Source organism: Accipiter gentilis, chromosome 4 (assembly GCF_929443795.1).
Source record: "Accipiter gentilis chromosome 4, bAccGen1.1, whole genome shotgun sequence".
NCBI lineage: Eukaryota > Metazoa > Chordata > Aves > Accipitriformes > Accipitridae > Astur > Astur gentilis.
Genome location: NC_064883.1, coordinates 34,134,000 through 34,206,088, shown reverse-complemented (window position 1 = coordinate 34,206,088; position 72,089 = coordinate 34,134,000).

The window sequence follows — 72,089 nt, the reverse complement described above, 5'->3', positions numbered from 1 at the left end:
GGGAATAATCAGTAAAAATTTGAAGTAACATATTGCGCACTGCTCAGCAGAAGTAATTCTAAACATAATACCCAATTAGCTTGTAAATCTAATAATTGCAAGATGTCCTTGCTATCCAAAAATAAACAGAACTCTCACTTTTAGCATAGATAGATGCAAAAAATAGAAAAAAAATCTATGCAGGATAATATAAATCACTATATTTTAGGATGTAAATGTTTATGGACAGATCTCATGGTTGTTACCCTCATGGGGTTTATTATACCTTGTTCTAAGTAACCTGATCCTGATCAACTTCTAAAGAAGAATACAAAATGAGATGGGCTGCTGCCTAGGCAGATATTGGAAATCTTTGCATCCTTTTTATATTTCACTTTGTAATTCTGACCTCATGAATAGAGAGCTCCATCAGTTTGATGTTCAACGAAATGATAGCTGATATAGTAACTCTTCCAATTTATAGGGCAGATACATTCTAGGAGCATATGCTACTAGAGACAGAGCCAGCAGTGACATCTAATCACTGTGAGAAAGCTCATTCTAATTTTGCTGCCAACAATTTAGGTTAGATAACAGACGTGCATTGACTTGATAGCAGGTGGATAAAAGGGTATAAACTGTGTTTTGTGCCTTCTGTCTGTATTACTTTTAGATTAGCTGATTTTAGGAATTCAGGAGAGATTGTCATACAAATTTAGTTTCTGTGAGGGTTGAGTACTTGTGAAAGATGGCAGATTGGGAGCTTTCGATTTGAAATTCTCCAATTAACTGTAAGACTGATAGATATGTGAAGATGGTCACATGTTTGTCAAGGAGTTATAATGTGTAGGATGAAGGGGTAACCAAAGAGCACAGAAGATTGTCTTATATTGTTGTTTTCCTTCCAAAATCATTAGTATCTGTAATTTCTTCTTACTTTTATTTTTTGTTTCCCAAATGTTACTGCTCATGAGACAAAGCCAGAAGAGCTGTATGAGGTTTTATGCCTTTGCTGGCTGGGCAGCTCAAGAACCAACAACTACTCAGAGAAAGGATGACAGCAATTGCAGTGAAGAGAGGAAAAATGAGGAGATACTGTTTCTGCCAGGTTCTTGCTGTTCATAGCTGTGTTTCTGTTCTGAGATGTACTTTGAAATAAAACTTATTGTCACACCTCTGGAAAGAACTGTGATTTATAAACCAAACCTGCCGTTCAAATTATTCCAGTGTAATACAGGCAATAGCAAAGGAAACTTCCCCGACTAGCATTATCAAAATGTTCCAATATTAATTTAGAAGGAAGACCTAAAAATGAAAATATAGTTCAATCCATTAATTTTCTGGCTTCCTTGTTGACATTTTAAAGTGCGGAGAACCTAACAGCATTACTATTGGTTCATGCATGTTTGATCACTCAGAACTGGCTTGAGTCTAACAGATCTGCCAAAAAAAGTTATCACATGACAAAATCTTTCATCGCTGCACAATCCAGAGAAAATCTGTAGCAACAACTTAATTAAGATATTGTTTGTGTGTTTACAATTTGTTATTGAGTTTAAACAAGGGTAGAATTCAGACGGTTTACAGAAATGTTCTTAAGAAGGCAAGGTCAAATGGCTTTCTGAAAATTATATGAAGTCATTCACAGAACTTCTGGGATGCAGATTTTTTTCTAGGTAGAGAATGACTTAGAAACGTCAGACAAAGGGAGCAAGTTCAGGAATTAGAGAAGTCAATCCAGAAGGTCTAAAGCTCACAGCTTCAGCTATGTCACATTTCCAGGTGGCCTCACTGCTTGGGCTGATCAGGAAGAAAAGAGGCTCTTTAATAACCCTCTGCTGGACCCTAGCTCTGATTGTGTCTGGTACTCACCTGACAGTCAGGTGCCTGAAACAACTTGTTCTTGCTTCTCTTGCCATTTAGCATTCACACTCCCATATATCTATTTGTTCTCTGCTCACTGCTGAAGAGCCTATACACACTCGAACAATGTGGAAAGTGAAGCAATATGTTATGGCAACAAATGTATTATGTTACTAATGTTTTTTAATATAACAGGCCAAAGAATTAAAAGCCATTCACCTCTTTTAGGACTTCACACAATTCCTGTTATATCCAGAGAGCAACTTCCACTTCACTTCTTTCACAGACTGGGGTGAACAATGTGCCTAATCTGGCAGAACTTCACAAAAACAAGATAAGCCTTCATCATGCAGTTTCTCAGCTGAAGGGATAACTTGCAGACTATGACAATGAACCAGAATTTAGCACTCCCTGGGGAGCATGAAGAATAAATTCAAAGTATTTTGTTTTCCTGTGTATATTTTATGAGTACAAAGTTTAAAATGACAGATGTAAAAAAGATATATTCCTTGCTATGAACCATACAGGAGACAGCTTTCACTAGACCACAACTTTATACTGTCATTTACATCATTATTAAATTACATTCCTAAGGAATTGCCCTTAGTTAATATGCTACATGAAGATATCACACTTGCTTTATGTCTGGACAGTTTCCATCATGTCAGGTGAAACTACTATTATTTCAGTCGTTGTTAACCTAACTCATGCATTGAATGATTTCTAGAATGTAACACTTTGAAAGAAACAGGATGACAGGATTTTTTTTTTAACAGATATTTAAGTCATAATTGAAAGTCAATATTCTGAAAGAAAAGTAATGAGAATAGAGGCAAACTAATTGCTGAAAAATAAATAGATATCAGTTCAGCATCACCAAAAAAAAAAAGACTTCTCAGAATATAATGCCTGAGAAAAGAAAGAGCTTAAGAAAGATCAAAAAGTTTGCATTTCACCTTTACATTTTTACCTTTAAACAATAAAGTGCTTAAATGCTACAATGCTATATTTGGCAGTTTCTAACTATTAATACTTAGTTTCTAGTTGCCATTTGTACATATATCAAGAGTGACAATTACTTTATGAAATGCAGCCAAATGTACTGAGATACCTTTTATATCTTTTTATGTAATTATTTTTTTATTACCGAAAATCTTCATTTTCTATTGAAAACTAAGGGTCAACTTGTTGTAAGGAAAATACCTGCTACAATATATTCTATAAGAAAAAAACACTACAGTCAATACACCTGCACGTACGTATGATGTTCCGAGAAATTACGCTGGGGCACTAACTGGGCACCTCTGTAAACCTATAGACAAATTCCAGTAGGTTTTACTGGGAACAGGCTTTCATCATTTGTCTTATCTTTAGCTTTGACTGGACAATATTTTTCTAGGAAAGGTAAAGCAATCTTGTTGAACCAGATCCAGATCTGTGTAACTGGACTTGGTTCAGTGGCATTACACACAGGATGGATTGACCCAACACATTCTGAAATGAATGCCACACTCTCAGCTTTCAAATATTACTGTTACTAACAAATAGGGGGATACTTACTCTATTTATTAAACTTTCTAAAACCCTAACAGCAGCTGTAGAAAAAAGAAAGATTTATCTACCAATAAAATTTACCAAATCCCCATTCTTTATTGTAATGAAATTTGTCTTTCAGCTTTTAAAATGCATTTATAGAGCCAGAAATATATTCTGGTCCACTGTCTTTGAGATGAATAACCACATTATTACTTGCCTGTCAAATCTAAGTAGGGTTGTTAATAAAACACAGACAGCTACTAAAAATTCAAAACATGGGAGGTTTCCTTTGGAGAAAATTGCAGTTTTAACCTCTGATTTCCCTTCTGAATCAATTACTTACTTTCATATACACCTTGCAATGCCTGATCTCCAATCAGAAGTGAAAATGGTTCAAAGAATTAAAAGATTTTCAAACAAACCTATGGAAACACACTGCCAGAACTTTAAGATTCTACTTTCTGTGATCTATAGAATGACTGTCCTCTGCATATTAAACAGTAAGCATAGTAGAAGACTAATTTGATGGAAATGTAGTATTTAAAGGTATTTTTTAACCTTGCACTTCAAACATTGTTTTCCCCTTAATCTACATTTGCAGTCAGAAAACTGAACATCTAAACCCAGATTCTTTTCTGATACCATTTTTTAACACAGTTTTACTGCCTTACATTAAATGAACAAAAAGAAAGATACTCCACACTTATGATAGATAAAAGGAGAGCCATCTAAACTGAAACATAACAATATAGTTCTTTTCCTAATGTGAACTGTGTGCTGACACATTCAGCATGTCTTACTGGAAATTCTGATAGTTCAAAACTTCTCCTGAGTTATAAGAATACTTTTCCACTATTTTTATTAATAAACAATGTAAAAAAACCCAACCCATTTTAGGACTTTCAGGTCAGTGTGACTGTTTCACTTACTTCTGGAATCCCTTTGTGCCTTGTGCAGTGATAGATCTGGTGCCCTGTATCTCTGTCCTATTTTCTGGAGTCTCCCAACTGGGTGTTTTTTTGTTTTGCATGTTCTCTCATGCACCAAGAGAGATTCCCAGTGATTCCCAGAATGCACTATGGAACTTTCATGAGATATGTAAATGCAGGTGAGCAGCCCAGGCCACAGAACAGAGATAACAGATAGTGTCCTTCATATGCCACCCATGTATCACAAACCTTTTTTTCCCTGCAGAATTTAATTGACCGTCCTCATCAAACCAGGCTGATCATCAGCCAAGGAAGTGCTGGAACAAAGTCTTCTCCTGCTGACCAGTTTTATTTCTAGCTTTTAGGTTTTGGAAGATCTAGTCATCTGAGGAGGAAGATCAAGGTGTTTAATTCATCTCATTCACTCACCATTTCCCTCAACGTTCACTATTTCTCCTTATAGCAGTAGAAAAGCACTGTTAGGGTCTGCTCCAAGGCTATTGCATTTACAGACTCAAGCCAAATCTCCATCAGAATTTTGCTGTGGAGAATCCAGCCAAGTGTGCGTGGGCAGATCTTTAGGAAGCTCACCATAGAAGAAATGAGATGTGAACGCAGAACAGAGGTGCTGCTAATACCACTCTGTAGAATAGAGTAGATTGCACAAGCATGTAAAAAGAGTTTCAGGGTTTGCTGAAGGGGTTAAAAAGAATTTACTTAAAAAAAGAGAAAACAACCCTTTTTTTTAATTATTATTATTATTTATCAAACCTGAGTTAAAAATATTTCAATTACATTTTTCAGATGGGAAAACTGAAAGATTTGCATAAAATATAATTTTTCCAGTGAAGCAACAAGAACATTGTTAGTAGGCTAACTTTTCATCTTTATTCAACATAGTAGTCCTAACCCACACTCACATTCATTCAATTTAACATCATGTGCCAAATCAACCAAACGTATATCTCACATTTGAGGTGTTTCATCACTATGTTTAAAAAAAGTCCCAAGTGTTTCTGCTCATTATTAAAAATTGCACTGATATGGTCCTCATGTGTCTGTCTCTTCACCTATGCATTTGCCAGCTCTGGAAAACCTAATCACACTGCACTGCCAACTCTCCTTTCAAGAAAGTCAACAGATAATTATGCAATCTGTTCATGCAGTGCAAGTAACTTGGCATTCTGGGAGCCTACCAGTGTGACGGGAAATAATCCGTACTTTGTGGGGATGCGAACACCTTAAATGAATTCAAATTCTGTGTTCTTCTAATGCCACCATATGAGGTAGCAGTGGCAACATGCAAATATTTTTAAAATTACAGAGATGGCTTTGAGGTTGGATTATTATTTTTGACAGCTCTTTCCTTTCAGATATTACACTGGGTAAAGCCCAGTGTTCATCTGCATGACATGCTGCTTTTCAAACAAAAGCATCTGCCTTCTGTGATATCATATGTTTCCAAGAAAACTGCTGCTTGCAAAGTGTACATCTCTCTCCCCCTACCCCATCAGCTCCCCTCATTACAGTCAAATTCCCTTAAAGTGTATAATACTGCTTATTTTTTTCCCCTAAGGCTCTTGTACAGCAGCTTAAAATAAAAAAAAAAAAAAAAAAAAAAGTCACACTTGTGATACAATTTATGAGTTCTCAGTTGAATAGCTGCATTTTCGATTATTTTGTTTCATATATATCTAATAAGGAGACATCTACATGACCTGCTACATTCTACAAATTCCAGATGAACACAGAGGCAATGTCTTTGGTTAATCAAAGACGTTTTATGAGAAATCTCAGAGTCAGATTGATAATTACAAGTGGACAGACAGTTACAAATACAGCAAAACAGAGTGCAGTTGCATTGTCAGTTGGCTCTAGAGAAAACAAAAAACTCTCCACAGATATCCAACTGTTGGAGTATCTTTTAAATTAGTCACGTAAAGAAATAATTTTTTGTACTTGTACGCTTGACGATCTATGCTTGTGTACATATGATTTGTATTTCATGCGTGCACTCACTTCTTAAAGCATGACAAGAAGAAATGCATTTTAACCTGCAGGGAATAATGTGGGAAGGAGTGTTAAAACATCAAGGGACATAGAAAAATTGTGGTGTAAGAGAATCTTAACCTCATGTAAGATTAATTTGAATAAATGTAATTTTCTGTAACTACTATGTCATGATGACTCATCATTCTCCCATAATTAATTTACAGTAATAAAATCAAGATAAGACTAGGTTTATGAGGAACGGAAGTATATTTCCTCCTTAGAAGAAGAGCAGTTATAGAGAATCTTATGAACATAAGCAAGATGCGTCATGTCCTCAGAAAAAAAGATTACTTGAAAGTATACAATGGGGATAAATGCAGAAGAGGATTAGGCATTCTGCTATAGAGTATAAAAAGATTGTAGTTAATTGTACTACAGCAAAAATATGGCAACACAAATGACATACTGTAAGTGTGGTGGAAAAAAATGAGAATAACCTTGAGACAGTCTTGCAATAGCACTGCCAAAGGTCTATCAACACCTTCTTATTAGAGTTGTAGCAATAGTTCTCCAGAGATTTAAGCCCCTCTAAATTTGCGAACTCACTGAAATCACCGAGAAGATCCACATTGATGAGGGAGCACGGAACTGTACCACTGGGCAGCTAATTCACCAGAAACTTTCCAAGTGCTCAAGACAGAAAAGCTAACCGAGCTGATAAAAACAGATGCTATACAAAAGATTGCTGTATTTTAGCATCTTAAAATCAAAATGTGATTCCTTTTGGCAGGAGACCACAGAGATGTCCAGAGAGTAATAGATGAGATCTGGGGGCAAGGAGGTGAATAGGTAATTTGGCTAAGCCCAGGTAGAGTTTAAGCTTTCTTTCTTCTGTTCTTCATGTAAATATACTGTTTAGGAAAGGTACTGGAGAAAACACCAGAAAATAAATTCCTCCTTATTCCTTAAGGAAGAGCTAAGGTCAACCTAATGATGATTGCATCCACAGGAATCAGTCTGAATGTAAAAAATATCATTGAAATGGCTGGAAAAAACAACCAATGAAAAATACTTCCAAATTTCATTATAATCTGGCTAATATTTCTTTATCAAAATATTGATGTTTGGCAAAATGTGCATATCTGGAGCAAATTTATTTATAGCTGAAATATTTTTTTAATGATTTCTCTAATCAATGGAGATAAACAGACAATTCTAGGGCTCAGCTCATATCATCTTAAAAGAAACAACTAAAACAGCTCAGCAAAACCGTACATGTACTTTTTTCTTCCCATTAGCTGTAAAGATATTTTGATGGTGACCAGCTTAGATGTAAATGTCTGCATGATGGATGTCTAAAGGTAGGCAAGACATCATCTCATCCGTCAGAACAGACCATAAAAATTCCCTTTCCTCTTTATCAGAACAAACACTGCAAAGTCAGAACTTACATCTGCTCTGGCAAAAATGGCGCAACAACTTAAGAAAGTCTTATTTTCTGACTTTTCTTGTATACATTCAGGGTAAAATAAGAGAAATTAATACTTTCAATAAACTGGCATTTGAAACAGAACACCTTTGTGTACAGTACCACTGTTACCAATGCTTCTTAAAACTTCCACCTTCACTATATTTAAGCCCACCAAGCTCAACATGATCTGAATTAGAGCAATAGAGCAATCTTCTCTGCTGTGGATTGCTCAACAGGGAAGCTATCTTCTCTCTGGTCTTTCTGGGACAAATCTGCCTTCAGAATTTAGCTTCTGTATGATGAATGCTATGCTGCTTCTCTTAGAAGAAGTGATGTCAAAGCACTAAACAACTGTATAGAAAAATCCTTAGGCTACTTCAGATCCAGGTATGTTTCTGAGCATCTCTCTACCAAGCTACCCTTCCCATGCTTGAAATTTTCCTTGGCTTCATTGAGAAATCTGGATATGTCTTTGGCAAAGAAGATGAAAATAAAAACTTGGTAAATAGAGAAGATGTTTTATATCTATCAGCATGCAGTAAAGATATAAAAGCTTTTAATACCCCTTGGTGCAAGATTTCAAGGAAAAGCTAATTATTTTAGTCGTGCTTCCCAAAGAAATGAGGCTTGTGTGATCATACAGTCTGTCCATCTGTCTGTGTGTAGTTGCCATCCCTGGAACTTGTTGTCCAGTCATAACCAAGTCTGACAGAGGTATAGTCTCAAAGATTAGAAGTTCCCACTCATTTTATATGAATGAGTTCCTGGTTATAGCGACAGCCCTAATCAGCATTCCCTTGAAGGAAAAGCCATTGCAGTCCAGTCCTTTACTTGTTTCTGGAGGAAACAGCCAGCTGGCCGGTCAGCAAACATGTATGTTTGGACAGTCAGCACACGTGCAGCTGTAAATCTGTCGCAGCGTATGCTGCCTTTCACCCAGCCAAATACATGGAAGATGCAAGAGGCATGAAGGTAGCAAGCAGTATGTGGGAAAGGTCTGAGAGTGTTGAGGAGAGGGTTAAGGGAAGGTGAGAACAAGCCTTGATCATTTTTGTTGCTGACTAAAGAGCCATATATGTTTTCTTGTATATGTGTATTCACCACTGAAGCTTTCCCTGTTTTCAGGAATGCCACAGGTCCTACATACTTTGCTTATATTTCAAATCCTTTGCATTGCTGTTCTTCTTAATGAAACTATGCCTACTAAGGTTTGTGAGTGGGAATTTGGAAGCTTACTTGTGACAAAAAGGAGGAAGTGTGTATTTGCATTATCATGAAAACATTATAGAAAAGCATATGCAGAATCCAGCTGACACCACACTTCCTCACAGAGGGCAGTGCACTTGAATAGTCTAAGTGCTTAAAATGCATGAAGTGAATACATAAAATACTTGAAAAGAGATTATATTTTATCACCAGGCGCATGGTGAAGGTTGCTTCAGACAGGGAACGTGGTTTAAAAAAATAGGTTCGAAGACCAATGTCTTTCATCTTTTTTAGTAAGCTGTTTTAGACAAAACTGATATTCACAGGGTGAAGGGGAAGACTTTCTGCATTGCTGGGAAATGAACTACAATCCTGGATATTCAATAGGAAGGCAAGCTTGTCAGGCTGTCACAGAAGAAGCACCAGACTGTGCACACAGCCAGTTAGCCTTCATATAAGCTGCTTAACTACCTTCTCTGCAGTGCTGTACATTTGAGATTAATGGTAGGCACAGGAAACTTAAAGGGAAGATTTACCAATGAACTGAAATGCTGAATGAATTAACCCATAAACAAAATGATATTCTCTAAAGCTACAAATTCCTGGAAGGCCTATACTAATGCCAGGGAGAAAAAGAATCAAAACAAGCAGCCAAGAAAATAATTGCATTCTTTCATAAATAATTTCTCACTCAACAGAACATTTAACTTTTATATGTGTTAAGTTATAAATGAAAACACTTTTTCAATTGAGGAAAACAGTAACAGAGATTAAAAAAAATCCTTTCCTTGAAGAAAAGCAATCTTCTTTTTCTGCAAGACCAAAAGCCTAGGCCCGAAAATTTCAGTAATCCAGCTGAAATAATTCAAAGCTACACCTTGCCAAAATACTTATCTTGTCTAACAATCTGTGTCTTTTTAGGTAAGTGAGTCCAAAATCTTACTTCTTAAGCTTCTGCCTGCTTCTGCAATCATCTGAAAAGCTTGAAGCCAGGTATATGAAAATGTTTAGGAAACTAACTCCAATTTACTTCATCAAAGTCAGGTATTAAAGTGTCTTTCTTGGACCTGACCCAAACTTCCACCAATGGAGTTACTGAGCACTTGCTTTTCTATTTGTGGAATTATTTTCTTCTAGGCAATACCAAACACCTAGGTTCCCTCCTTCTTCGTAAGTCCTGTTCCTTCACTGATCTTGCCTGAAAGTCCTTGTTGTGTTGGTGTGCTTTGCTTACACCAAGAGCTGCACACTGCAAGGAGAGGAAACCCCCCTTTATCTCTTCATGTGTTAGCATTTAGCATATTCAGCTAGGAAAAGGGGAAACAAGTCCTTCCTTTGAGCAGATTTTAAGAGAAGAATCCCATTCTTTAGGCAACTCTGATATTTGGCTTTATCATTCCAATGGATGCCACTTCATTTTATATAAGAAAATGAAATATTTAAGAATTCCCTGATGTATGATGTTCAGAAAGTTCAGTGAAGGGGTGAGGTCATGTTTTTCTAGTCAGTAGAAACCACTGAACATGGTCTTCTTTTGTCCTGGATGTTACAACCCTTGGAAGAAGACAATGAGCACTAGTGGAGGGGAAAGGACAGACTAGGCATGACAAAGTGACTCAGGAGAGAGAAAGAAGAAAGCCCTGAGCTAGCACTGATGCTATCTGCAACATTCACACAGCACACTGCATCACTATCTGGAGAGACTAGGCAGAGATAGCAAGCCTGAGGAGATCCCGCATACACAAGCATTACAAAGTGCACAGCGATGTTATCTTGCTGGTGGTATATCAAATATGTTTCATTGTTCCTTTCTGCTGTTGCTCTAAAGCATGCCATAACGTATGTTAAGGGCTGACATTGTATTCTTTAGTCACTAGCTGCTCATTCTATTTTTAATACAAAATTACTTGTGATACAATATTTAATGCAGTAATCAATGTAATAGAATCAAAGTTAATCAGTTAATCAGTGTAGGGATTTGAGCTGATGCAGCTCTACCAGTTCTGGTTCCAGAGCACTCCTGTCAGCAGCGAGGTGGAGTTTCAGCCCTTGGGACAGCAATGGCTCAGACACCTGAAGCTTCGTGGCAGGAGTACCTGCCCGACACCTGAAGATTCGTGGCAAGAGTGCCTGCCTCTGGGTTTGCCCTCCAACACCTACACAGCTTTTCTGGAGAGCCAAATCCCTAATGAGAAGGCTAGTTGGACTTCTGCCGATCCTTCATGTTAAGTGACACCTAAAGACCCATGCTCTGTGTAAGCAGCTCGGGCATTTTGTTGGAAACTGAAGTGCGTAGCAAGTGCCAAATTACCTTTATCGTTTGTGTCTTTTAGGTCTCTGCTTTGACTGGGTGACCTGTGTTTCATCTAGAACCTGCAAAAGCAGTGGCCACTGAATAGCTTTTCAGCCTTAAATTTCTTGGTAATGTTTGCATTGTTGAACTTTCATCCGTAGTATGAAGATTAGTGTAATTTAAAGCATAGCAGCTGAAGAGTGTACAGAGTACAGTGCAAAAAGAGTTGCGTCTCTGAGAAAGCAGTGTCTCCAAAATATGCGTGAGATTGTATCCAGAAAACAAAAAAACTCATTTACTTATAAAGACACATTTTTTGTACTTGAGCAATTTTGTGTCAAATGGAGTTTGTTCTAGAGTAATAACAAGCACAAACACTTTAAGCGTGTCAGACACTGAATTACAATTAACGGCTTGAAATCATTGTTGCTGGCCCTCTGCTCTGCTGGGGAACAGATTCATGAGACTACTTACAAGATTAAAGCTTGGATAAGTATTTGTGTAACAGTGGATTCTTAGGGAAAGAAACGTAAACTTCTCTATATGCAAAAACATTATTTATTTGGTTACTTTTGTGTTTTCTAAAGTAACATAGGTTTCCCTGAAGATTTCAGAGAATAGCCATGAGTTTGTGAATTATTGGGTGAAACCTTATTAATTTTGGGCTACTCTTCCCAAGTAAAACTACATGATTTCCCGCACAGGAGAAATAGTAGGTGAAACAGCATTGCAGGTTTCATGTTGAAATGACTCTTTTGGAAGATAAAAGGTTACAAGTAAGACACCCTGAAGGTAGCCTCTCATTTTCTGCATAGAAAAGCATTGCTGAGAAGCATATGTAAAACAGTGTCATCCTACCAACTGCATAACAAACGTGTCCCACAGTTGTTTGTCTCTAGAGTGTGCTATCAAGAGGAATAAACTGAATTATCCTTCACTAATTCTACAGCTCTTTTTTTTCTAAGTGTAACATTATATGCAAGTTAAATCTGAGAAATGTTTTTAAAATTTTGGGAAAAGAAAAAAACCAAAGAAGAGTAATCTTTCTTTGAGGCTGGTAGTACTCCAGATTAGGATGTCTTTCACTGATTGTGTCCCTGGATGCTAGGGATTCCTTGATATCTCTGTATTGTGGGAACAGATCACCTTATGTGGATTTGTGGTGAAATTGATAGAGAGTACATGGATGTAAGTCACATGGTTAAGTTTTTTATTTGTGTTTATTAAATCAGAGGTTTTTACTAAAATTATGTTATCAGTACCTCACTGGAATTGAGTAATTTCTACTGAATCTACATGGGAAAACATTTTTATGATATAACATATTTTCAACTATAATAGCAGTTGTTGTATCTTTAAAATTAATTTAGAATTTGTGACAATTCTAAATTCAGTGAACTTACAATGATCATGGAAATTATTTCAGCCACCCATAAGACATCAGAAGATTCTGTTACTAGTAAATCTTGTCAGAAATTTTCTGGAAAAATGCTTGATTGTTTTTTTAATTAAACAGGCTTATTGGCAAGCCTGAAACTGATTATAATGATTGATTTGGGTTATTGATTTTAAGACCCCATACACAAATTCAGAAAGCAATTACATTTTTTCCAGCTTTTGTGGTGTAGTTTTTATAATAAATGTATCTGATTTTATTAGTGTTTGTCTATGCTAATTATAGTAAAGGAAGAAGTGCTCTAACTTCATAGTCAATGTTTCAATGCTGTCAAAACAAGATATTTTGAGTAAACTGAACTGATATTCTCTTTGAATTTTGGCTTACAAAAACTGTGATGCTTCAATGTTTCAGGAAAGGAACATTTTTAACTTTTCAGTCTGGATATGAGTTTCCAACCTAGTGCTACTGACAAATTATCAGAAATGAAGAGAAGGACAGGGGCTTCACAGGCATCAGAAATCAATGCTGGAATAGTGCAGAAAGCACAAATTCTTTGTGTGGAAGACATGTGCATGAGGCAACCCAGGCCTGCCCTCTCCTTGCCCGATGGCCGTGTCAGAGCAAAGATCTTGGGAGCTGGCTCTGGCCTTAGACAGTAGCTGCTCACATGGCAGCCGCTTGTGCCCTGTGTTCCTTTGCTCACATGTTTCATTTTGCTGATATTTATGAAATCGATGTCTCGAGCCAAACCATTGACTGTCCTCAGTCTCTGCATTACAGCAAAGTCCTTATGGCTCAGACTGTGATGCAGCTTTAATTGCATGTCAGTAGCAAGTCCCTTCATTTCATCGACTTTGACCTTTTGCCTAAATCCGATATCTAGTTCTGAGGCCTTTTCCTGATCTAAGATCTAAATATTCTATATCATTAAGGAAAGATAAATAAATCAACACTGCTGAAGTTAGACAATATTATTATTAACTATTTTATTTATTTTTCATTTTTCTATTAAAATCCATAATCTATTTCTTCTGTTATAAGTCATATACATTTTAAAAAAAAAGATAGATATCAAAATCAGTGGTCTACTTAATACAATCCTCTCTGGTTCCCTTAAATAACTACTGAAAGAAATACTGAAGCATCACAGTATGTACACAAATAAGAAACTGATAATATACTAAGTGTGCTGTGGCTTAGGCACTGAAAATAGGCCAGCATGCTATTCTCAAAGCTGGCATGCAGTACGTGTACATGAAGTAGACTTTTCACTGGGGGTTTACAGCATCTAGTGCCTGTTTTTATCTTTGGTATCTCCAAGGTATACAATAGCACAGCTGCAACTTTCTCAGGTATGGGGCAAACCCTCTGGCTCTACCTTCCAAGTTTCAAGTCAGTAAATATTTTAAATTGGCTATTATTAGTTTCTTAAATCTTGCTGGTCATGTGCTTCTTCACTATGGGACCTTAGAACAAATGTCAGAAATAATTAGCCGACATTTGGTGAAAATCCCCAAAGAAAGAAATGTTATTCTGTAAACCTCTCAGCAGGAATTTAAGAAATATTTCATTGTATTGCCCTTTTATTGCACACCACTGAGACTTTGACACTATTCTGCCTCAAACTGAGGTCCCTGGGTCTCTTTTTCCTTTCCTTTTTTTTTTTTTTTTCTATTTTTTTCTTCCTTTCCTTTCCTTTCCTTTCCTTTCCTTTCCTTTCCTTTCCTTTCCTTTCCTTTCCTTTCCTTTCCTTTCCTTTCCTTTCCTTTCCTTTCCTTTCCTTTCCTTTCCTTTCCTTTCCTTTCCTTTCCTTTCCTTTCCTTTCCTTTCCTTTCTTTTTCCTTTTCTCTCCTCTCCTCTCCTCTCCTCTCCTCTCCTCTCTTTTACTTTCCTTTACAGAAATTACATTTTATTGATGTTTTCATTTATTTTGTTCTGAGAGTGGATCAGTCTCTCTTCCCACAAAAGTAATTGGCAAATGAGCATTGCTTTCAAGGAAAGACAGACTGAAATGGATCAACTGGTCAATTTTATAGTTTGTTTCCATTTTGTGTGAAACCCAATCTTTTGCCTCCAACATGCGTGCACCTAAACAAAAAGATCATCTGTGGTTATTTCTTCAGTGACTGAAAGTGAGGAATGAAAATAGCAAAAAGTCATGAAAATTCTATCGAACGAAAGCTCATATCCCATGACTGTGCATTTCACCTCAGTGCTGATGGTGACACTAATCCAAATTCCTTGACCAACAAAGGAGTAAAAAATCACAGGGCAGATGCAAGACCAAGGCTCAGATCTACCAGTAGGGAGTCAAACCTTGTACTGGGTCTGGCTGAGATGAAGTTAAATTTCCCTGTAGAAGCCCTCTTAGGCTGTGCTCTGTATCGGTAGCTCGAAAGGTGTTGATAACATTCCAGTGTTTTGGCTACTGCTGAGCAGTGCTGGCACAGCATCAAGGCTGGCTCTCCAACATTTTTGCCCCCCTCAACGGCAGGCTGGGGCAGGGCAAGGTCTTGGCAGGGGACATAGCCAGGACAGCTGACCCAGACTGACCAAAGGGATATTCCACACCATATGACGTCTGCTCAGCGATAAAAACTAAGTAAAAGGCAGAGGAAGGGGGGACATTCATTATTTGCATGTCTTCCAGAGCAACCACTATGAGTACTGAAGCCCTGCTTCTGGGGAGGTAGATGGACATCACCTGCTAATAGGAAGTAGAGAATAACATCTTTTGTTTTCCTTTACTTTGACATGTGACCTTTCCTTTTGCTTTATTAATCTGTCCTTACCTTGACCCATGAGCCTTTCGTTATATTTTCTCTCCCCTGTCCAGGTGAGGAGGTAGAGTGATAGAGCAGCTTTGGTGGGCACCTGGCGTCCAGCCAGGGTCAACCCACCACAAAACTAAACATCTCATAAAGTAGCCTAGGCAGAGCCTAGCCACTGCTCAACACTGTTCTGGAGAGAAGGTGTTTCATTGTTTGGGTTGATATTTTTCCACTGTATAGAAAGAATTAAAAGCGGCTTGGAGGAGAGATTAAAAATCCTCTAAGGTAAGTAGCCTGAACATCAGCTTATTGTTTTGCACTCATCCAGCACTCATCCTTATTGTTTTGGTCTTTAGCTCAGGAACTGTTTAAGTGCCAAACCACTCTGCTTGATGCTGGGCAAGCCTGGGAACCCAGAGCTGCAGCAAAAATAAAGATATGTAAGAATGACTCTCCAGGCTGGTAATTCAGCATGATTTTGAATGGTGAAAGCTATTGGTCTGAGGCTTGTTTTGGTAAGAAAACAACAGTGAATGAGCAAAGATGCTACTATGTAAAAGGGAGACTTCCCTGGTGGTTTTATAAATCATTCTTTGATGTCCTCAGGTTTTTTAACAAGTAGGTGACATGAAACATTTTATTCCGAAATTTACTTTGAATTTACTTGACTGTTTCTTAATTTGGGAAGTAAAAAAAAATGGTTTAGATCATGTCGTATTCTTTTTTATATTATTGATATTTGCTTTTGATCCTGTTCCCAAATCCCCACGTTATTTATGCAGCCCTACCTCATTCTTCATAAACTTAAACATATGAGGTTTAACATATGCCTTGTGCTTATCAGGCCTTTGCATGGAAATAAATTTCACTGGCAGTCAAAGTAAAAATCTAAGTTATGCAAAGGTCCACTCTTGGTTCAGCACACAGAGATAAAAAAGAAAGGTATAAAAGCCATCAAAAATTAATAATATTAACAATAACATTGAAAATCATTCTTGAAGATAGTAATCTGGTTCCAGAGGAAAAAGACAATGTCTGTGACGTTATGAGCTTTAAATTATTAATATAGCTCAAATGTTAATGTTTTTCTTAAACATGTGAAACTGTAGCTATTGTGGAGATACAGATATACGGATATATAAACCAAATGTATAAGTCTTTAGACACTTTGGATAGCTCCAAAATCTGACTTGTTTTTGATATTCAAACATGCCATCTTCACCTTTAAAATCATAACATCCCTTGGAAACATGTGATTCTACAATGAGCTGCAAATATTTGCTGTAGAGACATGAGTTTTATAAAAACCATCATGAATAGGGAAGCCAATACCCTCATTCCCAGATCTGTTTCAGGCATTAATGTTCAGTCAAAAGCAAACCCTTTAATACCTGGTTATGTGCTCAAGTTAGGATGATATTTATGGTTTATTTTTTGCCAAGGATGCATTTGTCTCCTTCTCTCTGACATATTTCATATTTTCCATAGCTGTGACTACAGAAATTCTCTACTGGGTTATTATTCATTTGTTTATACATCAGACAATGACTATCCTAAGTAATCATTAATAGGTAGCTATAATGACAAACAACGCTGACCATTCAGTATCTGCAAATGCATGTAAAGCAGCAAGTGCACTGTGGAAATGCAGAAGGGAGCTTTGAATGGGCTAATACCAAGGTCTGCATTGCCTGAGAAGAGATAAAAATTTTACCTTTCCATTTACTTTGACCTCTGTCAGAAAGCTGCAGAGAACAACATTTACAATAATGGGGGGAAAATATCTGCAGCAAATCTCTGCTAGCTTTATGATATGCATGTTTTGCCACTGAAATCCAAATGATACACTTACCTCTTTCAGATTGCTATTTTTACTTTATTCTCTCTTTTCTTTTCTTTAGATTAGTGTCTTCTTCCTGTGTCTGCAATTGCAAGCTTAGGGTTGTTATAAAAATTCAGAAATTCCCCAGGAAAATAGAAAGAAGACTCGTAAGAGGGTGGTGGGGGGGGGGTGTTCAAATGACACTTTTTATTTCCTAGTCTCCAGTGAATAATGCAGAGTACAGGTCAACTGTGAGAAGATGAGGCTGGTCATGCTCTCCTGGGTCACTGTGGTCAGATATCGTCAAAATGGGAACCCTGTCTAATGTGGAAATTCAGTGTAGGTTATGTGGCAATATCAGTTGTGTCAGTAGTGCACTAAACAGAAAAGATTGCTGCTCGTTTGCGAGCTGTCACTACTTCTTGCAGGGAGGCTCCTGCCCTGCACTTGCCCATGGTGCAGGGCTGGGTTATTTCTCTCTTCTGCTTCACTCTGTGGTTTTCAGCCTAGGGAAGAACTCAGATCCTGACAAAAATACAAACCCTACCAGTTGGACCCAGCTCATTTCTTGATTTTTTTAAATTTATTTATTTATTTATTTTTCTCTGTGGCGGGCAGGTGGTGGTGGTGTTAATACATAGCACTCACTCATCCCAGTTTTCATGCTGCGTATGTCAGCATTGTATAGGTTAAGTATGTACTGTTATGTGAATGCCTTCCAATGTGCAAGATTCTTCCTTCTTCCAAACAGAATAAAAAAGGAAAAATCAGTCCCACCCTCCATGTCACAGATCTGAACTGAATTACTATGAAGATTGACTGATGTGAAAATCTCATTCAAATTCTTTGTTTTGATCCTTCTGTTCTGTGTAAGTGTGTGGAAATTTTCCTTCCAGATGATGAGGCAAGAGCCTTAACTTTCAATCTGTCCCAAATACAAACACTCCTAAATGATTTGCCAGTACCTGTTCAAGTTTTATACACATCTGATGCTATTTATTTATTAGTGATTGTGAACATGATTACGGGAAAATGTTCTGCTTCAGCCACACATGGTATAATACAATTACATTGCCACTTCTACTGTACTCGCTGACCTACTTTAAGAATTTACAGAATAAATGGAATAAGATACATTCTTTATATTGTCTGAACTTCAAAGACTTTTAATTTTGTAGGAAGAAAATGTAAACTATTGAAGGAAAAAAAACAAATAAACATTCCTATTTTTTTCTATTTACATAAAAAAGATAAAATTCAGTGCCAAAAGTTTGAATATTTAAGCAAATATTGTGATTTAAAGCAAATTTTTTTAAAAAAAAATCTTATTTTTAAACAGTTTGGGGAAAAAAGAAAAAAAGCCAAATATTGAAGTAAATAGAAAATACAGGATATCTGAATTTAAAGTATTTTTTTCTCTAAGAATGAATAGCCTACAGAATGATAACCTAAGTGTTAGCCTCTTTCTTGCGAAATTTAAAATGATAGATATCATGGGAAAAGGTAAAAATAAAAGAAAGGTATATAAAATGGGAACAGGGGCAACCTGAAAGTACTGTGGTTTTCCACAATGTAGTTATAAAAATGCTCAAGTAACCAACCTGGCAAGAAGAACAGTTACTTGTGATGCTGGGGATCATGCTAAGTTAGCAAAGCCATATCTGAAATTCTGTGAAGAATTTGGTCATGACAGACTCAGCATACCTTCCCTCTTGTAATTCTTCGTGAGGAGTAGTCCCAGGTTTCCATGGTATTTCTTGAAGAAGGCTATCTGGCAGCTGTAGTTTTTATGTCTTGTGCCTATAAAGCAGGAGATTATGGTGGGAAAGTTAATAAAATGACAGCAGAGAAATGAAGCAAGTTGAAAGGCTCTCACTGGTTCATCCTCTCAATCAGACAGTGGAAAATTAGAAGGGAGGAAAATCCCACCGGTTTAAAGATAATATGAAATGTTCCTAAAGATGTTCTAAGTAAGGAATCTAACATCTGTAATGAAGGTGGACATTTACAAAATGCATACTTGTGTGTAAAAAGGCAAGACTCAGTAATATCTCTCAGCTATTTTCCTGGCATTTTGGATCCTGGAGTACCCATGAGGAGGATCCCACGAGATGCATTCTTTCCTTGATCCCCAGTCTCAGCTCTACTGTACATGTTTCATAATACATGTCCACTTTTTCTAACAGGAAATTTTTGAGGGTTTTATCCATTTCCCTGACTTTTCCAGATGGTCATAAGTTCTGTATATTTCCACTTAGGCTGCCAGAGAAATCCTGGTTTTTTTCCCCACACACATGCAGCTCAGATCTACAGTAAGCGAGAATGATAGCTGCATATCCAACCTCCCCTGCGTGCCCTATGAATTTGCAGGGAAGCTGCTGCTGATTTGTACATTAGGCTTACTTTTTCCTGCACAGATTAATTATATAACGCATTGCTTTATATCCAACATGTTCTGCATACAGCTGACCTTCTGCAAATGTTTTACGCAAAATGGTTTATGCGTGTGTGAAGTAAATCCAAGGTACCTGGCACATATCAGATGGACTGCAGCTCTGCTCAGCATGGACGTACAAAGTACAATATGTCATAGTGTACCTACATCCATCAGAAACACCTTTTCACTTCTTTCAGAAAGGCTGTTCTTCACCGGTCCCACGGACGCCTGCTTTCAGAGTACGCCATGAGGTTTGTGTGAAGGTATAGTCAGGACGAGATTGAACAAAAAATTTAGAGACAACATTTCAAATGTATCCTTCTGAGAGGTATTGCAGTAATTTTTAACTTTTCTTAGCAGCCAGCCACAATCTGGAGCAAATCTTAGTTAGGAAGAAAAATCAGAAATGTTCCAATTAGGATCTGAGCTGAGGAGGAAGAGCTGAATGGGGGGTGGTGGTGTGTGTGTGTGTGTGCGTGTGTGTGTGTGGGGGGGTGGGTGTGTGTGTGCATCCCCGCACAGTGGAATGATGGTGCGAAGGTCCCGGCAGAAGGCAGGGAATGGAGTCAGATCTCATGAGGCAGTTACAACTGTACTTCTATTTTAAATGCAGTCTCATGGAGTGCTTCTCTTACTCAAGCTTCCTTTAGTGTCACTTCTTGGTTGAGTAACTCCAGTCATCAGTGTCGCAATGTGGTGCTCAGACTAGGAATTTCAAAACAGCCTAAAGGAATTAGAGGCCTTTGAACTAAGCTAGCTCCCTTAGGCTCCACTGAAAACCTCAGGCTTAATCTTTTGTTTTACTTCTTTCTTTCATCATGTCTATAATTTTCCCCCCTCACTTGCGGGCATCAGAGGGATTCCCTTCCTCTAGTCCAGAAAACTGACAAAATTTAGTCACTGATGAAATAAAAATTGTTCTTAAAGTCACCTCTTGGGAGCCCCTGCTCATTCGGAGCACCGTATGCACTTAAGTGACAGCTGTCATCTACTGCCATTTGCATTGGAGAAATACTGATATTACATGCAAACACTTGAATGTGAAAGCTTATCAGGTACTTAGCTTGGCATCCTTTTTTTGCTCTGCCAGAGCTGATGTGTGCTGTTTATGTCTAACAACTATATTATTATGGTTATTGAGCAAAACAGCTGTAGAAATGAATGTTCATTTATTTCCCATTGGTTTTCTAGAGATCAGGTGATGCTAAATTACAATGTCTGTAGCTTCGATCTTAGTGCAAAATGTAGCATAATTTTAAACCTATAATTTTATTTTTTTATCTGAATATTGCCTTTATAGAAAAACAGTTCAAAGATGGAAACTGATACAGGGTACGATACCATTCACTGGCAAAGTAAAGAGTCACCTTATGCTGGTAAGTTAAATTAAATTTTCAAGGACAAGATTAAATATGTTAGACTGAGCATCTGGCTTTACAGGCATTTGCTGCAGAAACCAGGAGACTGGAAGAAGGATTCACAAATCATGCTCTGAAACATTTTTAAGTGTTTTATGGAGACACAAACAGAGACCCTTTATAGTTTCCTCCAGTTTGCAGTCACCATCAGAACCAGTTCAGTTTGTCTCCTGGTGGCTTGAGGCAGTTCAGCTGGCAGTTTTCTTTATAGTGGGTTCAAAAAGGATTATCATGCATTAGCCTTCCCAATGCATGCTTCCAGGAACCAGCAGACACTGTGGGACCAGCGAGATCTGGTCTCTTAATTTACCTGACTTCGCTGAACCCTCTGGCTTCCTTCTACTGGCATCCAATCCAGCACTGCCATGTTTGTGTCACTTTGAGCCTCTAGGTACCAGCCGAATATTAATTAATAATGCATATTTCCTGAGTGGAGGGACTGAGAAAGCCTGGTTTCCTCTGTCCTTATGACTTATGGCTGGATTCCTTGGTGCTAGAGGAAGAATAAGGTGTGTGTGAGCAGTGCTGCACTGGAGGTGGGATCTCCAAAGAAGATCTCAGAAGGGTGGATTCTCTAGTGACCAGTGATGGGTAAAAACTCACTCTGCAGGGGGAGGACCACTAAAACCTCCTTTTTTCCTTTGCTTGACCTTTGTCTTTATGATATCTGGAGAAATGAGAGCTCTGCTTTTGTTATAAATTGACCAATAGGTACAAAGTTATTAATCGGCAGTAGGAAAATTGATAAATCGACACATACAAACACATACACATGGCAGCATTCTGAAAGCTTCATTTCAAAGAGAAAAGACAGTAAAAAAAGTTATTAGAATGAAAATTTTGTTTGTGGGTGGGGAAAAGAGTTTTTTATTGACTCTTCCTGCCCCTCCATCTATCGCCCCCTCATCATCTCCTGCAACTACTTTGTGATTTCTAAAGGTCAGGCTAAATCTCAACATATGCTTTTAATTCGAGGTCTCAAAGCAGCATTTCCCAAACTAGGAAATCTGGAAGCAAGCCTGGAAGTGCAAGTAGAAGTGGAGTCGTGAATGGAAAAGTTTGGCAACCGTGGTATAAAACTTACTCATTCCACCCAACCAGATTTTCAGCAAGATGTTGTATGTGTTTGGTTTACAACTGAATTTAGTATCTCCTTGCGTAGATGGTCTTCAGAGAAAGGCAGCTGGTAGAGCTAGGATGCCTTTTACGCTCTTCAGGTTGCAGCCGTCATATTAAAACTCAATTTTTTAAAGCAATGTTTAGTTTTCCCTGTGCAGCAGATCTTTTAACCTAATCTCTGTGGAAATTCTGCTATAAGAAGAAACATACCACTACTCCCTTCCCCCTTCTCCCCTGTGAGTCCTAGCTCTTTCACAAAATGGCCTCATGTATAAAGACAAGTGCAAGGCTGTCTCTGTGTGATCCGACTAAAGGATGAAGCCCTGCTGCTGGTGAAGTTGAAATTATCTCATAACTATTGGCTGAAGTCCTGCCTTTGCAGGCAATGGCAAAAATTCCCTGGCAGACTGTGTGGGAGGCAAGGTTTCCCCTCTTGTCATAGGCTGCAGAGGGTGAATTTCTCAGTGTGAGGATATTTGTCATTAGCATTGCTGCAGTTGTATTGCGCGTGGTTCTAAGAAATTCTCCATCACCATACTTCAGTTTAATGGATAAAATTAGCTCCCCGTTTGTAACTCAGTCTTCTCATCAGTGGTTGTATGATTTTCTGTGGGCATCAAAGCAAAAGAGCTTGGCAGGGATTTGTGTGAGGAAAACGAAGGACAGAAAAAGAGAACGACCCGGCGACTGATCCAGGGAGTGTTGCATGCGTAAACTTTCCTTTTTAAATTTTTTTCCTTTCTTATTTGCTTTGCTTTTTTTTTTTTTTTTTTTAATGTTTACTCCCATTTACCTTCATTGGAAACTGTCCTCACAGAAAAAGAAAAAAATATAGCAACAACAAAAACAGATACCTATTATATTTAAGCAGATTAGAAGTAAATGACTGATACGCTCAAGTGATTTTGAGACCTTTATCATAACACTGTCTACTGTTGTGACATTTAAGTCTTGAATGGTTCCGTTTTCAGTCACGCATCCAGCTTGCAACATTTTTATACTGCTGCTGTGCACACAGATCCTGTGGATAATTATTATAATTGCCTCACATTCGAGAATGCTCTTTGGGGACTTGAACCCAGGTCTCTTGCTCCTGCTCTATTACAGGGGAAGTAGAAGGAGCAACTCCCCTAGTTCACAATAGCACTGACAAGGAGTAGTTAACCTGAACCCTCAATTATGTGTAGAAAATCTGCACATCCTGCCCAATTAAGATTTCTTTTTCCCATGGAGCAGGTTCTAAATTTTTAAATAGTTTGATTGGAATTCTAAAAACAGCAAGAGAGAAGATTAATCGTGTTAATAATTAGAAAGCTGAATGCTAACATTTTTCCCCCATAGGAGCTGCCTCAATGTTATTACTCTCACAGCTAACAGCAGTTATAGCCTGTGTGTAAAGAACATGACATACATGTAAATTGACCAACAGTTTGTTAGAAATAATTGAAAAATTAATTCTAAGTTTAAAGTGAAGAGTTTAATTGTGTCTGCCTCTTGATTTGCACTACAATAAGGAAGGATACAGGGGCAAGATAAATCAATTGGTCCCATGACTAACATGGTCAGCCTATTGCTTCTAATTAGGCCACATCTTCTTGCAAGCCAATACAGGGAATTATGTGCAGGAGCTCTGGCAACAAGGATGCATGAGATGCTGTTCAAACACTCCTTTTGCATTCTCTACTTTCTGTCTATCATTGCTCAGTGCAAGCAGAGTAACGCAGAGCATGAGGCAAAACCTCTTTTTGATGTCTTCCTCCAGTAAGGCGGTTCACAAATAAACTTCATTTGTTAGGATCACTTTTTCTCTTCCCCATGATCTTTAGCATAGGGCTTTCAGAGGCCTTCTACACAACAACTGCCACCTGAAGTTCTGTTTAGAAGTATAATTTTTAGATCTACAATAATAGGGATGCTGTAACTTGCTATACCCTGGCAGGGTAGCAAGAGAGCAGACTATGGGATGACTGCAAGACTGGTTGTCAGATGCTGGCTTCATGACCATTTTATTCAGAGCAGAAATTTGAACCAGGGTCTTCCTCTTCACTCGTGAGCATGCTGATCACTATTAAGAATTTATTCTTCTTTTTCTTTCTCTCCACTTTAAGTATTTAATTAATTACACGAGGAGAGAACACTGCCAACACAAATGGCTGGCAGAGATAATATACTAGTCTGCATTTGCTGCCACCATATGCAATGAATGAGACAGGAGTTCAGGGATCATTTCTAAAGTAAAGATATAAAAAAATACTGTACCGTAATGCAGAAGGGAGATTATAATGATTGCATACTAACAATAACTTGTTATTTCTTTTCATTTCTGTGCTTTACTTAACAACTTCAATATTTAAATATACATCACCAAGCATGTGTGTTTATATGTGTACATTCATTTTTTACTTTCCTGCATTTATTATAAAGTTTATTCAAAGTTAACTCTGGAAAAAGAATTCTTTTCCTGACTACAAAAGACTTTAAAAAACCAAAAAAATCTACCAGATTTGTCCCTCATTTAAAAGCCACTGTGGTTCACTATTCAGGTCCAACAGCATACACTAGGTAAATACATGTATTTCTCCCCTGAAAGTACAACTATATGAACCAAAGGATTCTGAACTAATAGTTTTATTCCCCATTTGTTGACCAATTTACACTAACATAACTATAAATTCTACAATGAAATGTCATAAAAATAGAATTTTTTAAATCTTTTCCGACAAATTTTTAACTTTTGTCCTATATTATGAATGAAGAAATTAATTACAATAGATCCTTTACTTTATTTTTTTTTCCCCAGAAACTGGACTTTTTAAAAAAGGGAAGAGATTGTTTCTTTTCAAAATTTCCCAACTACTTACTAAACATGAAAACAATCAAAAATTGTGTAATATCCTATCCATCATCAATATAATCTGTTTCCACCATCAGTGGAGTTTGAATTTTGAAATATTAGTATTGCAGCAAAATATTTGTGATGAGCAGTAAGATACAGTGAAAGGAAACCCCAAAGAAACCTGAGGTACTACTCTTCAGTCCTGAAGCCTTAGTCTTTCTTGCACCTAAAAAAGGGAATTTTTTTGATGTAAATTTCTGTCTGAGATAATATGCAGATAAAATTCACTGATAAGACTGAAGCAGGGAGTTTAAATGTTATTAAAGCCCTGTTTACCTGTATCTCTTTTTCTGGTCTATATATCTCTTCCAGAATGGAGAAATGTAATGAGTGATGCATTAAGTTTCAGAGAATCTTGCATAATGTGGTCCCGAAGCTTCCTATTTTTCTTAGCTTTCCCCATACATTAGATGTAGCTTCTGTAGGTACAAGCAAACATGAGCTCAGCCTTAGATATTCTTTCTTGCATAGGGAGTTCTTTAGGCAAACTTTTTTTTTTCAGTAAAACCAGCACAATGACTGACTTGATGATGTTAATTACTTTTTTAATTTCAACATAAAAAATAGGAGCAAAAAGTCTCTGTAGCCTGAAGATATTTCTGTCCACTGAATATCAAGACTCTTTTTATTGAAAATAATTTCTATATGAATGCTTCTTGAGAAAAAGTTGTCCAGAATATTTTAAAAAGAGTAACCGTTACATTTATAAATATAGCTTAGCTACAAGATCCTTCAGCAGTCCAAGAGGTGCTGTTGTGATGGGCAAAACTGAGAAGAGCTACATGACCAATCAGTCATGGTGGTCATGACAGGACAGTAAGCCTTACATTAGCATTTATTTCTTATGCAGAAGTCTGGAATATCTGGCAGTTGCCATAGTGTATTTTAAAAATGTAACAAAAATGATAATTATGAATTACCATCATCAAATATAATTGTACATGATCATCTCTATCAAAGCACTGCAAGTTAATGTCTCATATTAACAGTTAATCACATACTTTAAATGGGTCCATGATGCATTTTTATGAACTCTTTAATGTGCATTGGTGAAGAATGCAAATTGTGGAAGGGGAAGGAACTTAAGCAAAACCATTTTTTATGTTAATTTTGACATAGGAAACTGAGAAGCTGAAGGTGGTCAGGGCATTTAAACAGACATTAAACATTTACTAGAGTACAGAGTTCTTTTCCAGATTGGATGCTGCACATTACAAAGAAGAGTGCTTCAAAAGCTGTCAGAACAGCAAGGTGGGAAATTCAAAACTTACGTGGAAATAGCTTCAGGGTAGCAATGCATGAGTCATTTCATGAAAGAACATGAAGTTATTTCTCGCATAGACTTTTGTAACTTCAATAGGTGATTATTATACTGCGTGACTTTTTACAGTCTTTGTAACCAAGGTTCAAAGATTGAAAGGAGAACAAGACAATTTACTTCAGCACTACAGAAGTGGTAATTTAACAACTGACTTCATTGTTTGTCTTTAAACAGAAACCCCAGTTTGTGTGTGTGCGCGCGCGTGTGTGTGTATATATATATATATATCTCCTTTTTAATACAAGAACTCAAAAATTTTGAAATAAATTTTTTAGAGCAAGATATCAAAAATTTTAAGTCCTTTTTAAAGTGGATTAGACATTACAATTAACCTAGGTGGAAGCACTGGATGAGGACAGAGCTGTATAGGCCTTGGGCTGCAGGGAGGGATGGTGTCGAGGCCAGGGCTGGGGCAACAGTAGGCTCACCAACAGTAGCTGTGATCTGGAGATATCAACGGACCATCTCATCAGTGGGCTGAGGGAGGAGGAGAGCAGATCCTGTCACAGCAGAGAGGATGACTGGGAGGTCGATAGTTTACTTGCAGAGACTATGTAGGCGCAAGAATCCCAGCCCCATGTTGTCCAGAAGGAAGGACAGCCAGCAGGTATGCTCAGGTGGAGGGAGGACAGGGACTCCAGCCAGAGTCTGAGCTGGAAGATGGTGACTTCTGGCACATAAAAAAGTGTTTCTCTCTAGAGGTGTTTGGTTGGAAAAATGGGGTCTGGAAGCAGGAGAGGAGGAATGGGCACTGCTGGGGAGGCACCTAGACTGATCATGCTTGACCATGGTGATGGAGACAGTGACTCAGAGAAGAAGGGTAGTGATGTTTTTTCTGTAACGGACAGTGAAAGCCATCTGCCAACCAGATTTGCTGTCTTGGGAGACTTGCTGCTCATCTGGGGCCCAAATCTGGAAAACTGTGGAGACTTTGCCAAGGTTCATTCAGGACTCAGGCTACAACTGATTGCTGCTTGTCCATGTGGGTATCAGTGATACCGCCAATGGAGACCTCGAGTAGATCAAGGGTCACTACATGGTCCTTGGGGTTAGAATGAAGGGCAAAGAGAAGCTGTTGGTGTTCCCCTCAAAGCTGCTGGTCAAGGGGAAGCAATCAGACAGGAGCTGTGGATCAACACCTGGCTGTATGGCTGGTGTTGCTGGCAGGGATCTGTCTTCTATGGCCATGGGAATTTCCTAATGACTAGAAAAGAGCAAATGTTACAACTATTTTCAAAAGAGGCAAGATGAAGCATCCAGAGAACAGCAGGCCAGTCAGCCTCACATCCCTCCTGGGAAGGCTATGGAAAGAGTGCTTCTGAAAGCCATTTCCAAACACATGAAGGACAAGAATGTGACAGGGAGAAGCCAGTACAAATTTACAAGGACAAATCATGCCTGACCAACCTGACTGATTTCTATGACAAAATGACTGGCTCAGTGACTGAGAGGGAGTGTCTTTAACTTTAGCTTTTGACAGGGACAGGATGTCCCATGGCACCTTTGTAACCAAACTGGGAGATAGGGACTAGGTTTTGGCCCGTAAGGTGAGTGAAAGACTGGCTGTACTTCTGTGTTCAAAGTGTTGGTCAATGGTTCAAAGTATGACTGGTAGATCGGTATGAGAGGCATTCCTCAGGAGTCAATACTGAGGCAGTATAGTGTTTCATATCTTCATCAGTAGGCTAGATGATGGAATGGGATGCTCCTTCTTCAGATTCACAGAACTGCTACTCAGGGGGACTCTGACAAGCTGGAGCAGCCAGCTGCAGAAATCTTAAGAAGTTGAATGAAAACAAATGCAAAGCCCATGGGGGCTGACTGACTAGGGAGCAGCTCTGCAGGGAGTCCTGAGGGATTGTGACTGAACACAAGACAATGGTATTGCATTGCAGAAGCAAAGACTAAGTATCTACTGGGACACACTAATAAGCCATAAATAACCAGCAGGCCAAGAGAATAGATTATCCCCCTCTACCCAGCTTTCATGAGGCTTCATTTGGAGCATTGTGCCCAGTTTTGGCACCTTCCCCAAGTATTAGAGCTACAATGACAAATTGGAGAAAGTCTGGCAGAGGTCCAAAGAGGTGGGCAGATACCTGAAACACAGGACATACGAGGAAAGGATGAAGGACGCAGGTTTGTTTAGCTTGGAGAAGAAAAACCTACAGGGAATCTAACTTCTTTCTTTAATAATAGAGAAGACTGCCAGACTCTCCTCTCAGACACACAGTGAAAGGATAGGAGGCAACATTCATAATTTGTAGCAACAGAAATTCTGACTAGATATAAGGAAAAAAATGTAACAAGAGTGGTTAAGCAACACAACAGGCTGCCCAGAGAGACTTGAGGGATCTTCAGCTTCAAAAGTTGAGTGGAAAAAGCACTAGGCAACTTGATTTGACTTTGAGGCTACACCTGCTTTTAGCAGAGGGTTGCACTAAATGACCTCCAAAGGTCCCTTCTAGCAAGAATTATTCTATTATTCTATATTCAATTTATAGTAACGCACTCCTGGAAGTGGAGGATATTTTACATTCTTCTCCAGTCTAGGAATGAAACTCACAGCCACAAATAATTAGTACTCCAATTAGGATGAAAGAGCTTTCTGCATCTGAGTGTCTCTCAGACTTGTTGACTAGTAGATAGTGCTATGTGTATGAGAGAATCCTCTTATGCATGAAAGCTTCCAATAATGCAAATGTTTATGATCCTGATACAGAGAAGCCATATGTAAGCAGATGATTCATGAGATTCAGGCTTCTGTTCTCTGTTTCAATCACGTCTGATTTATGAAAGGTAAACAGTGGATCCAAACCCATCCTAGTTGTCAGTGGTCCTTGTGAGGCAGTAAATATCATGAATTTCAAACTGTTTAAAAGTCTTTCAAAACTGCTCAGCATGCAACTGCTTTTATAGTTACATGAGCCTTTAAAATGCACATTTCCTGAAAGGCAAGCAAGCGGGAATAATTACTATTCATTTTTTTCCCCTCAGCTTAGAGAGTTAAATTGTACTCAACAGTTATTTCTCCCTAGTGCATGATACAGCAGAAATCCTTCCAGAGCAAATGCGCTGCAATCACAGAGTTGGCTTGAACAGCAGAAGCACTAAAAGAAGTAATACAGATTAATGAATGGATGATGTAGATACACTTTGTCAGCACTGTTTGCTACAGGGATCTCCTTAAGCTCTGGAAATGAAGACTTCCTCTAGAATGCTTGTTTGCTCAGCCTGTGGTAGGTACTGAGGATCTGTCCTTTTAAGGACCCTTTTTCTCCCCACTGCACTGATTTCAGAAACCTTGTGTTTTCTTTTTGAACATGAAAAGGCTGGACGTTGCAAATAATAAAACTCTAGTGTTAAAAGACTTCATCACTGTCAGCAAGAAGCTTGTGATGTTTTCTCAAGGATCAACCCACACATTCATCTGTCTTTAATAAAAGCAGATCCGCCTGGCTGTATCAGCTGTCTTTAATAAAAGCAGATCTGCCTGGCCGTATCAGCTGATTTGCTGTGCTTGCCTTGGAGTAAGTATCATTTCTTGTTTTTTTTTTCAGTGGGAGGGATTTCAAGATTTATGGATGTGCTGAGAAAACATGGGAGGAATCTGCCTGGAGGGCTGATGGGTCTCCATGGAGTGAAAAACGTACTCAATGAAGTGCATTCATACATACTGTCCTTGGTTTGCAATGTTGCTTTCCAACGGTAAGCCTCACCCAGCCTCTTGAGAAACAACTTATTTAGTAGTTTTCTTCTCCATGTGATTTGTTAATTTATAGGAACAGGAATGTTGAGGCCTGTTGCAGAAACACGAGTCATCCTATTAATGAAAGTTGCTCTGAAATGGGAGGATTGTGGGAAACAAGACCTTAAAGTTGTGAAACACATATATTTATGTACTTAAACTTTCCAGAATTTAAGTAAGGTGTTATAAGAAGGTCCTACACCATTTTATAGCAAATTCTTGACAAATTTAAAAAGGAAACAACACTTTGCAAAAGTGCAGAATACATAGGTACAAAGAACAAATTCTTTACAGAAGATGTCACCAATAATTTGATATAGTAAAAAAAAAGAAAAACCTAACTGGATGACAAAGAATAGTTCAGTGTAATATAAGCAATTAGCTGGTTAACCACAAACACTATATACTAGCCTAATCTCATTCCTGGAACTGAACTATGAAGTGATTGTATGTTCTGCTAGGAGAGAGCTTGAAATGACTTTTTTTTGGTCCCATCATGCCTTCATCTTGCCCTCTGGCCTCAATAATCTACTAATTAGTACAGTCATTTAAGACCTATATGACATATATTCAAATCTCTTCTGTCATGCAAAATAGCAGAGATTTTAACTTCTGAGCTCCCAACCTTCTGTGCTAGCTTAGAAAGTAGTCTAGCTTCAATTTTTTCCTCTTAAATATCCTGTGTTTACACAAAATGTTAAGACTTTCACTAAAGGAAGAAAGAATATCTACCAACATCATGAATATGACTAAAGATCTCATATTTTTCCTATATAAGGATTTTGTACCTGGCCTCCACTGCTTAAGTGTTCCAGACACCAGAGATGTGTATATAAAAAGAAATCATCACATCCTCATCACTCTTGATGAAGGCACCTTTCTACTCCTAGAGTTTTTGGAGAGGCTGCACGTCAGATAACAATAGCTAAAATCATTCCTAGGTATGAAGCAACTCACTGGCATCAATAGCTGCATTAAACTTTAGATTTATTAGGGCTGAACCATCAGTTTCAAGTGAAAATTTTTAAAGGTTATCTAGCCAAACTAGGAATTCTGATGTTTGCAGCACTGTAGATCAGAGCTAATACCTCTGCAGTTAGTAGCAGAAATGGCAGCTAGGGGATTAGGTAGCTTGGGTTTCTAGAAGCATTGCTGGGAGATTTAGGACCAAACAATTCCAATGAACTGGGGATCAGGTTTAGACACACAGCTGAAACAGGATTTAATCTACTCCTGGCTACGTTATAATACCATTTACAATGTTTAATAGCACATAACACGGACTCTGTGTACACAGATAATATGCTAATGGGCATATTTAGTTCTATATCTGTTAGCAAGGAAAAAAAAAAAGTGGATTTTGATATTAATTACAACCCCTTTCCCACCTAGATTGGCCTTCTTTAATCCTCATTCCTTCTATTATTTTTTTCCTTTCTAAATGTTTAGGTAGATACCTACCTGCAATTGTTGTCTTACCTAGTCTCCAACTGTAAAGCTCATGTCTAACACTTCCTTTTGTAGCTTTCAGGTATTGCCTTGCCAGTTGTGCTGTAATTAGACAGCACACAGGATAAACGCATAAGCTATAAACTCCCTCAGTATGTATTAGTAAGGGTACTGCACCTGTTCTGATATAGCACAGCCTTTTAAAATAGATTCATTATTGACCTAATTGACTTAAAGAAGTTAAGAAAAACTTGTAAAATAGAAGCTAGATCTTTATGGGAAAAGGGTTCGGCTAAGTGTTTAGTATCTGAAATTGATATTCAGTGTTGATGGAAGGGAAAGTAAGTCTTTCAATCTAAGTTGTATGTAGGATATCTCCGGATGTCAGTGGCACAGTGACCCACCAGTATCATGTTCATAAAAGAGCAGAGAATCTACTAAAGAGTTTGGTAAACTGCACAGGTTGTGAACTGAAGGCTGCTTACACCAGCTGCATTAGAGAACCCTGGTTTTAACTCAGATTAAGGAGAAATTCACTTGTGCTTATTCCTGTGGAACAAAACTTTGCATTTTGATCAGTGACAGTACAAAGAGAAAGCTCAGCTCAGATGTGTCTGAGAAACTGAATATAGCCAAATCTGTATGAGAGCCAGCAACAGCTGTGGGTCCTTCATGTAGCAGCATATAGCACTATGTCTATGCCTACACATCCAGCAGAGGACAGTTACAAAATCCCTTGAGAAAGCAACAGGATGGATTTTTGCACACACCTCCAAAACGGATTGGCATTTGTCAAGGAAAATACTGACCTTCAAGAAACATCCCACAGGGATCATAAGATGCAGGGAAACAGCTAGATGTTTAACATAGAAGAATTTGAGCTTGTTCATAAGTACCTGCAGTGCTTTGATTGCTGACTACTGTATGCTAATTCTCTCATACCATTCTTTTATTTTGATGATTCTTGTCCAGGCAGTGTTCATCTAATTTTGGAACATGCACTGACACTGGTCCCTGATTGCTTATGGGTGTGCCCGTAGGCTGACAGCCTCCAGGATGGCAGCCCAGAGAACATACTCAGCAGGCTTAGTGTTATCTTTTTCTGACGCCAATGGCCAATATACTGCCAGCCAGAAAGACAGACTTTTGTACTTCATTCTAGGCAGTGGGAAGATAGTCTTTTAGGCAGACATAGGAGAGAGGGAAAAATAAAAAAGTGCCAGCTACCAGCTCTCACGTTCAACAGGAGGAAGTTTTCTGGGTTTACCCAAGTCAACCATCATCTAGTGCTATGCTTTCAAACAGTGGCTTGTTGTACATTCTGATTATTTTTTTCTCATCTGTTCAGAAAAAATGCACTGTCTAGTCCCTACTAAAGTGTAATTGCCTTGGAGCCCTGACACAAGGTAACATTAGCCCCAAGATCTGTCAGACTAGAAAGCCAAAGAGTATTCCAATGGTGCTTTTAGTTGTCTCCATTGTGACCCTGTTGTCCCTAATGCAATATTTCATTCCATAAAGTGCTGTGAAGATGCATACAAAAAATTAATCTCTGCCAAAAAAAGAGTTTAAATAGACAAGGCAGGCAAAGACAGAAATAGTCTTCTAATACATTCTGATATTTCAGATCATCTAGTTTGAACTCTTTTATAACACCGGCCTATGAATATGCCACACATGCCCCATAAAGGGACATAAACCTTGAAGGCCTTATGAAAAGACACTGCATGGGAAGGGAACCAGTCTCAATATGAAGTGATTGAGTTCCACTACTTCCCTCATGTTCGAGGGGGTGAAGGAAGAGAAGGGACCAGATCTGTTGAGAGTCAAAAAGCCGTTCAAATGGATCATCAATTTCCTAATGTGCAAGGACATTCATTTCTCTTACTCTAAGGGGCAATATAGAGTCCAAGACAAATTCTTCAAACCCCTTTATGAATAAATCTTCAGAGCATAAGAAATCTGACTATTTCACAAAACGAGACCCAACACTCCGTTACAGATGTGCAAAATTCAAACATCATCCAATTTAAGAGGACGATGTTTGCCAATTCTCACAGACTTTGAAGCAGCTTCTGGTATTTGAAGTAGCCACTAAATATGCAGGAATGAGGGAGGTAGCAGATATTTCAGAGACCCACAGACAATGGAAGGATGGCGATCAGTCTTTTCATGTCCACAACTCCTCTCAAGCACCCTTGTACTTGAGTATACCAGTGCAAGTGCTGTAAAAACAGGTTTATTAGCAGACTACTATCCTTCCACATGTAGTAGATACTGTATACATGAAACCCTCTCTATTTTGCAATCTCAGGAGGTACAGAAAGAAATAACTTATTTTGGATAATTTTTCTCTGAAAGGAAATTTCCTTACAGAACATTTCACACGTTTCACATTTGCACACGATTTCTTTTTTCTTTTCATTTTTTTTTTTTTTTTAGCAAACATGTTCCTCATCTTGTTGGTGAATGTTTAGGGAAGAAGTAAGATCCAACCAATCTGACATTTAAAAACAAATGTCTCAAGGTAAGCATAAGAACAGCTGTCAGTAAGAATTAGCAGGAGCCAGCACTTGAGATGAGGTTGGTATTTGACAGTGTTCATGAATACTACATTTCACACTGAAGATGTTACCTTTCAAACTTTAGGTTTCCGATTTCTTTTTAAGCAATGTCTGGCCTTACTCACCCTTTTAATGTTATGAAGTGGTATAATATTTTATACATGACAAGCATGAGGGAAGAACCCTATTATCATTCTCTCGTGTACGTGTTGTAACATGAATTAATGTAAGGAGGGAAATATTCATCCATTTCATGAGGACGGCTGAAACATTTGCTGCCAAAATTCCTTGCCTGTCATTTATTACTGACATTGAGAACATTTTTTATGCACTTGTGAAAGAGCTTTCCAAAAAACATTGAAGGTTATGAATTGCTTGCAAATTTGCAGCTGATAAAGTTGAATTTTCAATACCTTGCAGAGCTTACGTTTCTCTGTGGTTTTGGAAGTAACTTTCTGTACGTTTAAATTGCCTTACATGGCAATTTAGATTTGCCCGTAATGTGTTACATGCTCAGTGACGTTTTACTGGTGCTATTATTACAGTTAGCAGTTAGGTCAGTACATACTTATGTCTCCTGCAGAGCAGCTCAGCTCAGGAGGGGGAAACCCTTTGGGATTCAGCAAGGTTTCCAAATTCCTTTTGTAAGAAAAGTAAATATTCTGTGGATCTCTAATGCAGCCTACTGTTAAAGTACAGGGAAAACTTGTTAGACCACAGTATAATTACCATATTCATGATGGTATTTAATTCTGCAATGCACTAAACTCTTTTGACAAATTTTCTCTGACTCAAAGGGAAACTGAGGATCTTCTTAATGTTTTCAAGGTTGCTTAGCTTGTAGAATTGAGCTCATTTCAGAGCAGTTACTGGAATAAGCCTAGAATAATGAAAATACTGACTCTATAGCGTATTCAGTGTCTCATTAATCTATTTTGAAATTCTGTTAGGCAAATAAAGAAATATTTTAGAAAACCTAAATAAAAACTTTGATTAACCTATAGTTTCAGTAAATCTCTTTATTTCTAAAGGTTTTTTAGACAGTTTTGACAGAAAAAAAACATGCAAAACATCAGTGCAGGATGAAGTGTTCAATATGTATTTGTCAGAGAGTAAATCAAAACAGAACATTGCACCTGAAGGAGAAGAACTTCAGGTTAAAAATCAGGAATTTTCTGCAATAAAAAATTTCCAGCTGCAAAGGGAAGACTTATCAGTACTGGTTTTTCAAAGGAACATAACAAATGTGACAAAACTATCACGTGGAAATGTTTCTCAGGTTCAGGATAGTGCTTCTTCTGGTCAAAGCCAGAGAAAGAGAGAGACATGCTGTGAACTAGTATAACCAAGACCATTCCCTAGCTCTGAAGAACAAGTGCATGGCTTATTACCATCTACTCAATTGCTCTTCTCTGAAAATAAGAAAGTGCCTACAAACTATCTGTTGGACACCAAACTGTACCTAGGCACTGTCTGAGAGAGTGACAATTATCACAAACAAAAACTACGTGGTAAGTGTCGTATTAATTGAACAGTAAAGATGATCATGGGTCTTTTGCTGTTATTGGATTAAAAGGGATTAGCTATATTCAGAATATATTCTATATTTTATTCACAAACACAATGTAAATGTTGTTTGCTGAATATGTGCCTGGCTGTAGAAATACACTTTGTAGCTCTTATCAGTGTGAATGCAAAACTATGAATCTCTAAGTCTTTCTTTCCCTTTCTTTTCCATTTTTTTCCCGTTTCCTAAGCACTACACTCGTTTACAGCTTTCCTGACTTTTTGATATGAAGGAGCTAGACAATTACTATAAAAACAGAACTATATCGATTTTTTGGGATGCGATGTAGATTTCTTACTCTTTCCCAAAGTATCTGAGCCAGTACTGCTGTACCAGTCTGTGGCTTTTTCACACAGACCTCAAGGGAGCAAAGAAGCAGAGACAAAGGTATGCAAATCCCCAAGTAGTTCCAAATATATCCATTCTTGTTAATGTATTGCTCTTTACAACTATTTGCTCCTTGCTTTCTTTATTCTGGTAAAGTTTCTGCCAGATAAAAACGTCTGTTGAAATTGGTTCTTTCTTACTTCTACAGTTTCTCACTTTTCAGTTTTTTCTTCTCACCGACAGCTGTGTGTAGCAACTCATACAGGTTTTTTTCGCATGCTCCAAAGTGTTTTTTGAGAATTTTAGTTGGAAAGGATGGGAAAGGTGGGTCTCAAAGGGTGCAAGGTGGTGCTACCTTAATGACAATACCAAAGTGAAGAGTGCGTGTTGGTATCATTTTAAATAAATTTTAATTTTCATGTGTTATTTATCAGAAAATCACACTCTGATCCAGCAGCAGTAAAGCAAGAATTTGTTTTAGCAAAACCCAGTATCTGCCAACTGGCTCAGTTCATCTTAGCCATTGAATGTGTACACCTGTCTTCTGCGTGACTAATGCACATCCTCAAAGTTCAGTTAAGGTTGAAATGCTTAGCTGAAATGAGATCTGGATTATTCTGCTGAATAAGCCTGTTATGGTAGGTCAGTCAACAGCAAATCTGTTTTACACAGATTAAAAAAGCCCCAAACATTTTGTATTTAATTTTTTCAGTATTTATAGGCACATTTAGTGGGGTGTTGTGCTTGGCCGAGAACTAAGGATAAACTATAACTTCTTTGAACCTCAAAATACCTTCTGGAATTAAGGCCTAAATATCTAATTTTTCATTTTCCAAGGACATTCTGCGTTTACTAGTTTCTGTGACTGTAATATCACGATATGAAAAATTAAGATGTTCTTGCTTCCTTCTCTGACCCAGCTCTGGCCAGTCCTTTTCTGCTACCAACTAAGAGTTTGCACCCCGTCAGCTGTGACGTGACAACCGTTTTGGGAGGGGACATTGGTGTAGATAGGACCACTAAAACCTCTGAGCTAAACTTCCAGGAACAGTAAGAGGGCTAGATAAGGAATGTAATAAGTTGGTCTCGTGCAAAAGCTGCTGTCTCTTGAAACTGTATTTTTACTCAAATAAATAAGAATATAAGTACATGTTGCACAGATAATTCTTCAAGGCTTCTTAAGGATAGCTAGTACTTTTAAGTACATTTAGGCCATAAAAGCAACCAGACTTTTTAAATACCAAATTCTGTGTAAAACGTGGAAAAAGGGGTGGAAGCGAAAGAGTCTCCAAGAATTAAAAGAGAAGAAAAGATTTATGAAATCTCTACTTCCCATTCTTTTTCTGACAGCTTGTCTTTTTTAAGGTCATATCCTCCCATAAGTTTGAAAGATAGGCAGAAATATTCTTACAAGAAATATTTTCTAAATAAACTATGCTATTTTTTCCCCATTGTTAGTGTTTTTCAAGGTGAAACTGATATGCTTATACATTTTCAATAGGAAAATGAAATGAACTGTAAACATGTGCTTTACTGAGTGCAGCATAAGCATAATTTCTACAGTAATTTCTGATAAGAATATACATCAGTGCATATTTGAGATCACTGTAACTTCAACTATTTAAGTAACCCTCTGGGAAAGGTCATGGTTTTCCAAAATACAAATCCAGAACTCCCTCTCATGCTCACAGCAACAACAAATACTCCTCAATAGATGTTTGGTTTCCCCTCCTCCCTCCCATCCCTTTAACGATTTACAAGCAACTAAATAGCCCCGTGGTTGTTACGGCAGGATTTATGTTCTTCCAGTTTGCCACAGTTATATGGCTGGAAAAGAGAAAGTCAGCTTGCAGCATTGTACTTCCAGCGTGCAGAGACTCAAGCGCCTCTGCAGCGCCATGGCCCCATCCTGAGCGCTGCTGGTTGCTATGGAAGCAGCACAGTGCAGCGCTCGGAAGGACGGGAGATGCTGGGGGGACTATTCATCGCTTGATAGAGACTTACTGGTGCTCTCATGTAAACTTATACCGTGTACAATTTCATTGGGACTGAGTGGTCATATATCCTCTGCTCTGGAAACCACTGGGATTATGACTTTCGCTTCCTATGGGAGTGTGCGGGCAGAAGAGGTTTTGTACATCTGGATCCATTTCCCTCTGAGCTACACTGTTCCGTACCGGTTTATCTGTATGTAGTAGGGCAATATTTCTCTGCGTGCTCTGCCATGTTTGCCAGCGGGATGTAGGAGAAGGAAAAGGTGGGTGAGACGGATGCCCCCCTGCTGAACCCTTCTGACAGTCCCCAAAATCATCCCTCCTTGGCAGGCTGGCAACCCAGGAGTCAGACCTGCCCACTGCCAGCCCTGGGAGCCTGCTCCAGCTCAGATACTGCAGACTTTCAGAGCAGGAGAGACCAAGCACACGCCGATGCATTATCACAGTGACAAGGCACTTTTCAGTCCATTACAGAATATTTCTTGAAGGGGACCAAATCTGCTGCATCCTAATCCTTTAGCAAGTATCCCAAACTCAGTTCTCTAAAAGGAGATTGGAGACTGATTAAGTGTGTTAAAGAGTGTTCCTTAAAAACTTACACCTGTAAAAGAGAGAAATTATTTTCTTAACATCATAGGTAGAATTTAATTTACCCATTTAGTCCAGGATAAAATGGCCAGATAGAAGTGTCTATATGTGAGGCAGGTATCTAAGCTATATTCATTGAAGATCTCACGCATATCCTCTTCCCAAAGCTATGAAGATCAAAAATAAAGCAGTATTCCGCTTCTGATTCTTGTATATAGAATTTTTTCATTAGTAATTTCAACAAGAATCATCTCATTGAATTACATCTATCTAAAAATTAGATATTTAGGTTAAGACTCTTTTTGGAGTTGCTGGAGAGAACTCTTTCTCAACCAGAACCAAAATACAATATTTCTAGAGTCTCAACCCACTTTCTTTAGATGTTTTTTTCTGGATGGGACGGTTGATTTCTGAAGGATCCTGTCTCACATCCTTGATTACATACAAATGAAGAGTGAAGACTAGCGTCAACAGGAGTTGGTTCATTTTTTTTTTATAAATGAACCTGACCATAAGCCTGGATATTTCCTCCTAATAATTATCAAGACAGAAAAGGTTAGATGATCAGTGTTACCAATATTATGTACAAAAGCTACTCTGTTTTGGTTCTTCCACAGAGTTTACTAGCTTATGCCATGGGAGGAAACCCAACACTGTGCTCCTTATGATTAAGAAATAACATTATGCTGTAGTTGTATGTCCATATAATAATAGTTTGAAGGACTGAGAAACAAGTGACATTTTAGTTTGCAGGCAAGTGAAATCATTTGCATGAAATAAATAATTCATTTCTTTTTGCCTACTGCATGATGACCCATCATTTAGTGTCAAAATAGTTGCTTCTGTGGAATGGAGGTGATTTACAGCTGACAAATTCCTCTTGGAGCACCCACTACATAATGAAATTTCATGGGGAGTCATTCACATACAAACCTGGCATAAAGCCAGAACAGTTGGAATTTCTGGTTCTTCTTGAAATCTGGATTGGATTTCTTGGTAGCTTTTCTTTCTGGCTTTCAGAGGGGACTTCCAGCAGAAATGAAATCTGGAATTGCTTCAGCTCTCAGCATCTAGATGCTTCCCAAAATAAAAAGGGCATCTGTTTGTAGCATAACCCCTTACAATTTTTTTTTATTATTGTTGTAACACTTGCATGTAGACTTAGTCATGCACTGAATGTATTTTTTTGTGTTGTGACACAGCATGTGACTTTAAAAAAAAAAAAAAAAAACAAACCACAAAAAAACTAGTTGGATGGAAACTGTGGAAGTTTGGCAAGTAGAGTACATTTTCCGCATTTTCTCTTTTAGAAGATTATGGTTTCACGTAATCTCACACCCTTGAGCAGATGCTATCTGTTTTCCCTTCCACAGCTTTAAGCTGTAACCAACAGGAGACAAAAAGGAGGCAGAGGAAACTGTGAGAGACCACAAGGCTTTCTCAACATGCTTTTACACAAAAAAGCAGGAGAAGACCCAGCTCTGTACTAGCTAAAATAGTAGAAATTATTATGAAAATGTGAAATTGCATTTTAATGAAAATTGCTGAACAATTTCCACTTAGAAGAAAGGACTACAATATTTACTTGTTGCCTTCTCTATTGTATGCATTAGTCTTGCTGAGACATATATCTCTCTTTCATCATTGTAGAATGTCTATTATAATTGATGGTAATGACACTGTTATTTCTGTGGTACAAATCAATTGTAGTGGATACATAAGTGAATTCATTTGCCTATGTGCGTGCTTGCCTACATCATACTCATAAATCTGTAACTATATATAAAACCATCTAATTTTTTTCATGGCTTCTTGTCTGTCTCTCTCTATATGTAATGGGTTGAGGATAAAAGCCTATGTCAAGGCTTTATTAGAAGACCAATGCTGTAGGAATTAAGAAAAACAGTCTTTAAACACCAGTTGAAGCACTGAATTTCAGAAGATGTGAAGAAAGGCACAAAGAAAACAAAAGGGTTAATTCACAGAAACATCGACAAAGGGAGATAGCAATTCTTCTATGGAAAAGCTTTCTAGGTAAGGAACTTGGTTAGGGGAGGTTTAATGATCAGTTCTCCCTTCTGACAAAGGCGTAAGCATACATAACATTCAACTCTTAGAAAAAATGTCCACATTATTAAGAGAGAGGATAATCAAGGACAGTATAAAGCATTGGTCTGAGTATTTCCATCTGATGCAGTTTTGTTTGTGTGAGCAATTAAATATTCAGTCGACACTCCCCCAGGTTTCTCTTTCTAATGCAAAAGCCTATGCATAAGCCAGCAATGCAGTAAACACCTTGTTTTCTCCACTGGAAAGAATATTGCAAGTGTGAAAGCTCCAACAGAAAGAAGAGAGGGACCCCCGTCAAAAAAGTGACTGGTGATCTGATAATTCAGATATTCACTTGAGAAGAAAGATCACACAGCTCAAATCTCCTGGTTGCAGCAGCAAGAGGCCATCTACGGCCATGTTCCCCTTCTCTGGTGAGTGTCCTAAACATTCTGGTGAGTTATTTACTCTCTGGCTTAATTAAAATTTAAATATTTTATACAGAGTTGAACAGCTCCCACAGGAAGGACAACAGTTTTCCTGTTGTGGTGAAGGTGGTGTGAGTCTATATTATTTTAGCCAGAGATATAGGTGAATCTGAGTCTTCCAGTGCCAGAATGTTTTCCTGCTTGAAATAAACAGGATGATGAACACCTGTCTGGATATTTTCTCCAAGTGGTGCTGGCTCTAAATGATTTACCAGTAAAGTCAACAGAATTTAAAAATACTTCACTAATAATCAAAATAATATTTTTCACTAAGTATACTTTTATTGAAACATTTCAGTAATTTTACCAATAAATGAAATAACTATGTTATGAAAAATTATTGTAGGAGTGGTTATCATCAGCACAATATATTCTCCATGACTTCAGTTTGTTCTTTGAGGAGAAATGCAGACTTACCTACTAATATTATGATTGTGAACCCCTGAACTGAGTGAGGCCTGTAGTACGTGATTTATACAAACACTGATCCTGAAACCCTCACTATTGTTTTCCACAATGCTTTAGATTTTTTTGCTTTTGACACCACCACTAAAGTGTGTTTCTTTTCCCACGGACCTCATCTATTTTTTGATTTATCTCAAACTTCTTCTAATTGAAACTTACTCTGCTGAAATAAGTCTTGTGAGCTTAAGAAACTCAGTGAAACAAGTTATCTACAGATCAACAGATAATGTATTTTCTTCTATTCAAAGGTAACCCATGTTTGAGCAGTCTGTTGGTTCACTTGGCTTATCTCTTACAATCTGCTGCCAGACCTCGCAGAAAGAATGCATATGTGCATTCATCATTGTATCATTTTTTCACATAAAAAGAGCTGAGAAATAATACTATTTTTTTCAGTGATATTAGCATCTCATGGCTCAGAGGGACTACTGGTTTGAAATGTGACCTTTTTAAGAGTCAGAAAAAAACAGGAAAGAGAAATGTAACAGCATGTCAACAGCAGTTTCCATCATGCAAATCAGCAGAAGTTACCTGAAATACTATTTCATCCTGCATATTTTTTCTTAGATTCTCCATCATTTTCTCCATGATTTTTGTTACTTAATCTTGTTTTGAAAAATATTTAAATATTGCTATCATATTCTTATTCTGATATTTCTAGGTGTGTTATTTCATTGGGTTTTGACTACCACAGTTGTAAGATTACTGTGTTTTCTGCTTTTCTTCTCATAGTACTTTTTAAATTACTCTTATTATACCAGGTATGTAGGACCTATTAGTTGGCACTGTTCGGCATGTGTTTTCACTTGTCATACCATCTGTGTTAATGGCAAAAACTTCAAAATTTCTGCATTGTAAATGTAAACAATCATCAGGTTTCCACTAGGTGTTCATATAATCTTTAATTTTCTCTATTTTTTTTCTTTCTCTACCTCAATAAAATATTTATATTAGGTTATAAGGGTAATATTTTTGTTCTTCACAATTGTAATTAATTTTTAATATTTTATTGTATATTTTCTTTTAAAAAGAGATCTCAGTGAAGTGTCTCCACGAGTATTGTTTATAGTTCTATAGAGATGATTTTATAAAATGCTCTTTAATGTTCTGTGATACAATACCAAAATGTCAAAATCCAGTTAAGTCTTGATTAAAACTTTAGCTTACTGTGTGTTCCAAAGGATGTATAACTTCTGTAATATAATAAAAAAAAAAAATAAAATAAAAATCTGAAATAAACTATACTCTATTTTGGCTACATTGAGGTCTGTTTTCATTTTCTGTTTCATTTCATAAATACACAGTCATTACGCTTTATTCAAAGATTTAATCTTTATTTTTTGATGAAAGCAGTTTTTCGTGAGCTGCTACACTAACATAAATTGATACATCCTAGCTTTCAGAAGTCAAAATAAGCTGCAGAAATGTGCATTCAAATACCAAGAACTACCCTGCATGCTTTGGAACCGCAAGACTTCATCTGAAGTCCACAAGGTCACTCTCATCTACTGCCGAAGTCAACAGAAATTTTGTCCTGGATTTTAGTTGGTGTATGAAAGAGCTCTGTGGGGAAAGATTATAGTGAAATATGTTTCATGCTCATTCCCTTTTCAGTGCAATGGAGACTGATTATATGAATTTAAGTCAGGAGGTGTCTTTAGTATTTCTATCAGACAATTCTGCAAACCTGTACGATTATGTTAAGACATAAGATATATTGCGGCCATTGCTTAACAAAGGAATTCATATTGCATGTGCTAATTTAACTTCTAACCTATGTGAAAGCCAGTATCACCTGCTGAAAAAACATGGTACCTTTTTTTTCTCAAAAAGAACTTTTATGATTCCTTCTAATATTTAATAGTTTTTTTTTAAGAACAAGATGAAATGAAAAAAGGTATTCAGGGGCAGTCAAAGTATCACTGAAATTAAGATATTCTAATAAGAGCATTCAATAAAATAATCATCACATGGTTAGCTATAATAATAGCAATAGTGGTAATAATGAAATATGATCCAATAATAGAATACACCAAAGGAAGATATAGTCCTTAAAATGAAGAGTTTATTCCCTCACTTCTTTTACTTTCATACCTCAAATATTCCATTTAAGCAATATAATAACATGATTAGTCATGTGTTCTTTGGATGAGATTGTAAGAATTTAGATACAAGCATGGGATGATAACCAATGTAGTAATTTGTATTTTCACATGGGAAAACTGTAGTACCTATTAGATTTATTGTGAGATCCAGTGATGAAATTCTTGCCTCATTAAAATAGGTAGACTATTTGCTAGTGACTGCAGTAGAGCTACAGTTTCAGCCCACATCCTCAGCTGATAATTCAGTATGTGTCTGCTGAGTTAACTGATTCCAAGACCAATCACTCATGCTAAGGTTCCCAGGCACTATTTTTGAAATATCTTCCAAGTGCAAGAGAGACTACCTTCCAAATATCACATAGGTTAGTTCCTTATATTTTTCACAGGACTATGACATGACTTTCTAAGGCATGTATCATTCGCACAGATGTATACAGAGGATGACCTTAATTACTCCTTGGTAAATTAACTACCTTGTGCTGTGTTTCACCAGTTCTAACTGTTTTAGAAAGGTTGGACTTGACCAGTTCTTGGAAGTCCTGCCAGGAAAACATAGAGGATACAGAAAACAGTATTTGCACCCAGCAAGTGGTCCTTGTCCCTGTTAGCCTGAATTGAACAGTGGTCCCTTTCTCAGATCTTTGGGTACGCTTTGCTGTAACAGCTATTCTTCACGTGAAAATTAATACTAAAACTCTCCCTAGCTACAATACTATACTACAGGTGTCTATTACAGAGGAGTAGGGATTATAATTCTAGCTGGTTTGACTGAATTCCAGTATGAATAGCTTCATTCTGTCCACATAAGAAATCCTGCTATAACTTCATGAATGGCATTTTCTGTCCTGCATTAGAAATGTTCTGGGCAATAGCTGTGCTTTGGTGCATTGCTGTATGAAATATTTTAGTTCTCATTGCAGACAGAAGATACTGCAGATGTGTACATACTGAAGCTCAGATATAAAGCTATCAAGTTCCCTCATCTGGAATTTTTCTGCTTTTGTTTTTGTTTCAGTTTCTCTCACCTCTCCCAGTTTTTAACTTCCTGATGAACTCCTGCTGGCAACCACTGTATTTTACTTCCAGCTGGCACATCAAACACCTTCTTTGAGAGCTGATGCTAATGCACAAGCAGACCAGAAGATGTGTAAAAGTCTTCTCTCTGCCCTCCCAGACGCTTATTAAAACTGCATTTCTACAAAAGATTGGACAGGTAATCCAACCTCGAACCTTTCACATGGCAACAGCCTATAATGTTTTGTGCCAAATCATCTGTTATGTTTTCAGTAAGCACGTAGTTTTCCAGGTTGTTGATCTATCTCAGCTTGAATTTAGAAAACACTATTGTTTTCTCCCTCTCCCAATCACTCTCCAACCTAGTGGACAAAAGTTTATTTTATAAGATATTCGTTTTGCATGAAGGAAAAGCTGACAACTCACACTAATCAAAGTCCTTAACTAGCGCAAGCAACCTGCTTAAAAGAAACTTCTGCCTTCTAAGTAATGTGCTTTCTGTTGAGGCCTTCCTGGATGGCAAGATTGAGCTAACCCCCCTTTGACCGCAACAGAATACGTCTCCGGCCTCCTCGTGGAGCAGAGATTGTCATTGCTGCCAGCTTTTATGGATGTTAGGTAGGAAAGACTGTACTCAGGGTCAGTCCCCTTGATGGTAACAGTTGTTAAGAAATATGCTTCATCAAATGTCATTGTAGGGCTAGCTTGTTTTAACAGGACCTGTGCTTCACTCATGAGGCAGGACAAGCATGCACAGGACAAAAATAAAGTTGCCTGGGCAATGGATAATACAGTATATCCAGAGTTTAAAGTAAATTATCTGTGCACCAAATGAGCTGGATCTTGTTGAAATGCAATCATGTCATCTAAGTAATACTATTTTAATGTGGCTTTTTTTATAAGCCTATTAGCTATACATCCTACTGAATTATATGAATGTGTGCTCAAGGACAATAAATTTCAGAGCCCATCCAATCATCATATCCGTCTAGTAAAGCACACTTTTTAATGTACATTTAACAAAATAATGATTTGAACAGTTGACTATTTCACTTTCACCAGACAGACTGATGTGTCCATATTTCTTACAAATAAGAAAAGGCTCTGGCTGCGGGAGGTAAATGTGCATCTCTTCAAGAGGAGTGATTTGTTCTGAATGCAATTCCATTCTGGGATGCTCACAGACCAGCATTATGACCTACTGTACATTGTTTCCTCTGCAGCATTTTCCTGGCTTCTCATGTTTTAATTTCAGAGATAATGCTATTCAATGTTCTTTTTATTGGATGTAGTGCAGCACTGATGAACCAGTGTTCAAGCCACCAGACAATAAAACATAGTTTTGTTTTATCTTTGCAAAGATAATTCTATGGGCCAAACAAGTGGTTTACTAGTACCTTGAAATGTCCTGTAATGGAAAAGGTTGCTTTTTTAAATAATAAAGGGTAAAATATTGACCACGATGAAATTAGCAACAGGCCTTTTCAAGGTTCTTTTCAGATCTGATTGAGAGTATGTACTTTAAAAGGTGCTTGGTAGATACATTTTATAAGAAAAACTGATTTACCTTTCTAATTCTAAAGGAGAGCCATTGGCTCCAGTATTGTGTCAGTCAATAGTTACAAATTCAAGGAAACTCTGATACATAGCCAAATCAAAGAGTTGTTATTTGACTGCTGCTAACAGGACAGGTGTGCCCTTGGCCCTTCCTGTTTGTTATGAGCTTGTTTCATTCTCTTTTTTCCCCAGTGTCTGTTACTCACCAAGTGCCCATTAATCACGTCTCCTGTCCTGCGCAGATTGCAGTGCAGGCCTAGGCAGCTGCTACAAGATAAGTACTCTGTGAGTGGACATGAACCCAGCAGGCTGCAAGGGTCAAACATCTTAACTTAAAAGGGCTCACAGAGGCCAGAAATTACTTGGGGGGGGGGGGGGGGGGGAACAAAACAGCAAAAAAAAAAGAGGATATGTGAAGACAGAGGTACTGAATACAAGTACTGTGACCACCAACCACTTCTTTAATAAGAGTTTATTTCTTTACAGACTATTTGAAACCCCAGAGAGAGAAACATTAATGTGACATTATTACAGGACAGTTTAATGCTTGCAAAAATTTCTCAGCAACTCTGGAAGCTGCATTACAGAGTCATTCTTTTAGTGAGACCAATCAGTCCAGACAGAATATGGTGCTAATGCAGATACAGTGTTTCAGGTATTGAAGCTATTTTGGAATGGTTTCAGCTCCAGCTAGCACAGCTGTCTATGCGTTGACATACCCGTAAGAGCCTCCTCAGAAGTGGAGAGAGTCTCAGTACTATGAATCAATACATTACATTGAACAAAAGCAAAATAAAACAATGAAGCACAGAAATGTGGAACAAATATTTAGAATTGTGCTGTAGGGAACCACTTCCACTCTACACAGACCTTTGAGTGATTGTGTCCAAAAGCTCCGTAACAGACCAAACTGGCAAAAATAAAAGGAAAAACATGGGTTGGCAGGAGGAGACAAGCTATTAATATCTTTTAGCAAAATACGCTGGGAGAGGGGACATATTTTCTCTCTGAGGCTTTGGTGTGTTGTGAGATAGAAGAATAGCAGCTGGACGGCCGCTTGTGAGTACAGGAATTGCTGTTTTGCTCCTTGTTTCTTCACTTCAGCAGGAGAGAAGGCCAGCCAACAGAGCTCAGTAATGTTAAGTTATGTAAAAAGGACTTGCCACATATTAAGAAAGAAAAGGGAGTAAATGATAGTGAGTTGACTTTCAGTGTGGGAGTAGGAAATATATAAGCAATATCAAGATTTGCTACAAGCCCTGCTTGAATTTTCATGTTATGTTTCCATGATGGGTATGCGGTATAAGTGTGGGAGTGACAGGAAAGTCATGTCCTTTCCCTTCACTCTATCAGATTAAACAGTGAAATGTTAGCTATTACCTAATAGAGGTAATTTTTTATGGGGTGATATTAGAAGATACGCTTTACTTTCTTGTATGTTACATTTTGAAACTCCAGAAACCACTGATGGGACAAATCTATGAACAAAATTATTGTCCTTGGACCATTCCTGAGCATCTTCACAGGAGACTGCAAAAACACACTACATGTTCTCTTCTTGCAAATCAAAGCTAGTCTAGTGCTTTTGCAAGTAGATGGATTTAAATCTCTTCCAGGACACTGTAAAGCTTCATTCCTTATTTGTCCAGGTGACCCTCTATCTTCCTCTGATATACTTGTACTAACCAGCTTATACAGACTAATCCTTTTTCTTTTTAATGCCCATTTATTTGGTAATAGTCTTTCCGAATCATTTGAGATCATGCTACTGGTGACTGAGTGAGTCAGTCTACCCTGACAACTCTCTTTAATAGCAGTAGATGGGAGTTCTCAATATAATACAGGTGACCGAGAAAGTAAAGTACAGAAGATTGTTTATTTTGTCAGGCAAATAGTGGAAGATTTCTTCTGGCTCTTTCTTTGTGTTTGTTCCTGCTCCCTTCATTATCTGTGGTAAAATAACCCTTGACTTCCATGACACAGAATTATTTGTTACATGCTAATCACACCGCTTCTGACCCTGGAAGTCAGTGGGGATTTTGCTATTGCCTTTCTTTTGCCAACATACTGCATAGAAGATAAAGATGGGGAGCGGAAGCTAGGGCAGGCGAGATCCTGACCTCAGAATATACTACCAGGAATATTTTAGAACAACTGTTTTCACTTGGAAAATACTGATACATTGAAATAAAATATTTTTTTCAGGAACATAATAGAATTTGGGCTTTGTTTGTCCGTTTTAAGGTTTTCAGATCTTGAAAGGAATTTCTGGTCACAGCAAAAGCTGAAAAATATGGAATTAACTAATGGTCACCTAGAAAAGTAGGAGCAAGACCAGGCTAGCACCACATTTTAAGAAGCTTCCTGTTTACCACCCTTTGGACTGTTTCAGTAGGGGTTACTCACTATTCGAATATTCCCAGCTTCGTGGTGATTGTGGAAGGTAAAATATTTTCTTTTTTGGTTCATTCAGTCTAAATGCTTCTCTCTGTGGCTTTTGTTCTTGTATCATTTTTGTGATCTGAATATCTATTAAACAGATGGTTTGTATGTAACTTGAGAGTTTCCAAATCTTACAAGAAAATCTATTTAAAAACATCACTGAGGCATCAGATGATATCAGATGAAGAGCTCTCTCACTTTAAAAAATGTGTTCCTCATTATTTTTTTGTTCCTCCTTATTTTTTTCTTATAATTTTGTCTTCATTGGATAGCACAGACTGCCTGTAAACTGGGAAAAAAAAGTATGCTGCCAAAATTTCATCATTCTTTAAAAAGTGGTGCTTTTTAAAGATTAAAAATTAAACTCCAATTTCTAAATGATTTACAAAACTCACAGTTTCACCAGTACCACCTCTATTTTTAATCTTACGGTAGGTACATCGACATAAAGGAGTGGTTGATGTTAGTAACAAACTAATGAGTAGCTTAGGCCACATGAATTTTCGGTTGGAGCAGATAGAGTTAAATCTCTTTTATCAACCTCATACATGCTTTTGAGAAATTCTGAAAGCACATAAAAGACAGTAGGGACTTAGAAGAGAAAGAGCCAGATGAAATGTTACCCTACATCTACCTTTATATATGAAAGAGAGAAAATTGCATCCAAATTGGGCATCCACGAAAGCAGGTGAAAAATTAGGAAGCATGGAAAATACAGCAGAAAATGGTTGTTAAAAGGTTATAGCCTTTTAAAATTGACAAGGCTCCTTGGCCAGATTACACATACCAGGAGTGCTGAAGGAAGTGGGGGATGAAACTGGCAAAGCATTAGCAGCATTTTCACAAGTTCACTCAATTTTTATTCACTTCAAGAGCCAGAGACAGATCTGAAGATTGGGAAAATAGGTCACACCGCTTCTTCACTTCAAAAAGATGAAGAAGAGGAAGGGATACAGACATGATAAAGTTGATTCAGTCTTTTTGATAGTGTTGTAGGAAGAGAGTGAAAAACGTTATGAAAGCTTGAAAAAAACAGAGATGTAAAGTATAGCAAAGGGTAAAATGTCACTCTGTTTGTTCAGCACTATTCAATTAAGGCCATCTCATATTTCTCCAGAGGAAAGCATTTCTCTGTGCTTAAATGTATTCATATTCTTCACGATGATCCTATTGTGGTAGATAGGAACATCAAAGAAGAATAATCTGTACACACCCTGCTAATTTCTCCACATCAAAATTACATATACCTTAGAAGCTCCTTTGAGAATATCCCACTTCAGAGTCCTGGACAGACAGGCACAAAACGTGAGATACCTTTCCGTAGTTCCAATTACTTCATCAGATTCAAAGAGGCTAAACCTTTGAAAAAGAATACACAAAAGACAAAAATAGGAATCCCAACATGCTATATCAGGATGTGATTTTTTTCATCTTTCACAGTGAATTGTAGCTTAGGTCTGTTTTACACTCTTGACTGTAGACAACACAATTTACCTGCAGCAGTGAGAAGCTGTTGCAGAAACTCTGTATACAAACACAACTTTGTTGTTGTTGTTGTTGAAAGCGGGTATTCTACTCCCCTTGTACGGAAATCATGGTTCTCTGAAGAGCTGATAAGGTTATGGTTTGCCCAATTCTTGACTAGCTGCCAGTTCTGTTAATCTTTTTAAACAGTTTAAAAACTGGACCATGAAACTGTCTATTTTGAAAGTTAGAGTAATGCATATGTAGAGAGCCAGTGATACTGGTTGATACAAATTGCAGACACCACCACTTGAAATCTGCAAATGTTTATTAGCAAAGCTCATATAAGTAGAACTTCTGGTATTTTTCTTTTAAGAGATGATGCAGAAATGCTGCTTTCCTCTTATGTGTGGACATCACAGTTCAGTCCCATCATGCTTGTTTGCTCTGGCATCGTTGACAGGAGCAACTTTCTGCCACTGGAAACTGGGGAAGGTGTGACTTCATGCTGCTTGCTGGCTGCATGGTAAAGCCAAAAAGTGTGTGATGGAGCAATGCTAATCTGTACCGTGCTTTTGAAATGGCGCTTATTTTTAGAAGAGCTCAGGAATGAGAGGTCTACAGAATCACTGTGCCCCAAACTATAGACATATCTGTTTTAAGCCTACACTTATTTATTCCCCAAATACAAGCCCAGAGAATACTAAATAAAAGATAAGATGAACTGAGGTTGTATTGCTGCATTTTAGAATTCAATTAACTGATATGCCAGTGTAGCATTTTGCTTGTTCCTCTCTCAATGTATTTTTCTAAGGCATCAGGGCTTACTTCAAGTGACAAACTGCTGCAGCAGCGTAGCTGGGGTGGCCATATGGAATGTGGTCAATAAAACACAGTTGTAGAAACATGCCAAAAATGGAAGCACTCCACTCTTCCCCAAGCATGTTTCTTCCTGCAGTGTATTGAAAAAAAAATCAAACAACTTTTGGCTGTCTGTAATAAATACTAAATTGCAGCTGAACAGGAAGATCTAACTATGGAATCAGTATTAACCAAATCTTTATTAAAAGAATAAGTATCTATTTTTAAGGTAAAATCAGTGTGTCATATCCTCTTACTCATAGGCAAGAAAATTCATCAGATACCACATATGGCTGTTTCATAACTCTTGTCTGCAAAGTCAAGAACACATTTTTGGAGGGTCAACATTCCACTCTATAATTTTACTACAGCTACTGTAACAGTTTGTACCTGTTAAGGATACAGCATAGAAAAAATTATTCCATGATCAAAAGCTGTAAGAAAAATTTGATTTTTTCCAGTTTTTAGCAGCTGCTACAGCTCTGAAACCAGTCAATTAACTATTACTTAGCATCACAAACTTATATTAGCTATAACATTTAGTCCAGTTTACAAGCTCATATTACAATGTTTTCATATGGTCAAAACATAAGACATGTACACTAATTTCAGAGAGCAAAAGTAAGGGGGAACTCCATAGGTAAGAAATGTCAGTGGTTCCCCATGAGACTCAGGAGTGACACAAAAGATGCATCACTCTCCCTCTCACAACAGGGGATTTAGATTACTCATTAGGAGTTCTGTGGCTCTGATGAAATTTTCATTTAAACTTTTTTTTGTGAAATACTTGCATTTCGAGAGGTATGTGTTACCACCCTTGTTACAGACTGGCCTCAAGTTCTGACTTTCAGAACAAAAGAAGCTCACATACCCTTCATCCGAGGAAGTGATATGCTTTATGAAAGAATGGGGCATAACCAAGATTATGCAGATACTCAGGTTACATAGAGTCCTCTGTTAGTATCACGAAACTAGAAAAATAACCTGATGTGAGTAGCCTATCTCATCTAACACTTCTGATTTTTCTATTAAACTGGACAGAATGGTAATGTCTTGCATTTAAATAACCACTTTTACAGGAAAGATAATTATGTGGTTTGCGGTACTGACACTCATTTGACACCAGCTGTCATCTAACCTAATTTCAGGCACCTAAAATTTTGATACCCCATGTGGGATAGATCTATAATGTTGTAATGTAGTCCATGGAGATAGGCACTTCCAAGATGATTCACACAACTTGGGTGGGAAGTTTTTCTCTTGGATGTGGCATAGGATGATAATGAGTCACCAGCGTGAGGTCCTTACATCGCTCACTGGAAGTTCCCCCATTATCTGTAAAGGGATCAGTCAACTGGTTTAAACCAGAAGCACCCAATTTAGATGCATTAGTGACATGAACCTTACCCGTGAAATAAAGAGTATGATTTAACAGTAGCTCCTTTGAAACAACTGGCTACTTTCTGTAACAAAATCTTGTTTCTCATTGCTGATTTCATCAGATAGGTCCTGGAAACAATAAGAATCAGTTTCTATGTATTAAAGGATTATGGTAACTGCCTGAGGAAAAAAATTTGAAATATTTAACTTTAAATGCTTGTCCAACATTGGAGGTAACTATAACTGTTATATCTGTCCAAGAACTAAATATACTCTGTAAAGGTGGAGGAAAAGCTGCAAAACAAGTGATTTACTAAAGGAATTGTAAATACTGTCAGGAAACCTGTCAGTTTCCCCCCTGAGGGGGAAATATTTGCCCATAGACATGAAATGTCTTCTGAGGTTTCAACCTCAAAGAAACCCCAACATTCAGGACTAAGATGATAGTCATTTTCTATCTGTTCTTTCCTGAAGAGTGCTGCATTTTTAATGCTATCTCTTATCCAGTAATTACTCAGAAAGGCTAAGAAATCCATTTAAGACTGTGGTACATTATACATATACCTATGGTAATGGTTTTAGTCACTAATTATTTTCTTTGATTTTAACAAATAATCTAAATGATAATTCAGTAGCCCATTACAAGTATTTTTGCCATAGAGACATTGCTACTTTGCTAGCTTAAGTACCACCTTTATTTGCGACTATTTTTATTTAAAATAAATTCTTTGAATTTATCTATCTGCTGCTCAAAACCACTATGTTTAATGACAAACCCATAAAAGTCAGAAGAAAATGCAGTAGCAATGACCCTAAATTTAACCTGGAACTGTCAATCTCTGTTATTTCCCCAGGGACTAAACAGAAGCAAGACTGAAGGGTTGTGCTGATTATTATACAATATGGGATTTTTATAAGTACAAATCCAGTCTGGAGTACTCATAGTCTTCCCATCTCTTCTAGTTGGGATCAGAGCTGTATCTTCCATTTCCTATTCCTTCCCTCCCCCTCAGAAATATTTTTTTCTTTTGCAGAACCTCAAAACTTCTCCATAAATCTGTTACTGCAAAATGAAGACCAGTTGTTAATATTTTATGAGACTGATGAATATCTCTCACCACTTTGGCAAGATAAAATAAAAATGAATGTTTATGGCACAATAATTAGCAACTTTGGAGATGATTCAAAAACAGATGTAGGGAAGTCTTGACTAGAGATGTCAAAAACAAGGAAAAGAGACTTCCCTTTTCAAGACTGACATGAAGCCATGGTTTTCACATATTAGATCTATGAATATTTTATGCAGTGTGCAAATTAATATTTAATATACTCAAGTCCTATATGACACAAGTACTTGGCACATTTCTTTCAAAATGAAATAATAAAAATGTTTAACTACATTCTATGAGTTTGACCCTGAAACCTTTATGTTTTGCCATTCTGAAAGAATGCCAAGCTCTGTCCTACAGCATTAGCGCAATAATTTTAGAAGTTGCACATGTAAATCTACATGCCAACAACAAAATAAAAACAACCTGTCTTTCAAAGCTGTTATGATACTTGGAATCCATCCATGTATTGACCATTAACTGAAGAATTCATTACAGAGACTATCTTAAAAGGACAAACATAAGCAACAAGGTTGCCCGCAGTTTGATTCTCACCTTGTTTTTTCCTTTACTTCGGATCATACACAATATATGTTTCTCGATGCATCAAACAGCTAATGTTGAATAATTTATGATAATAATAATATGACAAGACTAAAAAGCATTTACAATTATTACCTCCCGAAGTCAGTACAGAGGTAGCTCAAGACAGTCTTGATGAATCGGATTTAAAGCAAACATTGTGAGTATTGAAGACCTGGTTACGTTTTTGAGCAGGGAACTAGATCTGTTGATCCAGAAGGCTCTTTGCTGAACTGCATTCATAACTAGCTAACAAAAGTATTATTTCACTGTATCATCAGGCCCATTATTCTGCGTACATAAAAAGTGCATATTATATGAACTTGTTCTCTGATTAAATTACCATTTGTTTCTCTAGCAAATAGATGAGGATTGGCTTGTGTCAAGGCAAGGGCAGGCAGCACAGTTGGCTTACTCTTTCAACCTTGCTTTGGTGGGAACTGTTCAAAATAGATGAAATGAATTTGATTCTCCTCTTGTGCCCGGTGAAAATTATACAAAACATTGGCAAGCCCAGCTAATGTCTGAATTTGTCATGAAGCCTCAAATTAGGCAATATCTTTTCTTTCAGTAGTTTTAACAGTGCTAATTTCAATCTCTAGTATATAGCGTATCACTTAATACTCCCGAATTATTTCACCAAGCAGAAATCTGATTAGCCTTAATATTATACACACGCGTTAGAGAATAAGAGTATACTCCTCAGTTTAAATGGTTTATTTCATGAAATTATATGTTGTTGATACTTTGTACAGCTTTTAGGTCCCAGTAAACACTTGCAAGAGGTTTTGTAAGTACGTTTTTTCCACTTATATTTAGTATTAAAAAAGTCACACGTTTTTTATTCTGCTTTCTAATCATCAGCTTAAATTTCATTACTGAATGGGAACAATTGTGCACATTTTTAAAGATGCCTGCAGTGTTTTTAAAACCAAGATAAAATGTGAATCAGGAAAGGCTAAATATTTATTTTATTTTATATTATTAAATGTATTCTATTGCCTTGCCCTAGGAAAAAAGAGGGGGGATTTTTTTATTGTAATTGTATAAATGGTTTTGTTGTACTGAATGATTAATTGAAACATTAACAAGGGATATGTTAAAAACTAAGTTCCTAGGCACAATTTTGAATTTCATATGAAAGTTCAAAATAAATCAAAAGATAATTAGTTAATAACTGACATTTTTTCAAGCAGACTAATTTCTTAGTTGTTAATAATTCCTTTAAAATAAACATTTTGTAAATGCATCATATTGGTCACAGGTTATCACAGGTTATGCTCTATTTATTATAGCATGTAATTTTCTCATTTGGTTTTTTTTGTTGTTGTTGTTGTTGGTTGTTTTGGGTTTTGTTTGTTTGTTTTGTGTTTTTTGTTGTTTTTTTTTAATTTGGATCAATGCAGAATCTCGAAATAGGTGTCTATTCTGAAAATTAAGCCTTTCTAAAAATCTAAGATATAGGGAGAATGATAACTGATAACTAAGACAAAGTTAACTTTCTTTAACAATTTGGAGAATTCAGAGGCTTGAACATCTTACTCGAACAGCAACTCCTTCTTAAGCAGCCACCCCAGTTCCTATTTAAGGACTTCTGGCTTATAAAATTAAGCAAAAGTTTGTCCATTTGTCCTAAGTTCTCTTATTACACTGTTGGGTTTTTTTGCTAAGCTCCCATTTCTTCTATTCCATACATGTATTTTGTTGCCTTACTTAAAGAACTAGAAGTCATTTAAATCCATCTGAAAAGTTAAAAAAAAGTGTTGTTGGAAAATAATACCACCTAAATTTAAATTTCTTTGGTCTCTTGTTTTGATCCATATCTTAGGATTTAGTAAAGTGATTCTTCAGAAAAAACTGTCTTATCAAGCTGAACATCAGCAAAGTTGTCTTTTTCCATTACTGAGCAATCAACAAATTCTTCAAAGATCACATCATGAAAGCAGATAGTAGGAAGAATTGGACCATTTCTCATGCAGTCAGCAAGAGAATGTTGCTAACAAGCATTTAAAACACGAGAGATCAAAGCCATGCATACATTCCCTACAGAATATTTATCATCACCCTTCTTTAATAGGTGCGTAAATCAACAGGTGAGCCAGACTTTCCTATATTCAAATAATTTTGTAGACAAAGAGATTGTCATTATGAATTCCCTATTCCCTATGAAATCCTTTCTCTTATGTTCTTATTTTATTTAACATCTTTGTGTATCTTATCTTTATAAAATGCCACTACTAGATGATTAGGCAATCATAGAGGGTAAAGAGAAAAAGACATGAACTTCACAAGACTTATAATTTGTAGTGAATTTAGATAGCCATGTCAGATTTAAAAATAGCCCTCTTGTCCATTTTTCAGAAACTGCCTGGTATTTTGTTTGCTTTCATTCATATCCTAAGATGTGAGTTTGTTTGTACAACTTTAATGTTAGCTCAATTGCAAACTTATAAAATTATGTCCACTTAAATTATTGACTATGTAGATAACTAAAAATGCTCCAAAATTTTTCCTCATAAGGGTTAAATTCAATAGTATCTGTTATGTTACATGTCTGTATTTTTCTCAGTGATTGAAATAGCATGCTGAGACAACTTTCTAGAAAATTTTATTGGCTTTAAATATTTTCTGTTCAGTGTTTTTCCATTAAAAATGCTTTCATGAAATTTGAGGCACTTCTGAGTAAATCCCAGCTTGTCAGGAAACATTTTCAAAATTATTCAAAGAAGCTATTTCAGAATTTGTTACAAAAATGATACAAAATAGAAATATTTTCAGATGAGTTTGATGTGAATTGTTCTGAATATTTTTTGATTTTTTTTTTCCAAATTTTATGCATCTTCATCACTTGCATAACTTGGAAACAAAAAAAATTGAAAGATTGAGAATTCTTAAGGGAAAGGAATAACCTTTTCTCCCTAGACCTGTTAAGCATTTCTGTGCAATCTAGTCTTTTCTCCATATACCCATGAAAGATACTTAACTTTAGAAGCACAGGAAATAACAGAAAATTTTCAAGAGATATCAACTTGTTTAGTCCATAATCTTGTTTAAATTAAAAAATCTTAAATTGGCAAGGTACTCTTTCTATGGAGTATGTCTTTCATTTATGTATATTGCTCCCATGCAACTTACCTAATACCCACGTGACCAGTTTCTCCTTCTAAATAAGGAAATTCACATTGCTGGGGCACAGTGGGGGCTGGCTACTCCTTCAGTGACTGGGGCCCAGGGCAGGCAGTGCCCTCCCCAGCAGGGCACAATACACAGGGGCTCGTAACAGGGGCCATCAACAGCTTCCAACAAGACAAGAGATGAATCATGTCTGGGGCACATCCCGGGGGTTCAGTCCGGAGCAAAAGAAGATGGAGCCAGAGTCAAGGCTAGACACTACCTACAGCATGGGTTCAAGGCCACCCAGCAGCAGGACAAGGAGCAGACACGTTTACAGCATTGCTCAAAGCAAGACAATGTACCCAGCCTGAGCATAAATGGAGCAGAACCATGGGCAGGGCATGGGGAGGCCCCAGAGGCAGCAGGTCAGGGCCATCAAGGACTATTAATACACTGAAGGCCCTGACACAAACAACTGTGGGCAGTTAGTTGCAAAGAGACTTTGAAAATCTTTCCCATGGTGGAAAGAAAGGAAGAGCTGGGCAGTAAGACCTAAGCTTCAGAGCTGGAGACTCTTCATATGTTTAACTAAGAAACCTTGGAAAAGTTTGACAAAACCAGCTGCAATCAATACATTACTACGCTCTGGAGAGCCTTCTATTATTTTCCTTTTATTTAAAAGAAAAGGTACAACTGGACTCTATTTATAGATTTGGGCCCCATTCCTCCCAAGGGCAAGTAAGGGTAGGAAGTTAATCACGTGTGAAGTTCTGCAGAAGTGCAAGACGTCACCTCACTGAGATGCTCAGGCTGCAGTAAACTCAGCCCTGGTTTGGCACGCTGTGGCTTAGGCATCCGTATCCCGTTTGGCTGCAAGAAGTCAGCAGCTACAATTTTCTTACAGTCTCAGTTGGGGTGCTAGTAGACGGACTCAGGCCAGTCCTCCAAAGTCCTGCACCTGGGGAGGAATAACCCCATGCACCAATATAGGGTGGGTGCCACCCAGTTTGAAAGCAGCCCGGCAGAAAAGGACCCAGGGCTTCCAGTGGACACCAAGCTGGACATGAGCCAGCAATGCGCTCTTGTGGCAAAGGCGGCTAAGGGTTTCCTGGGCTGCATTGGACAAAGTATTGCCAGCAGGTCGAGGGAGGTGATCCTTCCCACTACACAGAACAGGTGAGGTCTCCTCTGGAGTACTGTGTCCAGTGCTGGGCTCCTCAGTACAAGACAGACATGGACATACTAGAGAGAGTCCAACAAAGGGCCATGAAGGTGAGTAAGGGCCTGGAGTGTCTCTTCTATGAGGAGAGGCTGTGTGAGCTGGGACTGTTTAGCCTGGAGAAGGCTCAGGGGGATCTTATTAATGTATATGAGTAGCTGAAGGGAGGGTGCAAAGAGGAATGAGCCAGGCTCTCTTCAGTGGTGCCCAGTGACAGGACCAGAGGCAATGGGCACAAACTGAAACAAGGAAGGTTCCTTCTGAACCTCAGGAAACACTTTTTCACTGTGAGGGTGATCGAGCACTGCACAGGTTGCCAAGGGAGGTTGTGGAGTCTCCATCCTTGGACATATTGGAAAGCTGACTGAGCGTGGTCCTGGACAACCAGCTCCAGGTGGCCCTGGTTGAGCCGGGGGGTTGCACAAAATGACCTCCAGACATCCCTTCCAACCTCAACAGTTCTGCGAGTCACTGATTCTGTGACCTGTAGGGAGGTAAGGATTATCATCAACACTGAGCCCAGCTTTCAGGCCGTGCTCAGAGGAGATAAATTTCAATTTCCATCACTTATGCCATTTCAGTCACATGGCATAAAGAAAAAATGTGGCCTTATTCTACTGGTGATCAAGCTGGCTAGATGTGACCTTCCAGGTTTGGATTGTGGAATAAGTGCACTAATGTGCCTCGGGTAATACACTGCCCCTCTCTGCAGGGTATTTTAGGTACGTTGGCAGAGTGAGACTTATTTAACCGATGTGTGTTGTTCACACCAGGCAGGCTGGCTTCCCACTCAGGATACATCAAGTCCTGTTTATACCACATGTCTTGCCTTACTGACAGGTAGGCGGGATTATTCCTCTCATGTTTGTGTAAAATCCATTTATTTAGGCTTGCAAAATTAGTCTTTGCAAAGGGACAGTTTTCACTTGCAGACTTTTTCATTGCAAAAACTGCAGACATAAATAATTAAAAAGGTGCTTCTTCAAGTATTTTGAAGGGCACTTTCTTGGGAAACAGGAGACCTGAGCTGTAAGTCTCTTCTTGTTCTTCTGGTTAATTGTGTCCTGTGAGCCTATCTACAGAACTCTGGGTGCATATTTTATTATTGTTCTTTAATAAACAATAAGGATATTTCTAGAAAGCAGCAAACGACACCTTGGAATGTAAAATGTATGTACAAGTTTTTTAATTTAATCATGGAGTTTTTTTTAAAAAAAGGGACACATAATAATTTACTTGGCTCCAGAAGGCTTTTTACACTGCCGGTAAGGATCAGCCCCTTGAACTATAAACAACTTTCTGCCCACTCCAAATCTGTAAATATAAAAAGCAGGAACCCAATGGATGGACTAGTGCCAGTATTCTCACAATGGTGCAAATTGCTTTGTCAGTATCAGCCTGGCTGCACTGGGTAACTTCTGCCAGAGTTCAATACAAAAAGCTTCCTGAGCCAGGAAGATAGGCCAGTCTATGAAAGCTTGAATCAACATTTTGGTAGCTTCATGTTACTGGTTTGCTTTTGTGTTACTATGCATCTGCTTTACTCATTTCCCAATTCCCAACTTCGTTTTTCTAAATCCTTTCTGATCAGATTACATACAATTAAATTACTTCACTGAACAAATCATGTTCATAAATTTGTCTTATTGATTGTCCAGAACACAGTGCTTCAAGAACCCTGTGTGCTGCATGGCTCCTGTACAGCTCTGCAAGACAATAAAATGATTTATTCTAATGGATGACCTATTTATGATGGAAAAACAAATCTAATTTCAATTACTGCTCTAATTAGGATGACTCATGAAAACTGGAACTTACGTTTTAGTATAGGTCAAAAAACAATGAAGAATTATTATTATTTGTTATGCAGACTCCTTCTATTCGTTATTTACCAGTATAAATAATATATTTCAGTTTGTGGTTTTGTTGACAATAAATTTTCAAGAGAGAAAGGGTCTGTAAACTGCTTTTGTTATTCTTTTAAAAATGCCTGCAAAAAGACGTCAATATTGTGACTGATAATAATACATGTTATTGACGTTCATAGTGAAAGAAAAGGTAACCTGCTACATCAGGTTTCTGTTTATTAGAAGGATTTTTCAGCGGAGTAAAGACAAAAAAGGAAGCAGCAGGGCCAGCAATGCTGGAGCAGGAGAGATTGACTGTCTGCTCTGTCATCACTGGCTGTGTTTGATCTCCAGAAAAGCTAAACTAGGACATGTGGACCATCAGCAAGTGTTGTTGGTAGTAGGATACAGCAAGTGTCACTCCTAGAAACAGTAAGTACGTGCCCACTCCTTCCACATCAGAAGAGGCAGAAGTCCAGCTTCCCAAGAACACATCACTGACTGAGCTTTTCAGCCCAGGTCCACCCCGTTTACCATCCATCCTTCTCCATGAAACTTCCAGCTCTGGGTAGGTCCCAGTTTGTGATTCTTGGTGTGATCCTTGATTGCTTAAAATTCTTGATGTTACCCTGAAAAGCAGAAAGAGATTTATAAGCTTGAACTGCTGTAGACATTTCAGATCCCAGTGCAAACAGCCCCTTTCATGAAATAAGGACAATTCTTCTGGTCAGTATGAATTGCATGAACCCCCAGGGTGGCTCTTGATATCTCTGTGCCCTATTAATGACAGATGTTGAGAACAAATCTCACAAAACAGGTCAAACAAAATCGTTGGTTCTGTAGCCTCTGATAATTTATTAATACCAACATTAAGGTTATTGTTTTATTTTGCCGTAAATATTCAAAGAGTACTTGGGGATTTCGAGTGGCTGTTATGCAGACAAGCAAAATCCGGAGGTAGAAAGTGTGCTTTTCAGTCACAATTCATTGAATAATATATTTTTTCCTAGTAAAGAGTGAATGACATGAGGCCTTGTTTTACTCCTCAGAGAAGTTCCTAAAGCCTTCCAAGAGGCTGACATGCATTTCTAGTTCTTGTTCTCAATACTGGTTTGGAGAGAAGAAATATCTGGCACAGTATTTTTGTGTCCTCAGATTAGCTCCTCCTGTAGTGCCAATCTCTGGACAAAACAAGCTCTTCCTGTAGTGCCAATCTCTGGACAAAACACTCCAGGATATGTGAATTCCCAGAGGAAGCTTATGTATATTGAAGGGTTGAAGCGTCAGGGGACAATCTCTGAGAAGTGATACCTCCCAACATTTAATGACAGTGATGCAAATCAACCCAACCCTTAATTCAGCACTGTGTCTAGAACCCTTAAATAAAGACCAAGTGAAAGGGAATAAACAAAACCTCTAAGCAGCAACAGGAAAAACACATCAAAGTCAGCTGGCTCATTCTTTATGAAAATAGCCTTGCAAATATGCTGGTCAAGTCAGTGAGGTGGAAAAAAAATAACAAGTGTACTTTCCTTTCTCCAGTTCTTTTAAGTGAACTATCACAAACATCCTCCAAATGTGGCCCTTTGCCCGGTAGGAAATATAAGTAAGAGTAAACATACATGTACTTCTTTATTGCTAAATATTAAAAAATCCTTAATAGAACATACATCTGAGTATAAGTAAGAGATTGCATGTAACTGTACTATAGTCAGAAGGAAAATTCTAATTCTGTGAATCGCAGCGAGTGTGCGGTACTTTAGTTAGCAGACAAGTCCAAACCAGGTCTTTCAGATATATTAAGAAATGAGTTTGCTCAAAGGCTGATGTTCATAAACCTGAGTTTTGGAATGTTAGTTCTTTTATTTTGCTAATTTGGTTAGTTCTGTTTGGGGTTTTTTTGGACGAGAATGGAAGTAAAGGACTGAAACAGCATAAGAAACTGATTTCTGCTGTATTTCTAGTATTTAGCAATAAGTGGTCTTGTAGGATTTCCCAGTTTCTAAGCCATAGGAGCATGAATATATTGGGATAACTAATTTAAAATAGAATTTTCTGGGACCTTGTTTGAAAACCCATCAAAGTCAATGGGAGTCTGTCCAATAATTTTAGTGGGAAAAATTCCTAATTACTCCAGGGAGATCAGGATTTGGCAGAAGCTATCAAAGGATTGGAATTAAGTATAAAAAAGAATTATGCCTTACAAGCGTACTATAATAATGTATACCAGAACATACCATAAGACCTTTTTTTTGTTCCAAAGGGACTATGTGTGATGTCTATGTCACCACAGATTTCTAATAGCTTCCCATCCAAGTGCTAGTGAATCCCATGGTTGTTTAGTGTCTGAGATCCAAAGTGACTGCACTGAAACCATTCCACTGTCTATAGAGAATAAGAATGTTTACCAAGTGTATAAAATAATAGAAGTAAACTGTTATTGATATTTTTTTAGAAAAAAAACCCCAAAATTAGATATCTGCTCTCTGGAATCATAGTTAACTGCAGTTACTTTCATAATGAACATTACATGTGGTGCAGCAGCTCATAACAGTGAAATCTCTTTTTTTTTTAACACCTGTGAAATTCCGCTTGATGTCATTTGGAGAGCTGCGCTTCTTCAAATGAACTCAAGAATGAATGTAAACTTCTAAGATTAGTTTTGTCGATAGGGAAGGTGGTTTTCAAATAAATTTCTTTTCATTAGCAGGCTTCCAATGTACTTGGACAGTACCCTCTATATTACTTTGTAAAATAAAACATGTGCTTGTCATGCTGGCTATGTCTGTAACAAATCCATAGTAAATAATTAGCATTAATGGTTAACAAAGCCAAGTTATAGGCAATTTGGCATTCAGTTAAGGGTTTCTGTGCTGAAAAAATATCCCTGGCTTAATTTACTGGAAATTATTAATTTCTCATCACCTTTGAAACACCATTCAGCCTTTAGTCAGTTAGAGATCTAATTTTAACCCTTGTAGATTATTATTTGTTTGACTGCCTCATTTTTTTCTCGTCTCCAAAAGACTGATTCACTGCAAGTACTTAGCTGGTGCTGATGCCTTTGTTGAGACACTTTCCCTCTCATTGCTGGCCCCACTGTTGTCTGGGCACAGGTTCGTCTTGTGCTGGAAATCTTTTGCCCTTTTAGAGATGTCCTAAGATATACTTTTTTCTTCTTCTTCTTTTTTTTTAATCATTCTTTCAGAAATATGACAATATCCTCAAATCAGTTTAGTTCTCAAGGACTGTAAGAAGTATAATTTCAAAAGACATTTGTCTGAACTAGGTGTGTGGGAACTAATTCACCAATGCATTTTTTCAGTATTAATCTGGAACTGTACAAGGATGTAAAATTGTAGTGGAGAATTGGTGCATATCAAAAATAGATGGAAAGTGTCCTTGTATTGTGACTAATGCTCTTTGACTTTTGCTTTCACACTTTGCTTCAGCTTTGATAGAAATCAACACGTTATTCCACTGAGTTTGGTGGGAATTAGTCTAAGTCAGTCATCAGTTACCCACCAATAACTTCCTCTGAATCTGGTATATAAAAAAAACAGTTTCAGTCCTGTTAGTCAAATTTGTGTTTCCACAGAGTAAAAAACAAAATTCCAACCTATTCCCAAGGGACCAGGACTTGTCTCAGGCCATTACTAAGACCTCAGTACTAAGAACTTCAGTATAAACATGAATACAGCAGTAGAAGAGATAACAGCACATAATTTTAAAGTGTTTAACTGGTTGACTCTCTGCAGACAGTTAAAACTAAATCTTTGCTCCCACTTTAACCAGGACTGATTATTTTCAAGTATAGTTGTCATAGTCTATGCCCCTGACATCTACCGTGTAACTGTGGGCAGTGCCACCTCTACAGCTGCATAAATACTGGAGAAATGAAAGTGCAACACAAAAGAAGCTAGACTATCTGGGGCCTTGTTTACAAGCTGTTAATCACTGAAGTGTAGGGACAGTTTTCCACATTACATTTAGTTTAGAAATAGCATGATTTTTCTAAAACGTTAATGAGCATCAGTTCTATGAGAAAAATGGAGCACTCATTCTAGTGTCAAAACCCCAATTTCTCAGAAGTTTATTTTTTATTTTTTCCTCCTTCCTGGTCTGCCCTGTTTATCTGTAGGTTACCATTGGAACAGAGGAAAACATTTATACCGACACATGCAAAATGCAGCCGTTAAATTGAAAGATATTTAATGCAGTGCACTAAACTGTTAAATTAATCTGAAATAAGAGAGAAAAAAAAATTAATAAGATTAGCCTGTCTGCCTTAAGGGCCACCCTCTGTAATGTTAAGACACAGGCCAGTTTCATTTCAAGTAGGTTTTCTTCAACTTGTTGATGGATATTTATTATTGTCTTCAAAACTTTTCATTCTAAACAAGTTTTATTGGTATCCAAAATAGAGATGTTGGATGGGTGATTATGCAATGTCTTCATCAAATCACTATTTTATCAACAACCAAGGCAATAACAACATTTAACTGAAATTTTGCACAGTATTCCCCATGCATGTGTAACCCATATTAATGCATACACTAGCAACATAAACAGGAGTCAGCATGGTGACAAATACCCTTTATCTGGAATAATTTACAGGAAAAAAAAGACATTGTGGAAAGGCAGACCATTCCTTACAGGCACAGCCAGAACTAGGACCTTACGGAATCCTCCCTAAATTCTCACAACTTGCATACAGTTGCTGTTACACATGCGTGCTCAGACAATGTGGATTCAGAGGAAGGGCAGGATGAATCCTCTCTGTTTGGGCCAATGTGCTGCTGGAGCGAAGACTGAGAAAAGTCTTCATCTTCCAGTGAACACCTGAGTCTAAAGTCAGAAAGAAGATAAAAAAGTTATTTGGTCCTCCTTATCTTGCAGTTCATTTTACATTCATGTGTTCATGGGGATATATGTGTTCTTATCAGAAAAGCTCTTGCCTATTTACATGTTTTTATCTCATTTAATTGTTTACTATTGTCTCAAGAAATGGATTTCAGCCAGCATGAGTAACATTTTTCAATACACAAAATCATTGTGATTAGCACTGAGCAAATTAATCCTCTGAAATAGTTTAGCCATGTTTTTTCCTTTTTGTAAATTTTTCATGATTTTTTTCCCTTTGTTTTTGTTGTTGTTGTTGTTTGTTTGTTTGTTTGTTTGTTTTTCATTATTTGCTGGACGTTAGTTCTGCTTTGGTTTCATGACATTTTTTTTTTACCATGGCCTATTTCTTAGTATGCTGTACATATGTATTACAACTCAAAGTATTTAAAAGTCATTATGACCACAGTCACCAAAGTTAGCAAGTTGACTTAAAAATCATCAATAGATTCCAGCATTATTACATTTGTGTTCCTTTAATTTACCTCTTGGTTTCTCAGCTTGAAACATCATACTTAGATGATATTTTCCAGCTTTTCTTTCATATTAAAGTTAGTTTCAAATTCCCTATATTCAGACAAGTCTATTTGGGATTTTAAAATTTTACATATTCTCCAATGAAATGAGTGCTATTTATATATTGTCAGGCTTCTGATTTGTAGACAAAAGACTTTTTCCCCTGTTCATCTGTTGGGCAAAAAGTGCCCAAAAAGCAGAGTCCAGTGGACTTGAATTCTTCTCCCAGCTTGTTCTTAGTTTCGTTGTTCACTTTATCTAGTGGTCAGTGAGCTTCTTCATGGAAAATGCTTGGTGACGCTTTAAAGAAAAACTGTCCTGGAAGAGATCTCAAAGGTCATCTAATTCATCCCCTACTCTCAGACAAGGCCAACATTCCTAAGAAATGTTTGCCTAACCTTTTCTTGAAACTGTCCTCTGTGTGATAAACCAGATAATAAGTTCCAGTAGTTAACTTGCCTTAGAGTCAGATTCTCTTTTCCTTGATGTTCACTTTATCTCTCTCCCTTCAACTTCTGCTTACCCCTTAACTTTGCATGTGTTGGGATTCTTTCTTCAAAAATGGCAACTGCAGTCCCTTTCCTCTTTCCTTCAGGTCAATTTTTGTAGAAGTTTGATCATTCCGCAGCACTCATCTGAACTTTCCTTGATTTTTAGCTTTGAATGCACTACCCAATACTGGACACAATTCTTCAGCTGGAGCTTCTCCAATGCTTTGTAAAGGGACACAATTACTGATAGGTACTACTTCTGTTTACACATGCCTATTGATATTTGCCTGTTATTGCACAAGCATAAATGTTGTATTTATTCTGTTTGTGGTCTTTTATATTCCTAGATTATTTCATGCAAAAATGTGATCTAAATCACTTCTTCATTCTAAATCTGTGCTGATGACTTCTCACCGAACTTTAGATCTTTGCATTCTTCCTTACAGAACTGCATCCTGTTTCTACTTTTCAGAACAATTCTCCAATCTGTTACTATAATTCTAATTCAGTACATTAACATCACATGAAACACTTTTAAATGAGTGTAATCTGTAATTTAAATGAGCAGAATTTTTTTTCTGTTATTCTAGTAATTATTGAAAACAGAGCAGTACCCAATGCAGTGGTGACTCCAGAAGAAGTCTACAAAAATGAGCCAATATTAGGTATTCTCTAAGTACAATCTTCTAGCTGGTATTGCCTGTATCTGACCATAAACCAAGTCAGCAATTTTTTAGCCTGATTTTGAGATGACCATATAGGACATTTTAACAACCTTCCTCTGGCTGAGATACATGAAAACTACAATTGCTCCTTTGTCTACATGATTTGTCAGTTGACACATGAAAGGATTTTGAACTGTTTATTCTTGAGAATCAGTGTTGGCTATTTCACATTTCATGCTATTTTCTAGGATAATTGCTTATAAATAATTTTAGTATTTTACCTAATTTTTTTCTGTAACTGAAAACAAACTGAATGCTCTGTAGTTGCACAGCTCCTTCACGTCTTCCTCTTCTAAAGATACATATTACAATCCAGACTCCCATCAAAATACTTCAGTCATTTATCTATGGTACCCCAATTAGGAATCTTGACAAATTAGGCACCCTTGGAATCACTGCAGAGAGATAGACAACTTTTGTATATTTGGATTAAACACTAAAATAAGTGTAGACAATTACCTAATTTAGAAGTTTGCATTAAGCTTAAAGTAAGGGAACAAAAAAAGCTTATGTTTATTCATGGAAGCATCATCCATCCTCCATGAGTTCTTGATTCTTTATTAATATTTTAGAGGTTGCGTAGGTTACATCTCTAATCAATCCAAAATGAATTTCAGCAGACTCAGTTGATCTGAAGACACGCATCTGTCCTAGCTTGATTTTTTTACCCCTTATTTTTTATTGTTAAAATCAACTGAAACCATTTCAAATTTTACTGAAGCATGATGTAAAAATGACAAAATAAACACTGCATTCTTCACATTATCATCCATCGATAGCTTTCTTTACTGAGTAGTAAATGAGGTCTCTTTCTTTTGTCATCTTTTCACTACACTATGCTCATTCTTTCTCATTATACTTTATAGCCTTTTCTAGTTCTATATTATTTTGTGGTTTGCTATTCTCATTTTTGTCCCTTAGAGGCTTTCTCCTGCAGTTATCTGAAGTCATTTGACCTACTTTCTTATATGCTTCCTTCAATATTTGTGATCACTGAAAAGCTGATGATGTAGAAGAGTTAATAATTTGAAATATTTTTTAGCCTTCCTCCACATCAGGATGGAGGGTGCTCGTACACTATTGATATAATTTCCTTCAGGAACTGCCTGAATTATATTAATGCTGAAATGCCACCAACAAAATATGAAATTAGATTAAATAAAAGTCATGGATGAGATTTTGATTGTGGTGATGCGTACCCTATAGAAGGATGGACCAATAACAGAATAAAGGATACAGTAAAACTCCAGAGCATCAAGGATTCATTTCAGCAAGGCTGCTTCCAGGCAAACTCAGACTTCTCACCATGGTGGCTCCTATATATACTTAATAAATATTTCATTCCTAGTGTTCAGTCTGCTCAATCCATCCCTTGCTAATGAAACAGTTGTTTTTGAAAGCTCATCTATTTATATCCACCTGCTTTGCATGCACGAGCAGACGGTTTGATATAGAGAGATGAGGGAGACATAAATATAGATGTACATTGATCTCATTTTGACTGCAGTTACATTTGGTATTACTAGAGTAACTCTAAATCTAAAGATACATTAGTATAAAACCAGTGTATCTGAAATCAGTTTTAGACATGTGCTGTTATGGTACTGACGTGTTTGTTCATCATGCTGAATTTCCTCATAAATAGAGCATTAGGAATACAATATGCAATCTGGTAAAGACTAGTCATTTATAACATTTAGTATACTTAACTAAAAAAATTCCTTTGGTATAAGGTTTTAGTATTGCTTCAAGACTTTGATGTCTATGTCCTTTAAAGGAGCTCAGGTGGTTAAGGATACTGTCATTTTTCTTAAGCTGTTTCTCTATGTATGACTTCAGACATAAAATATTACGATGTCCAAGGTATTATCTAATCCTTTGTCCTTCTTATATTACATGATCAAAGACACTGTGATACCAATGATGAGAGTAACTTGAGCTCTGCTTTATTTCACTCAAGTAGAAAAAATGCCTTTAAAAATGTGTCTGGTTTCAAAGTCTGAGGAAGGTTGAGGTCAGTGTTTCTAAACTATCTTGGTTTGCAAGAAAAAAGAAATTTCCTCACTTGGCGTGAAATTATCATCTGGACCTTGACACTCGATCTTAACACAGAAATGAAGGGCTAAGTCTCCATTCAAAAATACATTTCTAAAGTCTGTGTTTGACATATTTTCAAGTTTTTAAAAGGAAGATATAAATCTACCCATCTGTCTAAAATCTTAAGCTTTATGGTGATAGACGTTTCCCAGACATTTGCAATTCTTTGGTCCATTTTAAGTAGAAAATCAGATCATCAGGTCTCTCTTAACCTTAAAGTTTATTAATGTCGTCTAAAAATTAGAAATAATAATGGTAAATATTATGGTCAGACCTTTTCCATGGAATGGAATTGTAATATAGCACTGTGAAAAAAAAAATGCAAATGCAAATTCACGGAAGGTATGAACAGTGGCATAAACGATTCCAGGTGTAAGCCACTGAGTGACTGTAAGTGAGCAAAAGATGAGATTTGCACACCACTGTTACCTTTTGGAGAAAAACTAGGAAATGTTTTATTTTTATTTAAGTGGAAAAATGAAAGGAATTAACCAAATGGAAATAACCACGATAAGGTACACTAGGGCCTAAACCACAAAAGGAGTAGCTCCCTCATTGCCACTTCAGGAACCTATGCCTAGCATTTCAGTCAGTCATCCAAAAGACCTGAGTTCCGAACCATACCATCACGATTACTTCACTGTATGTTGCATTTACACCGAGTTGTTACATCAGGCAATCAGCAGATAAAAACAGGGCGGAAAGGGGGCAGGGAGAACGAAAAAACCAAACCCAAAGTGTCTGCCTAACAGCTAGTCTAGTTCACTCTTGCTTCACTCTTTACTCCTACGCCACTAGTCCCTTCTCCAAGCCAGCATTCAGAGTGGTGCTTGGGGAGTGTGTGACACTTTCCAGAAGTGCCCCACTCTCTCTGGGGACCATGTGTGGAGTGTCCTTTACCTAACTGTAGCTCTGTGTTGTGGAAAGGTCTCACCTAATCTGGTTGTCTGGCTCCCTCTATAGCCAGCTGAGCCGGAGATGCTGCCAGAGGGTGGGTGGCTCATCCTTCCTCAGGTAGGGACAGCCGGGGCTGGTGGATGAATCTCCTCTGGGCTGGTTATTCCTGGCTGAAGAGGAACCCTGCATCTTCAGCTAAAGCACTAACTTTTAGATAACTTATGTGAAATGTATTCAGCCCAAACCTGCACATTCTAACAGGAGCTATTAATCTAATATAATATCTGAGTTGGACGTTCCCAGCTAAGCACTCCGAATCTCACTTTATCTGTTCTTAACCCAATAACACCAGTTAAAATGTCTCATAGTAACACTTTACTGACATCTGCCTGAGTTGTCAGATATACTACTTACAGGTTGGATGAAAAAACTTAAAAATTGATACTCTTATTAGATTTATATTCATGGAGTATCAGCTGTTTTTACTGGCAGAGTCAGTTAGCCCACTTGAATGCCAGACTTCTTAGAGTGTGAATCTATATGCTTTAATAAGCTCAGATTTGCTGCAGCATCCTTTGACAATATAGTTAAATGACACACATTTCCCTGAGGATGTGTGTTATGTACCCCAAGTTCCAATTTTTCACATGTTCTCAATAAATTTGGCTGCAAATTCAACTCCAGTAAGCAGACTTGCCTTTCACCTTCAGCATATTCCCTTTATTAAACTACATACATTCCAGACTTCATTGAAATGAAAACAAACAAACAAGCAAACTGTGTTTTTTAAGATATGTTTTGTATTCATGGGGTGTGCAAGGAAAACCATACCTGAAAAAAAGTGCATGTTTTCACCTTCTTATGAACCCTTCAGAAAGCAGAAACACAATCACTTATTTATAACGCCAGAGGAAAATTTTTTGTGGAACCTCAGAGTTTCAATGTGTTGCTCTGCAGTTAAGTGCAAAAATAATTATGTTAGGGACCTCAGCTAGCTAAACAGGTTTTTTTCCTTGTTTATTTGTGTGCGTGAGTGAGAAGGAGGGAGTTACTATATATGGGATTTCTTGGTTATTTGTGATACAAAACAAATTATGTGAAAGTCAAAAGTAGTATGTGTTTTCATGCCCATGGGATCAGGGCCACAAAACCAAGAAAACAGTGTGGTCCAGATCCAAGAATTTATTTAGGAGAATACAGCTGGCTTTGATGTCTAAACAGTTTGAATACCCAAAGTTCTGAAGGGTTTGGGACACTAAAATTAAAGTTTTATATCTACATAGTTTTGAAGATCTCTGACTTCCTTGACACCATCATCAGTCATCACTGATGTTGTTCACATACACTCTTAGAACAAGAAAAAAACAATTTTGTTTTATCCACATTTATAAAGGAGGTGAGAATATCACCCTCCATCTTAAGCAATTTAGAAACTTAGACAGAAAAGCATGGATACTAGTGTTACTGCTAATAAATTTATGACTTGGCCTAGTTAGAGGCTGGAATAATGCTGAGGGTGTTCTAATACTTTGCTGCTGTCTTTTAGTTTTCAAGCTTCATTTCAAATAGAGTAAGGGAACTTGCTATTTAGACACTTATAAAAGGCTTGTTGAAGAGTTTGGCTATAATCTGAGTGGCTGAATCAATACATGGTTCACGTCGATTGCTCCTGCTTGGAAAGCAGCTCCTGGTTCCAGCAACAGGGTTTCCAGAAATACTTGGATCCTTCTTGAATCTGCAATAAATAATTTGTGGTTATTAGAGGAAGCATCCCTTCCTTGTCCATTGTGTCATTCTTTCGTGCAATGTGTCATTATCTGTTGAAAGTGGCCCCAAATGTAAAGCCTTGACATAAACAAAAAAAAGTATAGTAATGCAAAAGATGGTTCCTTTTACAGTTGCCTAAGGACACCATCAGTTTCTTCCCACATTTTGACAACAGATCACCATCTAACACTGGCAGTAGTGTTAGAACCAGAGTTCACATATGTATTGGCTCGATGGGGATGTTGATTTTCAAGTAAATAATACAAAAAGATCTGTTTAGGTTAGCAATTGGACACCTGAAAAAAAGAT